The sequence below is a fragment of the Mirounga angustirostris genome, unplaced genomic scaffold (assembly GCF_029215605.1).
Source record: "Mirounga angustirostris isolate CCGP_5_RB_7025 unplaced genomic scaffold, mMirAng1.0.hap1 SCAF_4, whole genome shotgun sequence".
Lineage (NCBI taxonomy): Eukaryota > Metazoa > Chordata > Mammalia > Carnivora > Phocidae > Mirounga > Mirounga angustirostris.
This window is the reverse complement of record NW_026991712.1, coordinates 90,976,999-91,049,087: the sequence shown is the minus strand read 5'-3', so window position 1 is coordinate 91,049,087 and position 72,089 is coordinate 90,976,999. Positions and strand designations below refer to the sequence as shown.

The following is a 72,089-nucleotide window of genomic DNA, read 5'->3' as shown; positions in this document are numbered from 1 at the left end:
CAGATTTTCATATCAAGGTAATGCTGGCCTCAAAAAATGAGTTTGGAAGTGTGCCTTCTCTTTAATTTTTGGGAAAAGTTTGGGAAGGATTGGTGTTAATTCTTCAAATATTCTTCAAATATTTGGGAGAATTCTCCAGTCAAGCTATTTTCTTTTTGGAGAAGTTTTCATTACTGCTTCAATCACACCTCATTAGTAATAGGTTCATTTAGGCTTTTTATTTCTTCATGATTCAGTCTTTGTAGGTTATGTTTCTAGAGATTTGCCCATTTCTTATACGTTGTCCAGTCTGTTGAGGAATAATCTTTCATTGTAGTCTCTTATGATCTTTTTTATTCATGTGGCATCAGTTGTAATGTCTCTTCTTTCATTTTTAATTTAATTTTATTTATTTGAGTGTTCTTTCTTAATCTAGCTAAAGGTTTGTCTATTTTATTGATCTTTTCAAAAACTGACTCAATTTCATTGATTTTTAAACTTTTTATTTTCTATTTTATTTATTCTGCTCTAATTTTTTTTTACTTCCTTAAGCAAATTTTTGTTTAGTTTATTCTTTTTCTAACTGAGGTATAAAGTTAGTTGTTTGTTTGAGATCTTTCTTTTATAATTGTAGGTATTTGTCACTATAAACTTCCCTTTTAATAATGCTATTAGTGCATCCCTTAAGTTTTGGTATGTTTTGTTTTCATTATCATTTGTCTCAAGGTATTTTCTAATTTCCTTTGTGGTTTATTTTTTGACTTACTTGGTTGTTTAAAAGTGTGTTGTTTAGTTTCCACATATTCATGAATTTTCTAGTTTTCCTTTTGCAACTAATTTCTAGTTTTATTCCACTGTGGTTACTTGGAAAAGACACTTGGTATGATTTCAATCTTCCTAAATTTGTTAAGACTTGTTTTGTAGCCTAAAATGTGATCTATCCTCAAGAATGTTTCATGGCACTCAAGAAGAATGTGTTTTCTACTATTGTTGGGTGGGGTGTTCTGTATATGATTTGTTAGGTACAACTGGTCTATAGTGTTGTTCAAATCCTCCACTTCCTTATTTATCTTTGTCTGATTGATATATATGTTATTAAAAATGAGCTTTAAAATCTACTATCATTGTGTTACTATCTATTTCTCTCTTCAATTCTGTCAGTGTTTGCTTTATATATTTGGATGCTCTGCTATTAAGTGAATATATATTTGTAACTGTTAGATCTTCCTAATGAACTGATACTTTCAGCATAATATAATGTACTTCTTTGTCACTTGTAGCAATGCTTAACTTAAAGTCTATTTTGTCTGATATAAGTATGGCCACGTCTGATCTCTTTTGATTACCATTTACATGGAATAACTTTTTCTATCCTTTCATTTTCAGCCTATCTACATCCTTATTCTAAAATGAATATCGTGATGAGCAGTGGGTGTTATACACAACTGATGAATCGTTGAACACTACATCAAAAACTAATGATGTACTATATGCTGGCTAATTGAACATAATTTAAAAATAGATAAAAATAAATAAATAAAGTGAATATCATGGAGTGACATCATCATCATGACAGAATAAAAGTTTTCTCCCATATTCCCCACTAAGAACACCAATTTAGACAACTGCCCATAGAGGAGAGAGCTTTTGTAGAAGTTCAGGAGTCCAGTGGAGAAGTTCTAGCACAAACTGGAGCAAAAAAATCTGACCATGGATACACTGAAAAGAGTAAGAGGAACAGTTTCACTTTACCCACATTACTCCTTCCCCAAGGCAGCACACCTCAGTGTCATGAGAGACCTCCTCAGCCATGATTTCTCTCGTGAAGGAAAGGGAGAACATCTGAGTGAGTATCCAGCATCCTCAGCTATGTAGGTCACTGTCAAAGAAATCCACTTCTTTTTCCCCTATTCCTCAGAATACTGAGGTGTGCTGCATGACTAGAGGACACAGAGTGGCTATGAGAAGAGCACACAGAATTCTTAGAAGGGATGCAGATCCAACTAACTTCACTGTAGACTCCATCAGGAAACCTACCCACAAGCCACTAAGGAGGCCTTCACCAGCAGACACCACAAATAGCCCACAGGCACCCCCAATGTCCTGTGTACCTCATCCACACACCTCCCCACACCCTGGCCAGCTGCCTATGCCCACACTTGAGGGCAGCAAGAACAAGACTGCAGATGGCTAGTGATCTTGTGCAGAAAACTAGCCCAACTCTGCAGGACTGAGAGAATCCATACAAATCTGTGCATTCAGCACCACTCCAGGGAAAACAAAGGGAAGCTGTCAGGATCCAACCTGATTTTGCTGGATTGAGAGAAGACATTAAGCTTAAGAAGTCCTCCATAAGAGGGAACAAAAAGTGTGGAGCAGTCCTATCCATAGAGAAGATCTGAGAGAGCCTCAGAGTCCCTAACAGGGCTACAGAATTTCTCTCCCAAAGCCAGTCAGTAAAGACTAAAGGAGGTGACTGCTTCTTCAAATGTAAGATAGCAATACAAGATTTCAAGGATGTGACACTCAAGAAAACATGACACCATCAAAACAAAATAATTTTCCAGTAACCACCCCAAAGACATGGAAATCTGTGAATTGACCAATAAAGAATTCAAAATAGTTGTTTTAAGTAAGCTCGGTGAGCCATGAGAAAAAAGAAAAAGGCAATTCACGAAATCAGGGAAACAACATACAAACAAAATGAGAAGTTAACAAAGACATAGATGTCACTCAAAAGGACCAAACAGAAATTCTAGAGCTGAGGAACACAATGAATGAAATGAAAAATACAATAGGGAATATCAATAGCAGAAGAGTAGATCAAACAGAAGAAAAAAATCTGTGAAATAGAAAACAGGCTTTTGAAATTATATAGTCTGAGATTAAAAAAAAGAATGAAAAATAGTAAAAAAAAAAAAAAAAGCATATGCAAACTATACAATATCATTAAGTTTTGTCAAGTGGGGAGCTAAGCTGAATGGGAGCCCACCTGAGCATTTCAGGTACCTTCAGTTTGGGCCACCCTCCCTCAACTGTCCCCAGCTATCCATTTTCTCCTCTTCCTACAGACTTTAGTATGGTTTCCCCCATACTATTTGCCACTACCTTTATGCACACCCCAGACTGTGCCACTTTCATGCCCCCCAATAGAAAAAAAAAAAAAAAGGAGAAAATACACAATCTATGCATTATTAAAGTCTCCAAAAGGAGAAGAGAGATAAAGAGAGCAGAAAGCATATTTAAAAAATAATGGCTAAGAACTTCCCAAATATGGGTAGAGATTTGGACATCCAAATTCAAGAAGTTAATCAGTCACCCCAAAATTTCAACACAAAACAATCATCGCCAAGGCACATTATAATTAAACTGTCTAAAATAAAATCAAAGAAAATATGATCATCTCAGCAGAGGCAGCAAAAGCATTAGCCAAATTTAACATCCTTTCATGATAAAATGCCTCAACAAACTAGAATAGGTGGAATGTACCTCAACATAATAAAGACCAAATATTACAAAGCCACAGCTAACATCACACCTAGTGGGGAAGGATAGAAAGCTTTACCTCTAAGATCAGGAACAAAACAAGGATGGCCACTCTCACCACTTCTATTTGGCATAGTACTATAAGTCCTAGACAGAGCAATTAGGCAAGAAAAAAAATAAAAAGCATCAGAAAATAAAAGGTCAAATCAGAAAAGAAGAAGCAAAACTGTCTCTATTTGCAGTGGATATAATCTTATATATAGAAAATCCCAAAGGATCCACCAAAAAACTATTGCAACTAATAAATTTAAAAGTTGCAGGATACAATATCAACATACAAAATAAATTGCATTTCTATAAACAATGATCGTTCTGTAAAAGTAATTAAGAAAATAACCCCATTTTATAATAGCATCAAAAACAATAAAATACTTAGGAATAAATTTAATCAGGGAGATGAAATATCTCTACACCAAAAACTGTAAGACACTAATGAAAAAAATCAAAGAAGGCACAAATAAATGGAAAGATACCCCATGCTCTTAGATCAAAAGAATTAATATTTATAAAATGTTTACACCAACTAAAGCCATCTATAGATTCAATGCAATGTCTATCAAAATTCCAATGGCATTTTTCACATATTAAAAAAAAAATCCTAAAATAGGTATGGAACCACAAAAGACCCCAAATAGCCAAAGCAATCCTGAGAACAAAGAACAAAGTTGGAGGCATCATACTTCCTGATTTCAAACTGCATTAAAATGCTCTAGTAATTAAAACAGTATGGTATTGACATTAAAATAGACACATAGATCAATGCAACAGAATAGAGAGCTCAGAAATAAACCTATGCATATATGGTCAACTAATATTTAACAAAGGATCCAAGAATACTCAATGAAGAATAGAGTCTCTTCAATAGATGTACTGAAAAAACTAGAAAAGCACATGACAAAGAATGAAACTGGAGGAGCGCCTGGATGGCTCAGTGGGTTCAGCCTCTGCCTTCAACTCAGGTCATGATCCCAGGGTCCTGGGATTGAGCCCCATGTCAGGCTCCCCACTCAGGGGGGAGTCTGCTTCTCCCTCTCCCTCTGCCACTCCCCCAGGTTGTGCCTCTCTCTCTGGGTGGAGGGATCGGTTAGCCTGGTGATGGGTATTAAAGAGGGCACGTATTGAATGGAGCACTGGGTGTTATACGCAAACAATGAATCATGGAACAAAAAAACTAATGATGTAAGGTATGGTGACTAACATAACATAATAAAATTTTAAAAAATAATAAAATTTTTTAAAAAAGAAAAAAAAGAATGAAACTAGGCCCCTATTTTATTTTTTTTTATTTTTTTTTAAAGATTTTATTTATTATTTGACAGAGAAAGACACAGCGAGAGAGGGAACACAAACGGGGAGCGGGAGAGGGAGAAGCAGACTCCCCGCCAAGCAGGGAGCCCGATGCGGAACTCGATCCCAGGACTCCAGGATCATGACCTGAGCCGAAGGCAGTCGCTTAACCAACTGAGCCACCCAGGCGCCCTAGACCCCTATTTTATACCACTCACAAAAATTAACTTGAAATGGATTAAAGACTTAAATGTAAACCTGAAACTGTAAAATTCCTAGGAGGAAACATAGGAGAAAATCTCCTTGACATCAATCTTTGGTCTTGGCATTGATTTTTAGATTGTAATACTAAAAGTGCAAGCAAAAAAAGCTGAGACCACATCATAATAAAATACTTCTGTACAGCAAAAGAAACAATCAACAAAATGAAAAGGCAGCCTACAGAAGGGGAGAAAATATTTACAAACCACCTAAGAAGGGGTCAATGCCAAATATAGATAAGGAACTAATATAATTCAATAGAAAAAATAATCCATTTTAAAAAGGGGAAAGGACCTGAATAGACATTTTTTCCAAAGAAGACATACAAATGGTCAATGAGAACATAAAAGATATTCAACATCACTAATCATCAGGAAAATACAAATCAAAACCACAGTGAGCGATGACCTCACACATGCTAGAATGACTATCATCAGAAAGACAAGAGATAAATACTGGTAAGGATATGGGAACAAGGGACACTTGTACACTTTTGGTGGGAATGTAAACTGGTACAGCCACTATGGAAACCAGTAAGGAGGTTTCTTAAAAAATTACCTCTTTGACATCACCCACAGCAAGTTCTTTCAAGATACATCTCCAAAAGCTAGTGAAACAAAAGCAAAAATGAACTTTTGGGACTTCATCAAGATAAAAAGCTTCTGCACAGCAAAGGAAACAGTCAACAAAACAAAGAGGCAACCCACAGAATGGGAGAAGATATTTGTAAATGACACTACAGATAAAGGGCTGGTATCCAAGATCTATAAAGAACTTCTCAAACTCAACACCCAAAAAACAAATAATCAAGTCAAAAGTGGGCAGAAGACATGAAAAGACACTTCTCCAAAGAAGACATACAAACGGCTAACAGACACATGAAAAAATGTTCATCATCATTAGCCATCAGGGAAATTCAAATCAAAACAACACTGGGATACCACCTTATACCAGTTAGAATGGCAAAAATGGACAGGGAAAGAAACAACAAATGTTGGAGAGGTTGTGGAGAAAGGGGAACCGTCTTACACTGTTGGTGGGAATGCAAGTTGGTACAGCCACTTTGGAAAACTGTATGGAGGTCCCTCAAAAATTTAAAAATAGAGCTACCCTATGACCCAGCAATTGCACTCCTGGGTATTTACCCCAAAGACACAGATGTAGTGAAAAGAAGGACCATATGCACCCCAATGTTCACAGCAGCAATGCCCGCAATAGCCAAACTGTGGAAAGAGCCAAGATGCCCTTCAACAGATGCATGGATAAAGAAGATGTGGTCCATATATACAACGAATATTACTCAGGCATCAGAAAGGATGAATACCCAACTTTTACATCAACATGGATGGGACTGGAGGAGATTATGCTAAGTGAAATAAGTCAAGCAGAGAAAGTCAATTATCATATGGTTTCACTTATTTGTGGAACATAAGGAATAGCATGGAGGACATTAGGAGAAGGAAGGGGAAAATGAAGGGAGGGAAATTGGAGGGAGAGATGAACCATGCGAGACTATGGACTCTGAGAAACAAACAGGGTTTTAGAGGGGAGGCGGGAGGGGGGATTGGTTAGCCCAGTGATGGGTATTTAGGAGGGCACGTTCTGCATGGAGCACTGGGTGTTATTCCACAATGAATCATGGAATACTACACTACATCTAAAACTAATGATGTAATGTATGGGGATTAACATAACAATAAAAAAAGAAAAAAGCAGCAAGATTCATAATGATATTGTTTATAGGTAAAATGCTTATGTATGAAAATGTATAGACAAAGGTTTGGAAATATATAGCAAAAAAGTAAAAAACTGATGACCAAAACTGGGGAGCTACTGGGGTACTAGGATTGGGGATGGAGGTAAAAGGGGAATTTCACCTTATATCAAAGAATGTATTCAAGATTAGATGTGAAACTAATATGTTTTTTATATCTATTAACTTCTCCTCTGGTTTTGGCAGAACTTTGATTCTGCTGAGTAATTAAAATTGAAATCTCAGATCGGGGCACTGTGTTTGGCTTTTGCTGGGTTTTCTGTAAATGAACCATGGTAGCCCAGGCTGCTCCTGATTGTTGAAATAAATTGTACTTTGGCTAAATAAATAAATAAATAAATAATAAAAAATTAAAAAAAATAAAAATACAACCAAGATGCAAGAAGATACATATAATATGAAAGCATTTCATGTAAAATTTTAAAAATAACATAGTATTAAATACTTTTTGGATATTAGCTAAATATATAATAAAAATATAAAAATACAAACTGGAATGATACACATTAAATTAATGAAAGTATTTGGAGAAAAAGAGGGAATGAGGGAATTTGGGGGAAAAAAGAAGGAATGAGGAAACTTAGGGGTACAGAAGGAATGAGAAAGAAAAGCAGACTTCAACTTTATAAGTAATATTTTATATATTTCATATAAAAAATACAGTTGACCCTTGAACAACATGGCAGTTAGGGACATCAACCCTCACACAGTCAAAAATCTGTGTATAACTTTTGACTCCCCAAAAACTTAACTAATAATACCCTACTGTTTACCTTAGGCTGAGCCTACTGTTGAGCCTTACAGATAATAAAACAATTAACACATTTTTAGATGTTATATGTATTGTATTCTTACAATGAAGTAAGCTAGAGAAAAGAAAATGTTATTAAGGAAATCCTAAGGAAGAGTAAATACATTTATAGTACTATACTGTATTTATCAAAAAAAACTGCATATGAGTGTACCTGCACAGTTCAAACCCATATTGTTCAAGGGTCAGTTGTATATATCTAAGCAACATTGTCAAAATATTAACATTCATTCATTCTGGGTATTGGATACACAGAGTTTGATCGCACTTCCATATTTATTAACTTTTAAAAAAAATTTTAAAAATTAAAATAAAACTTTGCCTAAGGCTTTTATAAGAGAAAGAAAAAGAAAGCAAATAAACTAGTAACTCTCGATTCCTCTTTTCCTACATTCACTAACTTACTGATCTGTCACAAGTGTTTTATAGTAAAGAAAGCCATTCTATTGTTTTTCTATATCCTGTCATTCAGTACCCAAAAGCCTGACTCTGTTGTCATTCTTGAGTGTGAGAGGGCTGCAAACACTAGAACAGCTTTTCACAATAACCCGCTGGCTGGGAAATGTGAGCAAACAAAGAAAGGAAAAAATTAACTCTGGTTTCTGGCCAAAATAATTTGCTTATGATAAACAAAATAGACAATTTCCAGTTCCCACCCCTTGGCAGATTAGGACCACCTGCTGTTAATTCTCTTCAAATTATTTGATAGTTATTCCTTTATGTTTCTCAGTTATGTCATTACTCTTCATTTTTATTTTAACCCATGCAGCACTATTTACTCTTTCTCAGTTTTCGACTTCTAGAGTCGACACTTCTAACTTATTCTACCTCTCTCATCCTAAAATTTAGACAAGATTCTAAAACTGTGATCTTGTTACTCCTTAACAAATGATGTCCAACTTAACATGAAGCCTTTGACTTTTCCTGAAACAGCACGTTGACTTCACTCCCTGTGTCTAACCCAGGGGTGGAAGATGCTCGCTCTCCCATACTGAAGCCACTAAGTAATGCGTTCTCACAATTCCACACTGCCTCTCGTATCACTGAGGGGCCCAGCAGGCAAGAGAATAAACTTGTATTAGCTCAGGGAGCTACAGAAAAGTAGGCAGGTTATGGGGTGAAATAAATATTAAGACACGCAAAGATTAGCAAAATCAGGAAGGTATTGCCACCCCTAGGGCTAAAGAGGCAAGGGCTAAAGAGGCAAGGGAAAGGAACTTTTTTACAGAACCTAGTGAGTGTGATATGTGGGAGAGGGGCTACTCTCTGAAGCTGTAGCCTTGTAAGGATTCAGCTGCTACTAGAAGTTGTGCTAAGAAGAAATAGGGCAACCTGTCTCTCCTCTTGCCCTCAATCTCCTGCTTCATGACTCTCTGGCCAAACCCACCAAAAGCCTGTCAGAAGGGTACCTACGTGACACAGGCCTTAGGTATCAGCCTTCTAAGGCCCCAAACTGGTTCCATGGTTATGAAGACTGGTTTTATGGGGAAAGAGAAAACATAATAACCAGCACATCTCTGAAGACCTGATGTTTTCACCTTCATAAAAACCCTCCTTTCAAGTTCATGTTATCTGATTATGCCACTCTCTACCTTTTCTCAATGCTGTCATCTATCTGTGTCACTTCACTACAACTCCTACCATCATCATAGGCAACTTCCCTGTGTATGTGGATGACCCTTCTGACAACCTAGCTTCCAATTTTGTTCACCTCAACAATAACAGCATGTATTTATGCCCTAGTTCAGCATCGCATGGTAAGCTACTGACCACAGCCCTGTATCTCATCCTGAGTGGTGTTGTCTTACTAACAAAGAGGAAACTGGTTATCAATGAGATATGAACTCCCTCAGTTTCCCATTTCCAAACATATTTGTATCCATTCTCCCTTCCTCCTCCAGTTTCAAAGAATAGGTTCTTTCTTCTCTTCAAAGTAATCTATATACCGTACTCTTTATCTGATCCCTTCCTGTCTCTTTCAGGATTTTGCTCCATCAATTATATTTTCTTCCTTTCTACTATTCCTTCCCCATAGACCATATGTGGGCTCAAGTCCCTCTCATTTAAGAAAAGAGAAAAAAAAAAAAGAATACTTCCATTGATCCAATATTCTTCTCTCATTGCTATCCTGCTTCTTTTCTTAGCAAGTTCCTCCCAATAGCCTACACTTCTTTCTCTACTTTCATATGCTCTCTCCAACTACTTAACCCTCAGCAATCTCTTACTCAAATGAACCTGCTCTATAAAATAATGATTTTCAAAATGTTAAATCCAGTAAATATTTTTCAGTGTCTTTGTGTGGCGTTTGATGTTGTTGGCTATTCCCATTTCCATTCTTTACTTTCATGACTTCTGACATAACAATCCTTTGCTCCTTATCTATTGCTTTTCCTTCTTCGTCTCCTTACTAAATCTATAAGCTGTAGCTATTCCTTAGATGTTAATGTTCTGAAAGGTTCTGTCTTTGGCCCACTTCTGTCACTCGACATGATACTTCTAGTCAGTGTTATGCTTCATTATCTCAGCACTTCAGCTACCACCACATGCTGATGGCTTTCAAATTCTTGCCTCCAGCCCAAAACTTATTTCCAACTTCTAGATGCCACGTATCTATTTAACAAATACTTTAATGGTGCCTTCCATGTTCTAGACACTGAGCTTTACAAATATAAATTTATTTAATCCCATAACAACCCTATAAGGTAGGCACAGAAGAGGAAATCTGAGGCACTGACAGGTTATATAATTTGCCCAAGGTCACATTAATTAGTAATTGGCTAAGGCAGGAATGAACTCAAACAGCCCATGTTGAACTCCAGAGTCAATGTTGTGAACCATTAGGCTGTCCTACTGTTACATAAATTCCTGATATCTTCATTTTGATGTCCCTTAAGTTTCTCTAACTCAGGACATCCAAAATTTGACTCATCACCTCTCTCTAAAAATTGGTTCTTCCCAGATGAACTAATACTAGGCAGGCAAATATTCAGAGACCCCTTAAAATTAAAATTTTTTTTCATTATTTTTTCAATATTTAATTAGATGTAGTGGGAGAAATTGATTTAATAAACATATATACTTCATTATATAGAGACTTACTATATATGTCCTTTGATACAATATAACATTTTGATATTTTTAAATTGTCTTTTACTTTATAGCTCTCTATCACACTAAAATAAATGACCTTTAGTAAGGATGAAATTTCACTTCTGTAGACATGGTCAGAGTCTTTTTAAAATACACTTACAAGTTTTTATTTTTCTGATTTATAGGTCTGCAAAATATTTTATGATCACTTTTTGAGAAGTAACATTTTACATAAATAATGTCAAATAAGTCAGATGTTATTTGACATGGGTATTTCTGGATCTAATAGGTCAGACTCTCTCTTCACACATGTGATAGAGTTTTTTTAAATTTTATTTTATTATGTTATGCTAATCACCATACATTACATCATTAGCCTTTGATGTAGTGTTCCATGATTCATCATTTGCATATAACACCCAGTGCTCCATTCAATACATGCCCTCTTTAATACCTATCACCAGGCTAACCCATCTCCCCACCCTTCTCCCCTGATAGAGTTTTAAAGTAAACCAAAATTACTACAGAAATAAACTTTGTTAACATATCAATGAATGTTTTATCCATCTAGAGTCTGTACAAGATTGTAGGTAAATTCATCTTAATGAGCTATGCTAAATGCTCCTAAAACCACAAGCCAGATTTACAAGTAAAATTCCTTAGCACTTTTCCTATATTATATGAAACATAGAATCAGTTATAATTAGAATCCTGAGGACAAATAAACTCACTGTTCATTTTTGTATGTATTCCCTGCAATATAATTTGGTTTCATATTGCTAAATTAAGTGTAACAGGGCCACCTAGCAAGATTATAGTAATGTCAGCAATTAGTCAAATATTATTTTGGTGTGCGTGCTATAGGGTGAGTTCTACAAAAAGAACACTTCCAATCAGTCAATGCTTGGTAACAAATTCTTGAACGTAATTTCCTGACATAACAGAGACTGGGTGTTCTATTTTATTCTTCACTTTAAGTTCAAGAAATATTCTAACAGAATAGGAGAAATAAAAATATATTCATTAATTCTACTCATCAAAGCTGAGCACATCCTCTGAAATTAAAAAAAAATCTTGGGGTGCCTGGCTGGCTCAGTCAGTGGAGTACACGACTCTTGATCTCAGAGTCATGAGTTCAAGCTCCACACTGGATATAGAGATTACTATGAAAAATACATTTTAAAAAATACTTTAAAAAATCTTGGTAAGTTTTTGCTACCTTTTTTTTAGTTCTTGTCAACCAATCAACCCCTTGATAGACATATTAAGACGTTTACATTTTAGCTAGTAAAATGAATACGTATAATAAATCACATGTCCCAGGGAAACAGCACCTTGCCATGCTTTCATTAGTATCAGAATAGTGGCTGACAGTAGATGCTGGCCTCAGGTGACTCATGTGGATGCTCTCAGGCTTGGGGACAAGAGCTGCAACTACCTCCTGTATCTTGAACGCTTCCCATCATTCCTCAGAGGGAAGAGGATGGCGTCGGTGAAGAAGTGTTTATTTCTCTTCCACAGGCTATTTAGTTTACCAAGACTGGGATCAATTTACCTGGAAAACACCAATTTTTTTGTTTTTAAAGATTTTATTTATTTCTTTGACAGAGACAGAGACAGAGACAGCGAAAGCAGGAACACAAGCAGGGGGAGGGGGAGAGGGAGAAGCAGGCTTCCCGCCGAGCGGGGAGCCCGATGTGGGACTCGATCCCAGGACCCTGGGATCATGACCTGAGCTGAAGGCAGTCGCCCAACCAACTGAGCCACCCAGGCGCCCCTGGAAAACACCAATTTAAGTGATTGTGTGTGGAAACCTGAGTCTTTAACTGGCACCATAGCTATGATTCATGATTATGGTATATTAGGATCTTTATAGATTGATGCCCTGGGCAGCTGCTTACAGGCCTGACTCATCACCTAACTCTTCATCTCCTCATTTTGTGGACTGTAAAAACTAACCAATGTTTTCCAAGACAGAAATCAGAAAATCATCAAAACTTATCTGTCTCTCAATTCCCTTCCTGAATTCAGTATATTACCAAGTTTTCGGGCTATCTTGTCTGCGGTACATCAATAAATATATACATCTTATTAGGAGTGGTTATGCATCATGCCCTCTCCCCCTCTCTTCAACTCTAAGCCCTTGAAGATAGAAATGTTGTTTTTTTCTTTAGCCCCAATCTCCAAGGCAATGCCTTCCCTATAGCTCATGTTTTTTAAATGACCACTGAAAGAAAGCATGAATGAATGAGTACATCTCCAAGCTGACAACTAGGAAAATTGTCCAGAAGATAATGATAGGCATGGAGGAGCATTACACAGTTATTTGAAAATAAATTTAGATATGTAACATTAAAAATAACCATAGCTACCTCTTTCAAAGACCAGGATGTCAACATTAAACAACAAATAACATTTTTGGAATGATTCACCACGAAAAACATGTGAAAACACCTATACCGGTCTTAACTTAGACTTGGATTGTCCATAAGGTCTGACTCCTCCAGTTGAGGAAGCAACCAACTCTCTAGACTGATGTTGCAGCTTTCTTTGTATTTGTAATGGAGTTTTAAAATAAACTGAAATTATGTAATAAACACTGTAACACATAAGTACATGTTTGATCCACTCCAATTCTATAATAAATATATAGGAAATGAGATTTAACAAATTTGAGAACAACAGGCCTATTAGGGCCTCTTCTCTGCTTTTTTAACTCTTCAGTCTTTTAACTAAACTTTTGAAGATTTCCATGCTTTAATGAATTTTATATCACTTCCCTTCAGAGACAAAGCCTCACAGTTTGTATTCTAGGACTGCTTGAATTGCCTCAAAAATCACATATTAATTCATGACAGCTGTTTTGATGCTTAAAGTCTTGCAAGGATCTCAACCAATGGTGTTTCAAGTTCTCTGAAAAAAAAAAAAAAATCCCTGACTTTGTGTACAAAAAGAACTGAAAGCCTCAGTGTATCTACCCTCAACATGAGATCTTTCAGTAGTCCCTTGCAATAGTACTGTATTGGAACTGACCTGCTTTACATGTGAGGATTTGAAACATTCAAGGGAGAAGTATATACCAGCTTCTTTCTAATGAGAACTTCACCCTAGAACTAGGCCCAATTTTGGAAACATCACCTGATGATTTCTATCCTGCTTCTTTTTCCTTTGATTATTCCTTTTCCCTAATTCATTTTACATCAGACTTATATTCTGGTTTCTTATCCTACTTCATGGTGCTTACTCTCCTTTTTATTGTATTTTTTTATAGTTCTAGGTCCAACTTCTCTGCTAGAATTTTTTTAGATAACTTAAAATGCCCTTTCTCAATTAAAAATACACTTTTTAAGACTCAGAAATAATATTACCATATACCTTCTTAGAACCTCGTTGCTCACGATTTCATGAATATTGGAGATAGCCACACTAAGGTATTTTTTTCAGGTGTAAATAAAAAAAATATTTCAAATAGGAGTTTATTTTACAAGAAGTCCAGAAACAGTCAAAGTTCCAGATTGCTATCAAAAGACAAGGATTCTTGGGGATGCATGGGGTTTTATGACTGGGTATAGAAACATGGTACACTTGCATCCATATTGCTTTAACCAGTACCCAATCACATAGCCTTCTTTTACATCTCATTGGTCATATGATCACATTTAAGTGCAAGAGAGTCCAGAAAACATTCTTTCAGTAAGGAAGAGTGAGAACTTGGTAGGTTATTAGCAATATCTACCACAGGGTTACAATGGATAGTCTCAGCCTTTCATGTGCTTATATTATATTATGGGAGATAATAGCATGTCTCATGAGTGATACAGCAGTGATTTCAATAAAGTAACACGGGAATTCATAACAGTGTAGCTAACTCTTTTTAGAGGACTTAGAGAAGACTTCATAGAGAATATAACACTTAAATTACAAGCTAATAAAAAATTCAGAGTGTAGAATATGGTTTGAAGGGTAGGATGAAGCCACATTATAATTGGACTTAAGTTCTTCGCAAAAGAATTATCCAGGAATTAGAGTATCACCAGAAAATTTTCAGCACGGGGTGATATGGCTGACATCATTACTGAATAACTGGTGATATGGATGGACTATGTAACCTTGCAACTTCAAAACTGCCATGACCCAAGAGACTCACATATTCTTCAATTATGGGAAAAGAGTGATACAGAAAGAGGAAGAGAGGGGTGTGGGGAAGGGCTGTTGAAACCCGTCTCACCTCTAAGATCTCTGACAATGACAGTCCATTTGGTTTCCCCTTCAACCCCCAAGTTGTGGTCATTTAGCATCAGATAAAAGTTCCTGGGAGAGAGCTTCTGATGCTCTCAAGATAACCCACTGGGCTTTGACAATTAAAGTTTAAGAATAATTCCTTTCCTACAAGCCAAAGTGAACCTCCTTGAAATTTTCATCCATTGATTTTTGTTTTATTCTCAATGGTTAATCTTTTTGAAGGTCATGGTCATAGTATTCTTTGGAAATAGAAAAAATAGCTATAAACCTTCCCTCAAAACAGTATGCATTTATACATACAAAACTCACATGTAAGTCATTCCAGGGAATATCCAATTAAGAACCCATGACCTATAGCAATTCAAATAAAGGTGTGCTTACACTTCTATATTATAGCCCCTCAAATATCTGAAAACAGCTTTTATATCCTTTCATTTATTTGTCGAACACTGTTTCAAATACTGTTACTTACTAGTTTCAAATACTGTAAACACTTTATTATTATTAATTCATTTAATCCTCATAGCAACATTATAAGGTAGGCATTATTATTTTTCCCCTTTCACAAATGACAAAACTAAAGCAACTTAAATAACCTGCTGAAGTTTGCACAGCCACTAACCAGAAGAACCAAGATTTGAAAGTAGACTACCTGGCTTCTAGGATTATGCACTTAGCACTATGATGCCTTGTTGATGTTTAGCTGGGAAAAGAGAAATCTAACTTCTTTGACTGTATTTATATTTCATAACTTCTAGGCCCCTCAGTCTTCTCTAGATAATGTAATCTGACAATCAATGTCCCTTTAAAATGAGCTGCCCAGTTCCAGACACTATAAATGTACTAGTAGAGCATCACACAGGATCAGCTTTTTTTGACAGCCACAAAGGGGTCATTCAGGCTGGGAAAGGACAGGATGAAAGAGGAGGCCTATGGGTCTTCTTCAGCCTCACACTGTTCTGGGTCCTCCTGAACAAGGGTTAGGAATAGCTTTGGGATGGATAGTTCTGCAAGACTTTATTATACAATATCCCAGGCAAAGTCATGCATGGATTTTCTTTTCAGAATAAAATCTATCCCAGGCTCCAAGTAATCATCCCCAAGGGAATTAAGTAGACCCTAATTAAGAACAATACTACTAAATCCTAGCCTGAACCATAAAATAACCACACTTGAGGAATCCATACCCCTAAATAAAGAAGGACTGTTAATCTATGCTGACACCTTTAGCTTGATTTTACTTTATTAGAAGGATTTTATAATGGTTATTATCTGCTGGTTTACATAATCCTACACTTCCCTTAAGGCAATTGACCTGAGATTCATAGCTTGAATTTACAATCCTATGCAGCTGCCAGGGCTGGGACTCAAATTCAAGACCACAGAATGTCACTAGTCGATACATATTTGGAAAGTTGGGGGTTGGTGGGGAGCTGCTGGGATGTGATCCATCATATTGTCTGTGGTGAGGTGTTTGGGAATTTGTACTACAAGCAAATCTAAACTTCAACTAATTTGACTTAAGGGTTCCATGACCTCTCTTAAGTGGGAGACTCCCTTGCTCCAGCGTACTTACCCTCCATCTTTGTTGTTAATAATTTAGCCCACGACAAGGTATGCTTAAAGATCAACTTTTTTCTGCTACAAACATGACTTCAGTCCAAGTATTTAAGCACCTGAACTCAAGTGAGGATAATAAATGTCAGAGGAATATTTATAGCTTGGTATATGGAGACTTTCCAGGTCCCTGTTCTGCAATAACACAGATCCATCTGCTAAGGGCATTAGAGTTGTGTGTTGTTGCTTTTTTTTTTTTTCCCTCAAGATGATAGGTCCTGAAAATAGAAAAAATGCAGTGTGCAAAGACCAACATTGATTTTAACCCTTTCCTACTCAAATAATTATTGAATAGGACTTAATTACCAAGGGCAAAGTTTCCCTACAATCCCTGGCTATTGGATGCAAGCCCAGAAGAAATATTAGCTCAGTCTTATATAAGCCCCTGTCATCATTGTGCTGATAGATCTACCCGAGGATTTACTATATAGTTGTCAGACTTTAGGGACCTGGGGTTAGTCCACTCCCTAATCTATCGTTGGGATTATGATTGTTTTTACTGCTATATCATAAACATAGTTACCACTGGTACTATCATAAGCTAATGTATTTCTGTCGGAAGGTCTGAGAAAGAGTTCCTTTAAACACCGACAAAGAACAATATATATTTGTACCAGGAGATTATTTAACTTCCCTTCTATGATTGCCAAGGGCAAAAAGAACTTCTTTGGTTCTTTTCTATCTGTGTGTCCCAACCTAGACAATTTCCATAGACCTGACTGAGAGTCAATTAGCTGCTAAATGAGAAATTCTATGCATTTGTTGAGATCAACACAAGTGTACACAAGCAACACAATAAAGTGAAAGAAGAATGATATGATATCCCTTTTGTGACTAAAGAAAGAATATTCTCTATTGCACAAAAGATATGTGAGGCAGTTTGCCTCATGTTACATCTTGGCTTGTTCTGAAATGGTACGCAAATTAAATTTTGCACAATATATTTTCCTTTACAGCACAGTTTCAAGTACATTTAATTTCTAGGTCATCAATTGACACTCCTCTCTTTAAAATTTAATTTTATTTTTTAAAAGACCCCAGTTGCAGAGAGTTGAGTTAACCAAATTCCTCAGGCTGTGGCATATTTTTATTATTGGTCTGCACAAGGCAGTTTACATTAAATGTCATTTACACAACTATTCCCATTTTCGAGGCTGTGTATAAAAAAAGGTTTAAAAAAACAAGCTTATGAGGGGAGTTGACCATAGAGTTAGAGCAAGATATGGGACTACAGAATAGGAATGAAAAGGGAACAAGTTAATAACTAACTTGTCAATAAATGTAAACTGCTAGTGCTGTGCTATAGTTCCTAGCTTTCTTACTCTTTTTCACTCAACAACATATTTTTAAGATACAGTCTTCTTGCTATATATACACACATATATATTCAGTTTGCACTTTCTGGTTTCTGCAAATATTCCATCATATGTATCCATCTTGTGTTAATACTTCCCCAGGGTTGGAAACCAGATTGCTAACATCTTCCTACTACCACAAATAACACTATAATAAACAGTGTTTGAGCTTCTATTTGTTCTCTATCAATAACGAAAGCCTTTAAACAAATATTCAAGCACAATGATAGATTTCTTAAGAAAACATGCAGACTCTTATTGCAAATTAGGTTACATGGCTATTTCCCTTATTATGCAAATAATTATCCTTAATATGTTTGTGGTATAAGTTTTCTCTACAGAAAGTATACATTTGACTTCCATGAAGATAAAGCATATATATAAAACAATTGGACACTTCTCCAGCTCAGTGGGCTTAATGCTTTGTTCCCTAATGTTTAAACTATTTCAAGTAATTGGTTTTCTTCCTTGAGATATTGTATCCCAAGCCAATAGATACGATTGCTCAGAATTCCTAACATTTACCTTACATTTTCTATTTTTAACATATTTAATTACTTTTTATATTTTTTATTGAAGTAAAACTGGTATATGACATTAGATGAGTTTCAGGTGTACAACATTATAATTTGACATCTGTTTGCACTACAAAGTGATCACCAATAAAAGTCTAGTTACCATCTATCACCATACAGTTGATCCCCTTCACCCAATTCACAAACCCTCTAGCCCCTTTCCCCTCTCATAATCACCTATTTGTTCTCTATATCTACAAGTTTGTTTTTGTTTTGTTTTTTAATTACACATAATTGAAACTATATGGTATTTGTCTCTTCTCCACCTTATTTCTGACTTATTTCACGAAGCATAATACCTTCAAGGTTCATCTAAGTTGTCACAAATGGCAAGCTTTCATTCTTTTTCATGGCTAAGTAGTATTTCATTTTAACCACATCTCCTTTAACCCTTCATCCAACAGACATGTAGGTTTTTTCTATTTCTTGGCTATTGTAAATAATGCTGCAATAAAAATCAGGATTCAGAAATCTTTTTGAATCAACGTTTTTGTATTCTTTGGAGAAATACTCAGAAATGGAACAGCTGGATCATATGGCTGTTCTTAATTTTTAAGGAATTTCCATACTATTTTCTACAGTAACTACACCAACTTATATTCCCACCAACAGTGTACAAGGGTTCTCTTTTCCCCACATCCTCTCCAACACTTGTTATTCTTATCTTTTTTATAATAGCCATTCTAACCAGTGCAAGGTAATATCTCATTGTGGTTTTGATTTGCATTTCCTTAATAATTAGTGATGTCTAACATCTTTTCATATGCCTGTTGATCACCTGTATGTCTTATTTGGAAAAGTGTCTATTCAGATCCTCTGTCCATTTTTCAACCAGGTTAGTTTTGTTGTTGTTGTTGTTGTTGAGTTGTATGAGTTCTTTATATATTTTGGATGATAACTGCTTGTCAGATATATGATTTTCAAAAAATTTCTCCCATGCAGTAGGTTGCCTTTTCACTTTGATGATGGTTGCTTTTGCTGTGCAGAAGCTTTTTAGTTTAACAACAATCCCATTTTTTTGTTTTTGCTTTTGTGTCCCTTTCCTTTGGAGTCAGAGCCACAAAAAAGATTGCTAAGGTGGATTTTGAAGAGCTTACTGACTTTTTTTTCTTCTAGGAATTTTATGGTATCAGGTCTTACATTCAAGTCTTTAATCTATTTTGAGTTAGTTTTTATGTATGGTATAAGATAGTGGTCTAGTTTCATTATTTTGCATGTGGCTGCCCAGTTTTCAAAACATCATTTATTGAAGAAACTGTCTTTCTCCGTTGTATTTTCTTGCCTCCTTTGTTGTAAATTATCTATATATGTGTATGTGCTTAATGTTGGGGTCTAAATTCTGTTCCATTGATTTCTGTGTCTTTTATACAAATACCTTGTGTTTTTATACCAATATCATACTATTTGGAATACTATAGCTTTGTAGTTTATAGCTTAAACTATAAACTACAGTATATAAACTGTAGTGTAATTTATAGCTTTATAGTTTAAAATGAGAGAGTATGATACCTCCAGGTTTATTCTTCTTTCTCAAGATTGTTGTGGCTATTCAGGCTATTTTGCGGTTTCATACAAATTTTGCAACTATTTGTTCTAGTTCTGTGAAAAATGCTACTGCAATTTTGATAGAGATTACACTGAATGTGTAGATTGCTTTGGGCAGTATGGACACTTTAACAATATGAATTCTTGGAAATTGGCGGAGCAAGATGGCGGAGGAGTAGGAGACCTGGATTTCGTCTCCTCTCAGGAATTCAGCTGGATAGGGATCAAACCAATCTGAACACCTACAAACCCAACAGGAGATCGAAGAAAGGAATAGCAACAACTATCTGAACAGAAAAGCAACCACTTTCTGGAAGGTAGGACGTGCAGAGAAGTGAATCCGAGGCAATATTCGGGAGGATAGACGGCGGGGGAGGGTCCTCCGTCAGCCGCTTCTGGCAAGTGATAGAGCCGTGAGCACAAAATCGGAATTTTTAAAAGTCTGCTCCACCGAGGGACGTCACTCTGGTGGCTAAGTGGGGGGTGGAACCCTCCAGGACAGTGTGGTCTCAGGACCCTCGGGGTCACAGAAAGACCGGGGGTGCCTGAGTGTGGCAGAGCTCCCAGGTATCAGAGCAGGGAAGTCAGCTGCAGAGATGAAGCCGAGGAGCGGGCTCTCAGCTCGGGGATGCCACAAACCGTGATCCGTGGCAGTCATACCACCACTCCTCCGGCAGGGACCCAACAAGCGGCAGATCCGGGGAGACTCCCCTTCCTCCCCTGGGAGCAGCGGTGTGGAAATGCACCACAGGAACCTGCTGGGTTTGGAGACTCCAGACGGGGTCGTGTGCCAGAGACAGAAATGCTCGGTCAAAGGCCAGGTGAGCACGGAGTGCGGCCAGAGACTGGGGAGACGGGAGTGACTGACTGCTTTTCTCTGGGGGCACACGGAGGAGTGGGGCCCCAAGTTCTTGGCTCCTCCAGGGTGGAGATTTGGAGGCCGCCATTTTCACTCTTCTCTTCCAAAGCTGTAGGGAAAGCTTGCAGGGAACAAAAGCTCCCGAGAGCAAACCCAAGCAGATTACTTAGCCTGGACCTGGAAAGGGTGGGGCAATACCACCTCCGCAAAGACATTTGAGAACCACAGCAACAGGCCCTTCCCCCAGAAGATCAGCAAGAACAGCCAGCCAAGACCAAGTTTACCAATCAATGAGAATGGCAGAACTCCAGCACTAGGGGAATTCTGCACATAGAATTCATGTTTTTTTTTACCATGATTCCTTAGTCTTTCAAAGTTAATTGTTTTTAACTATCTTTTCTTTTTTTTTTTTTTTTTGAATTTTTTTTCCCTTTTTACAACCAACATCTTATCAATTCCTTTTTTAAAAAATATTTTTTTTACTTTTCATTTTTAGAGTCATGTCCTATCCCTTCATAGTAATTACCCTTATTTTTGATTTATATATAAGTTGTTCTCTCTTTAAAATTTTGAGATACAGTTTCTTCAACAGATCAAAATATACCCTAAATCTCTAGTGTATGGCTTTGTTCTAGTCTCCTGCCTGATCACATTCTCTCCCTTTTCATTTTTTCTTTTTTTTCTTTTTTCTTTTTTTTTTAAGATTTTATTTATTTATTTGAGAGAGAGAGAATGAGAGACAGAGAGCATGAGAGGGAAGAGGGTCAGAGGGAGAAGTAGACCCCCTGCTGAGCAGGGAGCCCGATGTTGGACTTGATTCTGGGACACCAGGATCATGACCTGAGCAGAAGGCAGTCACTTAACCAACAGAGACACCGAGGCGCCCCTCCCTTTTCTTTTTTTTAAATCCTCTTCTTTATTTTTTCAACCAACTTCTTATCTTATTAATTCCTTTGATACAACCTTTTATACTTTTCATCTTTACATTCATATCCCATCCCTTCATTGTATTAACCCTTATTTCTATACACATGTAAGTTTTTCTTTCTTTAAAATTTTGGGAGGCACTTTCCTCTATTAGACCAAAATACACCCAAAATCTAGTGGGTGGCACTGATCTATGTACCAGCCTGATCATATTTGATCATATTCTGTTATTTTTGTTTTGTTTTTCTTTTTCTTTCTTTTTCATTTTCTTTTTCTTTTTTTTTTTCTTTCCCTTTCTTTCCCCCCCATTTCAGGTCTTTTCTGATTTGTTTACTGTATATTTTCTGGGGACGTTTTAATCCTGTTAGCATTTTCTTCTCTCATTCATCTATTCTCCTCTAGACCAAGATGACAAGATGGAAAAAATTACATCAACAGAAAGAACAAGAGACAGTACCGACTGCTAGGGACCTAATCACTATGGACATTAGCATGATGGTGGAACTAGAGTTCAGAATGACGATTTTAAAGATACTAGCTGGGCTTCAAAAAGCATGGAAGATATTAGAGAAAGTCTTTCTGGACAATAAAAGAACTAAAATCTAACCAAGTAGAAATCAAAAGGCTATTAATGAGGTGCAATCAAAAATGGGGGCTGTAACTGCTAGGATAAATGAGGCAGAAGAGAGAATTAGTGATATAGAAGACCAAATGATGGAGAATAAAGAAGCTGAGAAAAAGAGAGATAAACAACTACTGGATCACGAGGGCAGAATTCGAGAGATAAGTGATACCATAAGACAAAACAACATAAGAATAATTGGGATCCCAGAAGAAGAAGAGAGAGAGGGGCAGAAGGTATATTGGAGCAAATCATAGCAGAGAACTTCCCTAATTTGGGGAAGGAAACAGGCATCAAAATCCAGGAGGCACAGAGAACCCCCTCAAAATCAATAAAAAAAGGTCAACAGCTCGACATCTAATAGTAAAACTTACGAGTCTCAGAGACGAAGAGAAAATCCTGAAAGCAGCTCGGGAGAAAAGATCTGTAACCTACAATGGTAGAAACATTAGATTGGCAACAGACCTATCCACAGAGACCTGATAGGCCAGAAAGGACTGGCAGGATATATTCAGAGCATTAAATGAGAAAAATACGCAGCCAAGAATACTATATCCATCTAGGCTGTCATCGAAAATAGAAGGAGAGATAAAACGCTTCTAGGACAAACAAAAACTAAAGGAATTTACAAACACAAAACCAGCCCTACAAGAAATATTGAAAGGGGTCCTCTAAGCAAAGAGAGAGCCTAAAAGCAACATAGACCAGAAAGGAACACAGACAATATACAGTAACAGTCACCTTACAGGCAATACAGTGGCACTAAATTCATATCTTTCAATAGTTACTCTGAATGTAAATGGGCTAAATGCCCCAATCAAAAGACACAGGCTATCAGACTGGATTAAAAAACAAGACCCATCAATATGCCGTCTGCAAGAGACTCATTTTAGACCCAAAGACAGCCCCAGATTGAAAGTGAGGGGGTGGAAAACCATTTACCATGCTAATGGACACCAGAAGAAAGCTAGGGTGGCAATCCTTATATCAGACAAATTAGATTTTAAACCAAAGACTGTAATAAGACATGAGGAAGGACACTATATCCTACTTAAAGGGTCTATCCAACAGGAAGATCTAACAAGTGTAAATATCTATGCCCCTAACATGGGTGCAGCCAATTATATAAGCCAATTAATAACAAAAGCAAAGAAACACTTCGACAACAATACAATAATAGTGGGGGACTTTAACACTCCCTCACTGAAATGGACAGATCATCTAAGCAAAAGATCAACAAGGAAATAAAGACTTTAAATGACACACTGGACCAAATGGACTTCACAGACATATTCAGAACATTCCATCCCAAAGCAACAGAACACATTCTTCTCTAGTGCCCATGGAACATTCTCCAGAATAGATCACATCCTAGGTCACAAATCAGGTCTCAACCAGTACCCAAAGATTGGGATCATTCCCTGCCTATTTTCAGACCACAATGCTATGAAACTAGAACTCAATCACAAGAGGAAAGTCAGAAAGAACTCAAATCCATGGAGGCTAAAGAGCATCCTACTGAAGAATGAATGGGTCAACCAAGAAATTAAAGAAGAATTTAAAAAATTCATGGAAACCAATGAAAATGAAAACACAACTGTTCCAAATCTTTGGGATACAGCAAAGGCAGTCCTGAGAGGAAAGTATATAGCAATACAAGCCTTTCTCAAGAAACAAGAAAGGTCTCAAGTACACAACCTAACCCTACACCTAAAGGATCTGGAGAAAGAAAAGCAAGTAAAGCCTAAACCCAGCAGGAGAAGAGAAATAATAAAGATCACAGCAGAAATCAATGAAATAGAAACCAAAAGAACAGTAGAACAGATCAACGAAACTAGGAGCTGGTTCTTTGAAAGAATTAACAAGATTGATAAACCCCTGGCCAGACTTATCAAAAAGAAAAGAGAAATGACCCAAATCAACAAAATCATGAGTGAAAGAGGAGAGATCACAACCAATACCAAAGAAATACAAACAATTATAAAAACATATTATGAGCAACTCTATGCCAGCAAATTAGGTAATCTGGAAAAAACGGATGCATTCCTGGAGATGTATCAACTACCAAAACTGAACCAGGAAGAAGTAGAAAACCTGAACAGACCTATAACCACTAAGGAAATTGAAGCAGTCATCAAAAATCTCCCAAAAAACAAAAGCCCAGGGCCAGATGGCTTCCCCGGGGAATTCTACCAAACATTTCAAGAAGAAATAATTCCCATTCTTCTGAAACTGTTCCTAAAAATAGAAATGGAAGGAAAATTTCCAAACTCGTTTTATGAGGCCACCATTACCTTGATCCCAAAACCAGACAAAGACCCCATCAAAAAGGAGAATTGCAGACCAATATCCCTGATGAACATGGATGCAAAAATTCTCACCAAAATACTAACCAATAGGATACAACAGTACATTAAAAGGATTATTTACCACAACCAAGTGGGATTTATCCCTGGGCTGAAAGGTTGGTTCAACATCCGCAAATCAATCAATGTGATACAATACATGAATAAAAGAAAGAACAAGAACCATATGATCCTCTCAGTAGATGCAGAAAAAGCATTCGACAAAGCACAGCATCCTTTCTTGATCAAAACTCTTCAGAGTATAGGGATAGAGAGTACATATCTCAATATCATAAAAGCCATCTATGAAAAACCTACAGCGAATATCATTCTCAATGGGGAAAAACTGAGAGCTTTCCCCCTAAGGTCAGGAACGTGGCAGGGATGTCCACTATCACCACAGCTATTCAACATAGTATTGGAAGTCCTAGCCACAGCAATCAGACAACAAAAATAAACAAAAGCCATCCAAATCAGCAAAGAAGAAGTATAACTCTCACTCTTTGAAGATGATCTGATACTTATGTGGAAAACCCAAAAGACTCCACCCCAAAATTGCTAGAACTCATACAGGAATTCAGTAAAGTGGCAGGATATAAAATCAATGCACAGAAATCAGTGGCATTCCTATACACCAACAAGAAGACAGAAGAAAGAGAAATTAAAGAGTCAATCCCATTTATAATTGCACCCAAACCATAAGATACCTAGGAATAAATCTAACCAAAGAGGCAAAGGATCTGTACTCAGAAAACTATAAAATACTCATGAAAGAAATTGAGGAAGACACAAAGAAATGGAAAAACGTTCCATGCTCATGGATTGGAAGAACAAATATTGTGATGATGTCAATGCTACCTAGAGCAATCTACACATTCAATGCAATCCCCATCAAAATACCATCCACTTTTTTCGAAGAAATGGAACAAATAATCCTAAAATTTGTATGAAACCAGAAAAGACCCCAAATAGCCAGAGGAATGTTGAAAAAAAAAGCAAAGCTGGCAGCATCACAATTCTGGACTTCAAGCTCTATTACAAAGCTGTCATCAACAAGACTGTATGGTACTGGCACAAAAACAGACACATAGATCAATGGAACAGAATAGAGAGCCCAGAAATGGACCCTCAACTCTATGGTCAACTCATCTTTGACAAAGTAGGAAAGAATGTCCAATGGAAAAAAGACAGTCTTCAACAAATGGTGTTGGGAAAATTGGACAGCCACATGCAGAAGAATGAAACTGGACCATTTCCTTACACCACACACAAAGATAGACTCAAAATGATTGAAAGACCTCAATGTGAGACAGGAGTCTGTCAACATCCTAAAGGAGAACACAGGCAGCAACCTCTTCAACCTCAGCCACAGCAACTTCTTCCTAGAAACATCTGCAAAAGCAGGGGATGCAAGGGCAAAAATGAACTATTGGGACCTCATCAATATAAAAAGCTTTTGCACAGCAAAAGAAACAGTCAACAAAACCAAAAGACAACCAACAGAATAGGAGAAGATATTTGCAAATAACATATCAGATAAAGGGCTAGTATCCAAAATCTATAAAGAACTTCTTAAGCTCAACACCCAAAGAACAAATGACCCAATCAAGAAATGGGCAGAAGACATGAACAGACATTTTTCCAAAGAAGACATCCAAATGGCCAACAGACACATGAAAAAGTGTTCAAAATCGCTTGGCATCAGGGAAATCCAAATCAAAACCTCAATAAGATATCACCTCACACAAGTCAGAATGGCTAAAATTAACAAGTCAGGAAACGACAGATGTTGGCGGGGATGCGGAGAAAGGGGAACCCTCCTACACTGTTGGTGGGAATGCAAGCTGGTGCAGTCACTCTGGAAAACAGTATGGAGGTTCTTCAAAAAATTGAAAATATAGCTACCATACAATCCAGCAATTGCACTACTGAGTATTTACCCCAAAGATACAAATGTAGGGATCCGAAGGGGTACGTGCACACCGATGTTTATAGCAGCAATGTCCAAATAGCCAAACTGTGGAAAGAGCTAAAATGCCCATCAACAGATGAATGGTAAAGAAGGTGTGGTATATATATATACAATGGAATATTATGGAGCCATCAAAAGTAATGAAATCTTGCCATTTGCAACAATGTGGGTGGAACTGGAGAGTGTTATGCTGAGCGAAATAAGTTAATCAGAGAAAGACATGTATCATATGACCTCACTGATATGAGGAATTCTTAATTTCAGGAAACAAACTGAGGGTTGCTGGAGTGGTGGGGGGTGGGAAGGATGAGGTGGCTGGGTGATAGACACTGGGGCGGGTATGTGCTATGGTGAGCGCTGTGAACTGTGCAAGACTGTTGAATCACAGATCTGTACCTCTGAAGTAAATAATACATTATATGTTAGAAGAAGAAGAAGAAGAAGATAGCAGGAGGGGAAGAATGAAGGGGGGGAAATCGGAGGGGAGATGAACCATGAGAAACGATGGACTCTGAAAAACAAACTGAGGGTTCTAGAGGGGAGGGGTGTGGGAAGATGGGTTAGCCTGGTGATGGGTATTAAAGAGGGCACGTTCTGCATGGAGCACTGGGTGTTATACGCAAACAATGAATCATGGAACAGTACATCAAAAATTAATGATGAAATGTATGGTGATTAACATAACAAACATTTTTTTAAAAATTAAAGAAAAAGATCATCTGTTTGATTTAGTGCTCTGCTGCATCACTATGATATGTCCAGAAATGGACATATTTTGATTTATCCTATTTCAGATATACTTTTTGAAACTAAAGAGCCATTATAGTCATCAATTCTGGAAAATTAGATTCCAATCCACAAATATGGTATATCCGTTCATTAATTTAAGTCTCCTTTAATTCCTCTCAATGATGTTTGTAATTTCCTGTGGTCTTTCATATCTTCCATTATACATACTCTGTGTCTTAAGTTTTTGATGTTACTGTCATTTTCTAACTTCTTTTTGTTAGTATCTGAAAGTAATAAATGATTTGTATATATTGACCTGAACCCTGCAGCACTGTTCAATAATTTAATTCTAATAACTTACATATAGATCCTTTTGAATTTTCTTAAGTACAAAAGTATATCATCTAAAATAATATAGTGTGATTTCTTCCTTGTCATCTCAGATGAATACAAGAAGCCCATGTGTCATCAGCAAATTGCTAGAATCCCTTTTTCCTCTGCATGAAGGGGTAGGAATAATTTCTCTATAGGTTCAGATGGCCTGATCTGTAGCTCATGAGTCATAAGATCAGTCCGAATAAGCACTATTTATTTTTCAGATTGCTTATTTTTCTTCACAAATATTTAGTTTAATAGCTCACTGAACTTTCCTCAGAATTTCCAGAATCCCTACAGGATTCAAACTGTGTGATATTTCAAATCAGGTTAGATTTGCCTGGAAATCCATCATCAGAGATTTTTTACATAAAACATTCTCCTCACATGTATCTATAAAGTTCCTACTGGTAATATTTACATATAAATACACATGGGTCCCTGTAAACCATACAGTATATAGTACTTGGGGTTTTTTTTCTCTGCATGCTCACATACCAATTTAATTATTGAGAAAGCAAAGAAAGGAATGAGATAGAGATAATTTGAAAATAAATATTTATCCTGTTAAATTTGGACCTATATAAGAGTTTATAAACTCCTAATTTAACTCAGGTCCTAGTGGGGAAATTTTTAGGCTAAGGAAAAGCAGAGAGGAGGAGTTAAACCCAGATTACAGAGTGCATGTCTTTACATGCTCATATTTCCTTTAGGACAAGATACTAGGCATGTATGTGGACTAGGAAAACATCAATACTATCACCTTAGGACTTTTGCATAAGTTTTCCCCCTGCTGAACAAAGGTTTTCCCCAATTCTTCATCTGAATAATTCCACTTATCTCTCAAGTCTAAGTTAAATGTCCCTTCCTTAGGCCCCTTTTAACCCATGTGTTTCAATTGAAATTTACCTTCCCTATGCTGTCCTTTCATCTTTTAGGTACTTTATCAAAAATTTTAATTCCATATTTGTGTATTTACTAGTAGTTCTCAAGATGCAATGTGCTTAAGAACCACTTGGGGAACTAATTAAAAATGTAGATTCTTACATTTAACTTCAGAAATTTTCACTCAGTAAATCTTAGTTGGGACCCAGAAAACTAGATTTTTAATAAGCTTCTGCAAGTAAACCTGATGTAGGTGGATCTAGGAGCACACTTATTGAAGTTCTCCATGAGGGCAGCAACCATGTTTCTTTATTTCTACATCTCTAGGATCTAGCAGAGTGATCAATAAATATAAGTGGTATTACAAATAGGACAAAAAATGTCCAACACGCTTTGGCAAATAAGCCAACACGCTTTGGCAAATAAGGACTAATACTGCTATGGTCAAGACTACCTACAGATCCAAGAAAACCTTCAATATCTAAATAATGGGAAGAAGTTAGAAAAGAAGAAATGGAAGAGTTCAGAGGGGGGTAAAAAAAAGAAGCCAAGTGTTGGAGTTTGGGCCAGAAGTCAAAGTTGATGAGCTGTCAGCAGCCAGTCTTTATTGTGATGAGTCAAAGACTGTATACAAGACTCCCACAGGGTATCCAGTTCAAAATTTCAGCTGGATAAGGGCACTATCTTCCTTTCATCGCAGTGCTGCTTTCAACACATCAGGAAACACCATATCACTCCTTGACAGAGGCTGGCAATTTGAACTAGGGAGATAATCTGATGCCTTTAAAGCTGGCTGATATTTTCATTTGTGATTCTACATGGCAGCACCCTCCCCTTTTTCTACTTTGTCCCCCATTGTGCGGTTTGGCAGCTAGCTCTTACTTCAAGGCAGAGCTGGTGGTGGGGTGTTACAAGGGAACTGTAATGCCAGCAATTCTGGTATCTGATAAAAGACACTCTAAGGGACAATGATGCATAGGAAAATGGCTCTTAGGGAACTAAAAAAAACCTGAAATGAATCAGAGGGACTTGAGAGTTAAGACCTGAGGTTAACTTCTGGAACTACAGATAAGCAAGAGTGGACCTTGTTTGCTGTTTTAGAGTGTAGAAAGATTATTTAGGGTCTGCCTTTTCAACTTCGTCTTTCAAGCATAAGTTCAGGTTGGGTACAGTGACTTTAAGGAAAGTCTAAACAAAATCAAGCATTCAAGAAATCAGTTACCGAAAAAATCAACTCTAAGGAATGGTAAGCTGGAAAGAAAGTCAATCATTATATGGCAGTCAATATAACTGTGTGAATTCTACCTGTATCTTTAAGGGAAAACAAATTTTTGCCTTCTTACCTGCCATTCTGTCTTTATAAATGTCTGACTTTAGATGTTCCTTTTTATGGAGCTGGCATACAGACAGTCTCTGACAAGGCAAAATATCTTTAATGGGTTCTCTCTGAGTTAAGATCTTTGGCCTCTTCCAATCTTTCATCTCCTTTGAGCAGAAAATCCTTTTGCTCTTTTAGACAGCTCTTGAGACCAGGTTGACATAAACAGTAATATCTTCCAGGAAGCATGGCAGCTCTGCTTAGAAGAACCTGGAGTGCCTGGGGAATACTTGGCTGCAAAGTTTTGCAGTAAGAAATGTGGCAGCAGAGATCAGGGGATACAGGTCCCTCTGGCTTTTAGTTTGCACTCAATGGCTATGCTGTCAGTGACCAGAGGTGAAAACTAGAACAAAGGTTCCTTAATCTGTGCATTTACCGACATCTTTTGCATCTGGCAGAAAGATTCTCCTCTTCTGTTTTCAGTTACTACCAGTTAATATTTCAAACAGAATTTTTATTTCTGTGGTCCCAGATTCTAATCAGACTCCCTCCAATCTCTAACAGGCTTGTGTATCTCCTTTTGCTGTCCTGTTCTCTTGACTTTATCTGAAATACTCAAGATACCACCATGCTGACATTTGGCCTCCAATCTGACTTTAATCACAATAAGTATAAATTTCAGATGGCATTTTTCCCTTATCTTAATTCTATCTCAGTATGATACTCTCATTACCTACATCAAAATTACCATGAAAGGGGAGGACTACTAAAAGAAAGCTCTTAGAGTCCTTGCACAAACATATTTAGGGTCTTTGTAGGTAAGACCTGATAATTTGCATCAGCTTTTGTGGAAACAAGGACTTCCTCTTCCAGCTATGGCAGAAGAACTGCTTATCAGACTAAACTTCCACCATAAATAGCTATAAAAGTGCACAAAATACATAAAACAATTTTTGTATATTGGAAAACAGTACTGAATTGTGATCTCTGAAATAAAGGAAACAAATGAGTTGAGTTTCAAATTAGATCAGCTTTCTGCCCACAATCACTTTCCAGATGATACCCCGGAAAAATATATCCCAAAGAGAGCACAGAGATCTTACTGGAGTTAGGAGATGAAGACAAGAGTTCAGTGTTACTAGCACAGATGAAATTTGTAGGGCATATTACGAGAAGAGGGAGCCATGCAGAAAAGGAACTCCAGAAATCTGCATAGAGGTTCCACTGAGGTTTGCCTCAATATTAAACTACAAATTTTGCAAGTCCTGGCAGAAACTATCAGAGGTCTCTGAATTAAATGGATATTCCAGAGCTTACACAGGACTGGGAATTGAGGCTGTGACCATCCATAGTGGAGAAATATTGCTAAACACTTCAGGCATTGAATTGATATCCCCAGAAAGTGTACACCTTAAAAGCAAGATTACTCTAAAGCTAAAGTGAGGACAAATCTATACCCACAAAAATCAAATTCAAAGCTAAATAAAAAAACATTGGCTTTGAATGACACACTGGACCAGATGGACTTAACAGATATATTTAGAGCATTTCATCCTAAAGCAGCAGAATACACATTCTTTTCAAGTTCACATGGAACATTCTCCAAAATAGATCAGATACTGTGTCACAAATCAGGCCTCAACTGGTACAAAAAGACTGAGGTCATATCATGCACATTTTTAGACCACAACGCTTGAAACTTGAAGTCAACCACAACAAAAAAATTGGGAAAGACCATAAATACATAGAGGTTAAAAAACATCCTACTTGTGAATAAAGGGTTAACCAGGAAATTAAAGAAGAAATTTAAAAAATACATGGAAGCAAATGATAATGAAAACTCAAGAGTTCAAAACCTTTGGGTTGTAGCAAAGGCAGTCATAAGAGGGAAGTATATAGCAAGAAAAGTCTCAAATACAAAACGTAAACTTACACCTGAAGGAGCTAGAAAAAGAATAGCAAATAAAGCCTAAAACCAGCAGAAAAGAGGAAATAATAAAGATTCGAGCAGAAATAAATGATATAGAAATAAAATTAAAAAAACACAGTAGAATAGATCAATGAAAGTAGGAGATGGTTCTCTGAAAGAATTAACAAAATTGATAAACCCCTACCCAAACTTAACAAAGAGAAAAGAGAAAGGACCCAAATAAACAAAATCACGAATGAAAGAGGACAGATCACAACCAAAACTGCAGAAATACAAACAATAATAAGAGTATATTATGAGCAATTTTATACCAACAAATAAGGCAATCTGGAAGAAATGGACAAAATCCTAGAAAAATTAAACAGGAAGAAATAGAAAACTTGAACAGACCCATAACCAGCAAAGATACTGAATCAGTAATCAAAAATCTCCCAACAAACAAGAGTCTAGGACCAGATGACTTCCCAGGGGAATTCTACCAAACATTTAAAGAATTAATACCCATTCTTCTGAAACTGTTCCAAAACACAGAACTGGAAGGAACACTTCCAAAATCATTCTACAAGGCCAGCATTACCTTGATTCCAAAACCAGACAAAGACCCCACTAAAGAGTAGAACTACACACCAATATCCCTGATGAATACGGATGCAAATATTCTCAATAAGATACTAGCTGATGAAATCTAACAGTAAATTAAAAGGATTATTCACGGGCGCCTGGGTGGCTCAGTTGGTTAAGCGACTGCCTTCGGCTCAGGTCATGATCCTGGAGTCCCGGGATCGAGTCCTGCATCGGGCTCCCTGCTTGGCAGGGAGTCTGCTTCTCCCTCTGACCCTCCTCCCTCTCATGCTCTCTGTCTCTCATTCTCTCTGTCTCAAATAAATAAAATCTTTAAAAAAAAAAAAAGGATTATTCACCACAATCAAGTGGGATTTATTCCTGGATTGCAGGGATGGTTAAATATCTGCAAATCAATATGATACACCACATTAATGAAAGGAAGGCTAATAATCATATGATCCTCTCAATAGATGCTTTAAAAGCATATGACAAAATACAGCATACTTCATTGATAAAAACCTCAGGAAAGTAGCTAGGGAAGGAACATACCTCTACATCATAAACGATGTATGATGTTTGAAAGACCATATATAAAAGACCCATGGCTAAAATCATCTGCAATTGTGAAAAACTGAGAGCTTTTCTTTTACTATCAGGAACAAGACAGGGATGTCCACTCTCATCAATGTTGTTCAACATAGTACTGAAAGTCCTAGCTTCCACTAATCAGACAACAAAAAGAAATAAAAAGCATCCAAATCAGCAAGGAATAAGTCAAACTTTCACTCTTCACAGACGACATGCTACTGTATGTAGAAAACACAAAAGACTCCACCAAAAAATTGCTAGAATTGATACTCGAATTTAGTAAAATTGCAGGATACAAAATCAATATATGTGATGATGTAGGCTTGTAAGCCCCTTGCAGGCCCAGATCATTTGAGGACTGCACTGAGGTTAAGGACGGCCAGGCAGGCCTAGGCCAGGAGGAGAAAATGTTCTCTTCCCCTTACCTCATGTTGCAAGGCCTAAATGCCTGGATCAGCAGGAAGTGGCTCTTGCCTAGCTTAAAGTGTGTCTTTCTAATCAGAAGTGTTCTTTCTAAAGACAAAGAACATGTTGTCTCCAAAGGAAGGATGGCTAAGAGAATTCTTTATTCTGCAAGCATAAGCAGGATGTATTTTGTTCTTATTGCATTTCGTGTATATTTCACTTCACAGATGTTGGCTTGATACATTGTTATGTTTATCTGATCACTGCGAGTATATAGCTATGTGAGTAATAAACGGCAGTATGCAGTTGCAAGTGCTGCCTTTGCTCTGCATCCCCTGTGTCCTGGTGATTTCGTAGACCCTTACCCAGGGACCCCAACGCACTAGACGTTGACAATTGGCGCCCGAACAGGGACCCTGAAGGACGTACAGGAAGGGTGAGTAACTTAATTAAATACAGGGTGATGGGACAAGAAACTTCTACTCCTTATGTTCGAATGCTGAAGCATTCACTTGCTGTCTATGGTATTACTGTCGCTTCTAATGATATTGAGCTGTGTTTGAAGGGTTTTCAGCAGGTTATGGCTATGGCGGAAGAGTCTAAGAAACCCTCTAGGAAGCCCTCTGCTCCACCTTTGCCGTCTGCACCAGCTCTTTCTTCTAAAAATCCTTTCCTTTCTGCTGCTTTAGCTGAGCTTGATGCGCTAGAGGATAGCGATGATGAGGCTGGCGCAGCTAATTCTGTCTTTGCTTTTCCTGTTATTAGGCCTCCCCCGGTCCAGGGAATGGCACAAGCACCATATTATGAAGGAATAGGTATAGAAGATATTGGTGGCTTGAAAAAGGCAGTGTCTTTATATGGACCACAATCACATTATGTTAAGGAGCTAGTCAATGGTCTGGCTCGACTTTATAACAATTTTTCTCCTGAGGACTGGAGGGTCCTCTGTCGGGCTCTTTTAAAGGAGCCTGAATATCTGCAGTGGCAGATGTGGTTTTCTGAACTTTGTATGTATGTACATGTGGTAATAGATACATATTCTCAATTTATATGGGCCACAGCACAAAGTGGCGAAACTGCACAACATGTTATCACCCATCTCTTAGAAACTTTTGCTGTGATGGGTTTACCATCTATTATTAAAACAGATAATGGACCTGCATATAGCAGTAAAAAATTTCAAACTTTCTGTGAACAATATGGTATCATGCATAAAACAGGCATTGAATACAATCCTCAAGGGCAAGCTATTGTAGAACGTGCACATAATACCTTAAAGTTACAAATTAAAAAATTAAAAAGGAGGAAAAAGGATCATATCTTAGCATTCACTCAATCAATGCACGTTCTATTTTGCAACAAGCTCTGTTCACATTAAATTTCTTGAATCTTCCGCAGGGAGATATCCTGTCCCGAGCAGAAAAACAGTTCATAGAGGGAGAGGTCGCTCCCCCTCCATTAAATGAACATATATGGTTTAAACCAACCGCAGATGCAGAATGGCGACCGGGGCTATTGCTTTATAGAGGGAAGGGTTATGCTTATGTTTCCACAGAGGATGGACGGACCTGTTCCTGGCTCCCTACGCGATGGATCCGGTCAAGGACCAATTCGAATGGCACCGTATCCCACCAGACGACGGATGGGGAATCCAGACCAAGATGAACTTCCGTTACAGGCCATGGCACATCTGAATTTGGGAGGACGACGTCGCCGTCGGCAGATATTTGCTACTGCTTTGCCGACTTGGGGGCAAATTAAAAAGCTTAGTGGGGAAGGGCAAAAAATCCTGCAGCGAACGGGGAAGGCTTGTACGCCTGAAAATTTATTTTTGGCTATGTGTGCCTTGCTTACTGTATCAGATGCCGCTACGTTGGCCAATTTACTTCTTAAGCAACTTGAGGGACTAGATCCAAAAGGTATTATTCAGAGTTTGGGGCATACTGCCAGAGGAATGGGATTTGTATTGTTGATTGTTATCTTATGCTTTATGCTGTTGCATTTTTGCTATCTAAAGCCTTCCCAGAATTCTATGGCCATCCTTTGGAGGGCACTTTTATTAAAACAAAAGAAAAAAGAGGGAATTGTGATGATGTAGGCTTGTAAGCCCCTTGCAGGCCCAGATCATTTGAGGACTGCACTGAGGTTAAGGACGGCCAGGCAGGCCTAGGCCAGGAGGAGAAAATGTTCTCTTCCCCTTACCTCATGTTGCAAGGCCTAAATGCCTGGATCAGCAGGAAGTGGCTCTTGCCTAGCTTAAAGTGTGTCTTTCTAATCAGAAGTGTTCTTTCTAAAGACAAAGAACATGTTGTCTCCAAAGGAAGGATGGCTAAGAGAATTCTTTATTCTGCAAGCATAAGCAGGATGTATTTTGTTCTTATTGCATTTCGTGTATATTTCACTTCACAGATGTTGGCTTGATACATTGTTATGTTTATCTGATCACTGCGAGTATATAGCTATGTGAGTAATAAACGGCAGTATGCAGTTGCAAGTGCTGCCTTTGCTCTGCATCCCCTGTGTCCTGGTGATTTCGTAGACCCTTACCCAGGGACCCCAACGCACTAGACGTTGACAAATATATATGAAATCTTTTGCATTTCTATACACCAATAATGAAGTAGCAGAAAATCAGGGAGCCAATCCCATTTACACTGCACCAAAAACCATAGATGCCTAGGAATAAACCTAACCAAAGAGGTAAAAGATCTCTACTCTGAAAACCATACAACACTTATGAAAGAAATTGAAGAAGACACCAAGAAATGGAAAAATATTCCAAGTTCATGGATTGGAAGAACAAATATTGTTAAAATGTCTATACTACCCAAAGCAATCTATAAATTTAATGCAATCCCTATCAAAATACCACTAGCATTTTTCACAGAGCTAGAACAAACGATCCTAAAATTTGTATGGAACCACAAAAGACCCCAAATAGCCAAAGTAATGTTGAAAAAGAAAAGCAAAGCTGGAGGCATCACAATCCCAGACTTCAGGCTGTATTACAAAGCTGTAGTGATCAAGACAGTATGGTACTGGCATAAAAACAGACACATATATCAATGGAACAGAAGACCCAGAAATAGATCCACAACAACTATATGGTCAGCTAATCATTGACAAAGCAGGAAAGACTATTCATTCTCCCCAACAAATGATGTTGGGGAAAACTGGACAGTGACAATGCAGAAGAAGGAAACTGGATGACTTTCTTACACCATATACAAAAACAAATTCAAAATGGATGAAAGACCTAAATGTGAGACAGGAATCCGTCCTAGAGAAGAACACAGGCAGCAACCTCTTTGGTTTTTTGGGGTTTTTGGGGGGAGGGTTTAATAAAATTCCTTTTTTTAATTTAAATTCAAATAGCCAACATATAGTACATCATTAGTTTCAGATGTAGAGTTCAATAATTCATCAGTTGCATATAACACCCAGTGCTCATCACATCACGTGCTCTCTTTAAAGCCCATCACCCAATTACCCCATCCCCCCACCCACCTCCCCTCCAGCACCCCTCAGAGTCTTTCATGGTTTGTCTCCCTCTGTAATTTCTTCCCATTCCATTTTCCCTCCCTTCCCCTATGATCCCCTGTGCTGTTTCTTATATTCCACATATGAGTGAAACCATATAATTGTCTTTCTCTGATTGACTTACTTCACTCAGCATAATACCCTCCAGTCCCATCCATGTCGATGTAATGGTAAGTATTCATCCCTTCTGATGGATGAGTAATATTCCATTTTCTGTGTGTGTGTGTGTGTGTGTGTGTGTGTATCACATCTTCTTTATCCATTCATCTGTTGATGGACATCTCAGCTCTTTCCATAGTTTGGCTATTGTGGACATTGCTGCTATAAACACTGGGGTGCATGTGCCTCTTCAGATCATTACATTTGTATCTGTGGGGCAAATACCTAGTAGTGCAATTGCTGGGTCATAGGATAACTTTATTTTTAACTTCTTGAGGAACCTCCATACTGTCTTCCAGAGTGGCTGTACCAGCTTGCATTCCCACCAACAGTGTAGGAGTGTTCCCCTTTCTCCACATCCTCGCCAATATTTGTTGTTCCCTATCTTGTTAATTTTAGCCATTCTGACTGGTGTAAGGTGGTATCTCATTGTGGTTTTGATTTGTATTTCCCTGATGGCAAGTGACGTGGAGCATTTTTTCATGTGACTGTTGGCCATTTGTGTGTCTTCTTTGGAAAATGTCTGTTCATATCTTCTGCCCATTTCTTGACTAGATTATTTGTTTTTTAGGTGTTGAGCTTGATAAGTTATTTATAGATATTGGATACTAGCCCTTAATCTGATATCTTTGCAAATATCTTCTCCCATTCTGTAGGTTGCCTTCCAGTTTTGTTGACTTTTTCCTTTGCTGTTCAGAAGCTTTTTATCTTGATGAAGTCCCAATAGTTCATTTTTGCTTTTGTTTCCCTTGCCTTTGGAGACATGTCTAGCAAGAAGTTCCTGCAGCCAAGGTCAAAGAGGTAGGCAACAACCTCTTTGATACTGGCCATAGCAACTTCTTACTAGACACATCTTAGGAGGCAAGGGAAATAAAATCAAAAATGAACTATTGGGACTTCAACAAAAGCTTCTACATTGAGTCTCACTAATATCTTCCATTCTTTTCTCAGGCCCAGTGACTAGCCTTATGATCATTGCTTTAAATCTCCATCAGGCATGTTACTTATACCCACTTTTCCTACATCTTTGGCTGTGGCCTTATCTCATCTTTCATTTGGGATAAATTCCTCTGTCTTATTTTGTCCAGGTCTCTGCCTTCTTCTACGTGTCAGAAAAGTCACTTACATCTCCTGTTCCTGAAAGTAATGGCCTTATAAAGAACAGGTCCTATAGTGCCCAGGGGGAGGGGCCCTGCTATGCTGGGACTGAGGTAAGCATGACTAGTTCCACCAGAGCACAGGGCAGTGGGGCTTGGTATAAGCAAGTTAAGCAGCTGGTGTCTGTGCTGCCCTGCTTCCTGCACATGGCTCCGTTTTTACGCTGAGGGGAAGGGGAAGGAAATGGTGCCACCCTTTATCCCTGGAGAGATGTCTCCATAACTGCTGTCTCTCAGGGACACACTCTGAAAAAAGTAAGTGATCTCCCTACTGTGTGCCCCAGGTGCATTTCAGGTCACTGTTTCCATGCTGTATGTCCCCAGGTTGTTTGCCTGCCTTCTAACGAAGAGTAGCAGAGTGATCTCTGGGCTCTATCCCAGCCAAGCCCACTGACCTTTAAAACTCCTGGCTTTATTTGAAATTATGTGGATAGAACTAGAGGGTATTATGCTAAGCAAAATACGTCAGTCAGAGAAAGACAAATACGTAAAATTTCACACATATGTGGAAATCAAGAAACAAAACAGATGAACATAAGGGAAGGGGAGAAAAATAAGATAAAAACAGAGATAGAGACAAACCGTAAGAGACTTAACTATAAGAAACAAACTGGGAGTGGGGTGAGGTAAGTGGGTGATGGGCATTAAGGAGGGCACTTGAAGTAATGAGCACTAGGTGTTGTCTGCAACTGATGAATCTCTAAATTCTACCTCTGAAACTAAAAACAAACAAACGAACAAACAAAAACAAATCCAGGCTTTAAGCCCTGCTGGTTGCAAGAACTCATGAAATTCAGTCCCTCTCATTTTCCAAGCCAATGACTATGGGGAAACATTCCCCATGTGCGTTCCAGTGTACTCCTCTCTCTCATACCCTTCTCCATGACCGTGGCTCCCTCCTCTCCCAGGAGCCAGGGTCCCTTTCTTCCCTAAACCATATCTCTGCACTTCCAACCTTCTTCAAGGTGGCCTTTTCTTTCCCTTTAGTTGTGGAGTTTGTTCTGTCAGTCTCAGGTCAATTTCTGGGGTATTTAGAATGATTTGATAGTTATCCAGTTATATCCATGGGACAATGAAAAGTTAGGGTCCTCCTACTCTGCCACCATCTTCCTCTATCCTCTCAATAAATAGTTAAATATAAGGATGCATATTAAAATCCTTAGAGAAACCAATAAAAGTTAATATAAATGGTATAACTAAAAAAGGAACAAAGTAAAATGGAATTCTAAAAACTAGTCAAAGTTGAAAGCAGGTAGAAAAGAAGGAAAAGAATAATAAAAAGGAAAAAAACAAAATGCAAATAGTAAAATAGCAGATCTAAATACAACCATATCTAATAATTGAAAAACAGAGACTGTCAAAATACATAAAGAACTAAGACCTGGGGTGACTGGGTGGCTCAGTTGGTTAAGCATCTCTGACTTTGGCTCAGGTTATGATCTCAGGGTCCTGGGATCAAGCTCTGCATCAGGCTGCCGGCTCACCAGGGAGTTTGCTTGTCCCTCTCCCTCAGCCCCTCCCCCTGCTCCTGCATGCGCACACACACACTCTCTTTCTCTCTGTTTCTCTAATGAATAAATCATATCTTTTAAAAAATAACTAAGAGGGGCGCCTGGGTGGCTCAGTCGTTAAGCGTCTGCCTTTGGCTCAGGTCGTGATCCCAGGGTCCTGGGATGGAGCCCCGCATCGGGCTCCCTGCTCGTCGGGAAGCCTGCTTCTCCCTCTCACACTCCCCTTGCTTGTGTTCCCTCTCTCGCTGCGTCTCTCTCTGTCAAATAAATAAATAAAATCTTTAAAAAAAAAAATAACTAAGATTTTTTTTCAGTATAAATGATTTTATTTTCTTAACAATTTAAAGAGTGGTTTCTCTTGCTTACAGTAATTTGAGAAAACTTAAGAAATATAAATTATGTCTCCATAGAGCTATTGAGATGCCCTATGACAAAATGATTATTTATATTTTTATATAATTTTAATTTATAAATTTAATTTTTATAATTTATTATATATTATACTTTATATTATTTATTATTATAATTATTTACTTAAAATAGTTTATTTAGCTATCTTATTAAAGCTTATAGTTTATAATGAGTTGTTTTATGAATTTTTTATTGTTATGTTAATCACCATACACTACATCACCAGTTTTAGATGTAGTGTTCCATGATTCATTGTTTGTGTATAACACCCAGCGCTCCACGCAGAATGTGCCCTCCTCAATACCCATCACCAGGTCAACCCATCCTCCCACCCCCTCCCCTCTAGAACCCTCAGTTTGTTTTTCAGAGTCCATCGTCTCTCATGGTTCATTTCCCCCTCCAATTTCCCCCCTTCATTCTTCCCCTCCTGTTATCTTCTTTTTTTTTTTTCCCAACATATATTGCATTATTTGTTCCAGAGGTACAGATCTGAGATTCAACAGTCTTGCACAATTCACAGTGCTTACCAGCGCACATACCCTCCCCAGTGTCTATCACCCAGGCACCCCATCCCTCCCACCCCACCCCCATTCCAGCAACCCTGTTTGTTTCCTGAGATTAAGAACTCCTCATATCAGTGAGGTCATATGATACATGTCTTTCTCTGATTGACTTATTTCGCTCAGCATAATACCCTCTAGTTCCATCCACGTCATTGCAAATGGCAAGATCTCATTCCTTTTGATGGCTGCATAATATTCCATTGTATATATATACCACAGCTTCTTTATTCATTCATCTGTCGATGGACATCTTGGCTCTTACCACAGTTTGGCTATTGTGGACATTGCTGCTATAAACATTGGGGTGCACGTACCCCTTCGGATCCCTACATTTGTATGTTTGGGGTAAATACCCAGTAGTGCAATTGCTGGATCGTATGGTAGCTCTATTTTCAACTTTTTGAGGAACCTCCATACTGTTTTCCAGAGTGGCTGCACCAGCTTGCATTCCCACCAACAGTGGAGGAGGGTTCCCCTTTCTCCGCATCCCCGCCAACACCTGTTGTTTCCTGACTTGTTAATTTTAGCCATTCTGACTGGTATGATGTGGTATCTCATTAAGGTTTCAATTTGGATCTCCCTGATGCCAAGCGATGTTGAGCACTTTTTCATGTGTCTGTTGGCCATTTGGATGTCTTCTTTGGAAAAATGTCTGTTCATGTCTTCTGCCCATTTCTTGACTGGATCATTTGTTCTTTAACTGTCTTTTTTTTTTTTTAATTTTTCTTTTTCCCTTTTTCAACCAACATCTTATCAATCCCTTTTTAAAAAAAACATTTTTATTTTTCATTTTTAGAGTCACCCAAATAACTAAGATTTTGATGGATTCCTGTCTCACATTGAGATCTTTCATCCATTTTGAGTTTATCTTTGTGTATGGTGCTAGAGAATGGTCAAGTTTCATTCTTCTGTATGTGGCTGTTCAATTTTCCCAGCACCATTTATTGAAGAGACTTTTTCCATTGCATGTTTTTTCCTGCTTTGTCAAAGATTATTTGACCACAGAGTTGAGGGTCCATATCTGGGTTCTCTATTCTGTTCCATTGGTCTACATGTCTGTTTTTGTGCCAGTAGCGTGCTGTCTTGGTGATCACAGCTTTGTAATATAGCTTGAAATCGGGCAACGTGATGCCCCCAGCTTTGCTTTTCTTTTTCAACATTTCCTTGGCGATTCAGGGTCTTTTCTGATTCCATAAAAATTTTAGGATTATTTGTTCCAGCACTTTGAGAAATGTCATTGGAATTTTGATCGGGATGGCACTGAAGGTATAGATTGCTCTGGGTAGCATAGACATTTTAACAATGTTTATTTTTCCAATCCATGAGCATGGAATATTTTTCCATCGTTTTGTGTCTTCTTCAATTTCTTTCATGAGTGTTCTGTAGTTCTTAGAGTATAGATCCTTTACCTCTTTGGTTAGGTTTATTCCGAGGTATCTTATGGTTTTGGTGCTATTGTAAATGGAACTGTTTCTCTAATTTCTCTTTCTACAGTTGCATTGTTAGTGTGTAAGAAAGCAACTGATTTCTGTGCATTGGTTTTGTATCCTGCCACATTACTGAATTGCTGTATAAGTTCTAGTAATTTGGGGGTGGAGTCTTTTGGGTTTTCCACATAAAGTATCATGTCATCTGCAAAAAGAGAGAGTTTGACTTCTTCTTTGCCAATTTGAATACCTTTTGTTTCTTTTTGTTGTCTGATCGCTGTTGCTAGGACTTCTACTACTATGTTGAATAATAGTGGTGAGAGTGGGCATCCTTGACGTGTTCCTGATCTTAAGGGAAAGGCTCTCAGCTTTTCCCCATTGAGGATGATATTTGCTGTGGGTTTTACATAGATGGATTTTATGAATTTGAAGAATGTTCCCTCTATCCCTATATTCTGAAGAGTTTTAATCAGGAAAGGATGCTGTATTTTGTCAAATGCTTTTGCTGCGTCAATTGAGAGGACCATATGGTTCTTCTCTCTCCTCTTATTAATGTGTTCTATCACATTGATTGATTCGCGAATGTTGAACATAGGCAGTAACCTCTTTGACATCGCCCACAGCAACTTCTTTCAAGATACCTCTTTGACATCGCCCACAGCAACTTCTTTCAAGATACATCTTCAAAAGCTAGTGAAACAAAAGCAAAAATGAACTTTTGGGACTTCATCAAGATAAAAAGCTTCTGCACAGCAAAGGAAACAGTCAACAAAATAAAAAGGCAACCCACAGAATGGGAGAAGATATTTGCAAATGACACTACAGACAAAGGGCTGTTATCCAAGATCTATAAAGAACTCAAGCTCAACACCCAAAAACAAATAATCAAGTCAAAAAATGGGCAGAAGACATGAACAGACACGTCTCTGAAGAAGACATACAAATGGCTAACGGACACATGAAAATTCATCATCATTAGCCATCAGGGAAATTCAAATCAAAACCACATTGAGATACCACCTTACACCAGTTAGAATGGCAAAAATTGACAAGGCAAAAAACAACAAATGCTGGAGAGGTTGTGGAGAAAGGGGAACCCTCTTACACTGTTGGTGGGATGTAAGTTGGTACAGCCACTTTGGAAAATAGTGTGGAGGTTCCTCAAAAAATTAAAAATAGAGTTACCCTATGACCCAGTAATTGCACTACTGGGTATTTACCCCAAAGACATGGATGGAGTGAAAAGAAGGGCCATATGCACCCCAATGTTCATAGCAGCAATGTCCGCAATAGCCAAACTGTGGAAAGAGCCAAGATGCCCTTTAACAGATGCATGGATAAAGAAGATGTGGTCCATATATACAATGGAATATTACTCAGCCATCACAAAGGATGAATACCCAACTTTTACATCAACATGGATGGAACTGGAGGAGATTATGCTAAGTGAAATAAGTCAAGCAGAGAAAGTCAATTATCATATGGTTTCACTTATTTGTGGAACATAAGGAATAGCATGGAGGACATTAGGAGAAGGAAGGTAAAAATGAAGGGAGGGATATCAGAAGGATAGATGAACCATGAGAGACTATGGACTCTGAGAAACAAACAGGGTTTTAGAGGGGAGGGGGTGGGGGGATGGGCTAGCCCGGTGATGGGTATTAAGGAGGGCATGTACTGCATGGGTCACAGGGTGTTATATGAAAACAATGGATCGTGGATCACCACATCAAAAACTAATGATGTATTGTATGGTGACTGACATAACATAATAAAAAGAAAGTTAAATAAAACTTTTTCTTTTTTTACAATTCCAAAAAAATAAAATAAAAAAATAAAAAATAACTAAGACTCAACTATATACTATATATAAGAGATGCATTGCAAAAATAAAAATACTGATAGGATAAAAGTAAATAGATGAATCTAAGACTTCTACTTAGCTCTGATTGATAAAGAGCTTGGAAATCATCACTCTGATCCTTACAATAAAAAAAGCCTGAAAAATTTAATGTTAACAACTTTTCTTGAGCTGATTAAAGAAATGACATTGCAGAGCAAATCACCACCCCAAAACCTGGAGAGACAGACAAATTCAGAGAAACACACAACCAAAATCTGATTACCTGGGGCAGAAGCTGCTGAAGCCATAATCTGGTAGAAAACTAGTAATTTTGACAGTTTGCTGGAGACCAAATGTGGACTAGCCTACAAGTGATAAACTCATGGAAATGGCACATTTTCATGGGCTTTACCTCCAGGAGCTCCACCATGTTCTCATAAAGAAGATCCAAGAAAGATCACCTCTTAGTTCTGGCAGGGGTAGGGAGAAAATAATCAGTGTGAAGTGTACCCATGGCATATTTCATAACAAAAGACTACTCTTCAGGAGAAATAACTTTGCCAGGGCCATATCTCAGTTTGGAAAAGAGCATTTCTCCCACTCCACCTACCTCTAGATTTCCTATCTCATCTAACAACAACAACAAAAAGAATAATCAACAGAGGTCAAGGCCACAAGGAAATAGACTGGGAACACCATAGCCAGGGAAGGGAATGAAAATGGGGTATGGGGCATTACATCACTGGATAAAACACTTGTGAAGATCATAGCCCCAAGACACAGGCTCACTAAAACACTAAGATATAATCAGATGATTAGAGAACACTCCCCCTTCCCCACACTTTACCACAGTAATAGGGTTCTAGTAAAATAACAGTAGGTTACAGGTGAAAAAGCTGCAAGATACGGACTCTTTTTGAAGAGGAGCGCTTAGGGAAGCTCAAAATCAAGGAGGGAGACAAATACAAGGACACTAGAGGAATCTGAAGCCTCTGACACCTACAGCTACAGAAAACATTAAACATCCTAAGAGATTACTGTAAATCCTCATACTGAAGGCCTATTTACCATAGTTCTTATTATCTAGAACAACAGATCTAGCTTTCAATAAAAAAAATTGTAAGCCATGCTAGAATGCAATAATAAACACAGTCTAAAAAGACAAAGCAATTACTGGAACCAGACAGATATGACACAGATGTTGGAATTATCAAAAAGGGAATTTAAAGTAACTATGATTAATATGTTAAGCACTCTAATAAAAAAAAGTAGGCAACATGCAGTAAAAGATAGGTAATGTTAGCAGAGAGATGGAAACTCTAAGCAAGTAAATGGATGGAGAAAGACCATGCAAATGGTAAGCATAAGAAGACTGGAGTCACTATATTAACATCAGCAAAAAACAGACACCAAGATAAAGAGAAATTATCAGAGAAAGAAAGAAACATTTCATAATGATAAAAGGGTGAAATCAAGCACTTAACACTCATAAACATGTACACAGCTAATAACAAAGTTTCAAAATACATGAAAAAATCCACAGAGTTGAAGGGAAAAATAGACAATTTCATAATCATAATTAACCATATTAGCATCCCTCTTAACAATTTAGAGATTAATAGACAAATAATTAATAAAGATATAGATAAATTCAACAACACTATTATTCATCTTAACCTAATTGATATTTTTAAAAGATGACTCCCAACAACCATATTATTTTCAATTACATATAGTATGGTCACCAAGATAGAGCATGTGCTGTGATCTAAAATAAGTGTCAGCAAGTTTCAAAGGACTGAAATAATACAGAATATATTCTCTGACCACAAAAGAACTTAATTAGAAAGCAAATAACTGCTGTAAACATCAAGGTGCACGTGCCCCTTCAAATCAGTTGTTGTTTTGTTTTTTTTTTTTATCCTTTGGGTAAATATCTAGTAATGCAATTGTTGGATCATAGGGTAGTTTTATTTTTAACTTTTTGAGGAAACTCCATACTGTTCTCCAGAGTGGCTGTACCAGCTTGCATTCCCACCGACAGTGTAAGAGGGTTCCCCTTTCTCCTCATCTTCACCAACACCTGTTTTTCCTGTATTGTTAACTTTAGCCATTCTGACAGATGTGAGGTGATATCTCATTGTAGTTTTGATTTGTATTCCCCCGATGATGAATGATATTGAGCATCTTTTCATGTGTCTATTACCCATCTATGTCTTCTTTGGAGAAATGTCTGTTCATGTCTTCTGCCCATTTCTTAACTGGATTATTTATTCTTTGGGTGTTGAGTCTGGTAAGTTCTTTATAAATTTTGGATACTAACCCTTTATCAGATATGTCATTTGCAAATAATTTCTCCCATTCTGTAGACTGCCTTTTAGTTTTGTTGATTGTTTCCTTCGCTTTGCGGAAGCTTTTTATCTCAATGAAGTCCCAATGTTTATAGCAGCATTATCAACAATAGTCAAACTGTGGAGAGAGCCCAAATGTCCATCAACTGATGAATGGATAAAGATGTGGTATATATATAATGGAACATTACTCAGCCATCAAAAAGAATGAAATCTCGCCATTTGCAATGGCATGGATGGAGCTAAAATGTATCATGCTAAGTGAAATAAATCAGAGAAAGAGAAATACCATATGATTTCACTCATGTGGAATTTAAGAAACAAAACAGATAAACATAGGGGAAAGAAAATAAAAAAAGAGAGGGACGCCTGGGCAGCTCAGTTGGTTGGGCATCTGCCTATGGCTCAGGTCATGATCCCAGTGTCCTGGGATCGAGTCCCACATTGGGCTCCTTGTTCAGCAGGGAGCCTGCTTCTCCCTCTGCCTGCCACTCCCCCTGCTTGTGCCCTCTCTCTTTCTCTCTCTCTCTCTCTCTCTGACAAATAAATAAATAAAATCCTTAAGAAAAAAAAAAGAAAAATAGAGAGAGGAAGTCAAACCATAAAACAGACTCTTAACCATAGAGAACAAACTGAGGGTTGCTGGAGAGGAGGTGGGCAGGAGGATGGACTAAATGGGTGATGGGTATTAAGGAGGGCACATGTGATGAGCACTGGGTGTTACATATAAGCGATAAATCACTAAATTCTACTCCTGAAACCAATATTACACTATATCTCAACTAACCAGAATTTAAATAAAAACTTGAAACCAAAAAAAAAGAAAGCAATTAACTAAACTATCTCGTAAAAAACACATCAAACATTTGAAAATAAACAACATATTTCTAAAAAGTCTGTGGGTCCAAAAAGAAACCAGAGGGAAAACAGAAAATAGTTCAAACTGAATAATGAAAAATATGTCAAAATATATATCAGTGCTTAATGGGAATTTTATCTTTAAATATTATATTTAAAAAGAGAGGTATGAAATCAATGATCTAAGCTTCCAAGCTTCCACTCAAGAATCTAAAAAGAAAAAAATTTTAAAAAAGAATCTAGAAAGAACAAAATGAAATTAAACAAAATTAAGAAAATGCAAGAGAACAGTAAAGGGCAGAAATCAACAAGATAGAAAACCACATGAAAATTGACAAAGACAAATATTGGTTCTTTAAAACAATAAGATTAAAAACCCTTTGCTAGAGTGATCAAGAAAATAAATTTGAGAGAAGACACAAATTACCAACATGAAGAATAAAAGAAGGATTGTCAATACAAATCCTACACACATTAAGAATATATGAGATTATGGCTTTCCGGCGGTGACGACCTCCCCACGAGAACATGCCCCTCGCGAAGGACCTCCTGCACCCATCCCCGGAAGAGGAGAAGAGGAAGCACAAGAAGAAGCGCCTGGTGCAGAGCCCCAGCTCCTACTTCATGGACGTGAAGTGCCCGGGATGCTACAAAATCACCACCGTCTTTAGCCACGCACAAACGGTAGTTCTGTGCATCGGCTGCTCCACTGTCCTCTGCCAGCCCACAGGAGGAAAAGCAAGGCTTACAGAAGGATGCTCCTTCAGGCGGAAGCAGCACTAAAAGCACCCTGAATCAAGATGAGTGGGACACTATCCCAATAAACAGATTTTGGATACCAAAAAAAAAAAAAAAGAATATATGAGATTATGAACAATTTATGCCAACAAATATGAAAATTTAGATAAAATGAACAAATTCCTTCAAACAGTCAATATACCAAGACTGACACACACACAAAAAAATAGAATAGCCTTATGTGTATTAAAGAAAGTTAATTTATTATCAAAAACTTTCTCACAAAGAAAGCTCCATGCCCAATTATTTCATCGGTAAATTCTATGTTTAAGGAAGAAATAACACCAATTGTACAAAAACTCAGAGAATAGAAAAAACACTCCAATTTGTTTTATAAAGTCAGCATTATCCTAATAACAAAAGTTGACAATGTTTTTACAAAAATTATAAACAGTTCTAGTGAATACAGATGTACACATACTGAGGTAATAGCAAATTGAATCTAGCAATACAAAAAATTATATTTACCATGAAATATAAAGTAGAATTATAACATAAATGCAAGATTTGAAAGTCAGTGTCATTCATATATTAACAGAATAAAAAAGAAAAATGATATCACTTCAAAGGATGCAGAAAAAGCACTTGAAATAATTCAATATCCATTCACCACTCTTCAAAATAGGGATAAAGGGAACATACCTCAATATCATAAAAGCCATCTATGAAAAGCCCACAGTGAATACCATTCTCAATGGGGAAAAACAGAGTTTTTCCCTTAAGATCAGCAGCATGACAGAGATGTCCACTCTCACCACTACCATTCAACACAGTACTAGAAGTCCTAGCCTCAGCAATCAGACAACAAAAAGAAATAAAAGGCATTCAAATTGGCAAAGAAGTCAAACTGTTGCTCATTGCAGATGACATGATACTTTATGTGGAAAACCCAAAAGACCCCACGCCAAAATTGCTAGAACTCATACAGCGATTTAACAACGAGGCAGGATACAAGATCAATGCACAAAAATCAGCGGCATTTCTCCACACTAACAATGTGACTGAAGAAAGAGAAATTAAGGAATCTATCCCATTTACAATTATACCAAAAACCATAAGATACCTAGGAATAAACCTTACCAAAGAGGTAAAGGATCTATACTCTAGAAACTACAGAACGCTTATGAAAGAAATTGAGGAAGACACAAAGAGATGGAAAAACATTCCATGCTCATGGATTGGAAGAACAAATATTGTTGAAATGTCTATGCTATCCAGAGCAATCTACACATTCAATGCAATCCCTATCAAAATACCATCGACATTTTTCATAGAGCTGGAACAAACAATACTAAAATTTGTATAGAACCACAAAAGACCCCAAATCACCAGGGGAATGTTGAAAACCAAAGCTGGGGGTATCACAATGCCTGACTTCAAGCTATATTACAAAGCTGTGATCATTCATGATTTTAAAAGCAAAACAAACAAAACATCTCAGGAAACTAAGAATAAAAGTCAGATTCCTCAATGTGATGAAGAATATCTTCTAAAATGTACAACTAAAGTCACACTTAATGGTGAACTATGAACACTTTCATGTAAGCTTGAGAAAAAGTCCAGGATACTCAATCTCACCACTTCTATTCAACATGATACTAGCGATTCCAGCTATTTCAATAAGGCAAAAAAGAAAATAGAGGCATAGTATTAGAAATGAAAAAGTAAAACTATCTCACTTCACAGATGACATGTTTGTTTACATAGAAAATCCTAAAGAATTTACAAAACAACTACCAGAATGAATAAGTAAACTATGCAAGGTCACAGAATACAAGATTAATTTACAAAAAAAAAAAAAATTGTACTTTTATATACTAACAATAAACAAATGAAAATAATTTAATAAAAATTTAATTTATAATAGCATCAAAAACCAAAATACTAGGAAATGAATTTAACAAAAGATATACAAGACTTTTACACAGAAAACTAAAACACTTCTGAGAGAAACAAGAACTAATGCAGTTCTTGGAGTGATTAAATACATGAATAAATTGTCCACTATCCTCTAATTGATACATGGATTCCAGGCAATTGCAATCAAAATCCCACCACCCTTCTTGCAAAATTTGATAAGCTGATATTAAAATTCATGTGAGAAAGTAAAGAAGCTATCCAAAGCACTCTTACAAAAGAATAAAGGTTAAAGAACATTGGTTCTTTAACATTACAAGGTTAAAGAACATTGCTACCTAACTTCTCGATACAGTGTAGGAGTGACGTCAGCAAGATGACTGCAGGAATTTCGAGCACTTGTGCTCCTCCAGAAACGTCAATATAAACCACTATCCGCACAGAAGAATACCTTCACAAGAGCTAAGGATTTCAGGTAAAGCTTTGATTACACCAATTACACCACTTGGGCGAAACAAAGAAATACGGTGCCTTGAGGCGGGTAAGAAAGATCGATTCCCACTACATCCATCAGCCGTCCTCCTTCTCCCCCTCCCCCAGCCCAGGAGCCTAGGGCCAGAGACACCCTTCCAGTATGAGAAGCAGAATGAGGTGAGCTCCCAATTCACTGTGGACTCTAGAGCCAGCAGGCCCCACCAGACCCAACTCCCCCTGCCTTAAGTGGCTCCCCTGTGAGCTACTACGAACCCAGGCTCCATCCACCCGCTGGGAGCACCAACCAGCAGCCACCGGCCAGGCAGTTCCTGAGCCCCCAGGTTCCCACAAACCCCGACTCCCAGCCCACCCACTGCCAGCCAACTCCAGTGGGAACAGGCACTGGCGGCTCCTGGGACCCAAACTCCCCAGCTCACCTCAGTGCCAGGCAGCTCCCGCTGCAGGGGTGGCTCCAAGAAGCGCGAGGTTCCCAGCGGAATCCGGCTCACCCAAGTGCCTGTCGGCCTAGCGCCCGCTGCCTCCTGACCCAGGCCGGCTTCCGTAGTCCCGGGCTCCCATCAGCCCCCGCGAACCGTGGCTGCAGGGAGGCACCTGGGCTCAGGTGCCGGGCTTCCCGGCAGGCTCAGAGCTAGGCACACTGCCAGGGACCCGCGCTTTTCGCTTATCCCAGCTCAGGCAAGCTTCCAGGACCCCAGGCCTGCAGCCCACCGAGGGGCAGGGCACCCCACAGACCCAACCTCCAGACTGGCACAGTCACTCCCACTTTGTGTCAGGTAACGCTAGCCTCTGCTTTTTTTCTTTGTTCCAGCCGGCTCAGGACTCAGCTTTCCCGGTCTAGGTGAAGTGAAACCAAAGCGGCTCCTCTGGACAGTGCTTTGGAAGCTGGAGAAACCGGTGCTGCATCCATTCTTTGCTTATGTGTGTGATAGGTACATACAATGGAATATTATTCAGCCTGAAAAAAAGAAGGAAATCATGCCATTTTTGACAACACATGGATGAACCTGAAGGACATTGTGCCAAGTGAATAAGCCAATTACAGAAGGACAAATACTGCATGATTCCACTTATATCAGGTATCTAAAATGGTCAAACTCCTAGAACCAGAAAATAGAATGTGGTTGCTAGGGGCTGTGGGGTTGGTTAAACGAGAGGTTGCTTTGTTGTTCATTCGGTATAAAATTACAGGTCTAGAGCTTTGGTATACAACATACTGCGTTTACTTAAAACTGTATTGTACACTTCAAAATTTGATGAGTGTTGATCTAATGTTAGGTATTAGGTGTTCTCAACAGAAACGAAACAAAAACCAACGAACCTTTGGAGATGATGGATATGACTGTTACTTTGTGGTGATGTTTTCTCGCTGTGTGCATATTTTCAAATTCACCAAATTGCATACATTAAATAAGTTGTGGGCTGGTTTTGGTTTTTTGTTTGGTATTTTTGGTATATCAATTATAGCTCAGTGAAGATGTTTAAAATGAAGAAATAAAAAAAATTTTTATGGTAAAAAGTACTTCAGAAAATAGAGAAGAGGCATAGGAAATTTTGGGTAGTGGGGAGAGAGATACTATTTTAAATAGGTAGTTAGGGATGATTTCATTGAGAAATTCATACCAAGTAAAGTTTTCTAGCTCACTCTTCTGGCTTTTATAACATCTTGGTTTTCCTCCTTTATCATGGTTTCCCTCATGTTTTCCATATTGTTCATTCTTAGTTTCCTTTGCAAGATCCTATTCTTCTGTTTACCCTTAAAATTTAGTATTCCTCAGGTTTTGCCTTTAGGTCTTTTCTCATTCTGAATGCTTCCCCTAGATGATCTCCTATGTTCCTATGGTTTCAAATACAGACATGTATTTCCTAAACAAGACCACTTCCATGATCTCCTGGCCCATTATCCACTGAACTACTATACATTTCTATTTTTGTGGTTTACAGACTCCTCAAACTGAAAGAAAAAAAAAAATATATATATATATATATATACACACACACACACACACACACACACATAATAAAAATAATTGCAACAATTTTCCTTCTAAACCTTCTCCCTATTCTGTATTACTTTTCTTATAACTGCTAAAGGCCTGGAAGCCATTCTAAATTCTCCCCTGCTTCATTTCCAAAAATGAGACCGGAGACAGGGAGAATGGCTAACTGATTCTATAAAGATCATAAGAACCTACCATGGACCAGCAGTAGTAGGAATGAAGAGGAAGAAACAGATTTGAAGAATTTATCAAGGTAGAATTGACAGATTTGTTACAGAGTGGCTTTGAGAGAGTTTGGGTTTGGGTAACTTGGTAGGTAGAGAATTGAGAATAGAAGAGGAAGAGCAGATTGCAAGTACAAGATAAAATTGTTTTGAATGAATTATTCTTGAGATACCTGTCAGTGAAAGAGCCAGGTTAAAAAGTCCTGTAGTTTGCTAAATGCCTTACTTTGGGTTAGCACAGAAATAGACTCTTGAGATAAGAATTCAAATGCAAATAGTGTATTTTGGAAGCGGTCCTGGAAAACACCAGAAGGTTAGTGGGAAAGTGAGGAAGGGAAAGTAAGGAAACCTATAAAATGTGCTTTGTTGAGCCAGTCAAAACCACCAAAACGGGGACATTCAAGTTTAGGACCACTGGTAAAACTCTAGAAAATGGTATAGCACATACCATAGAGTTACCACAACCAACGGGTTAGGCACTGGGGTTGTTATCCACCAAATCTCCACCAGCACTATTTGAGAGCCATTTCAGGAGTCATTAACTATCCCAGCAGCTCCGTGGCATTGCTAGCTTGTGTTATGCATAGGATGCTCATTCTCTTGCAACCCATCCCCCCACCAAAAAAAGGCCCACATGTGGAGAGTAGTAGGTGTTTCCTGCTACTAAGTAGCCTTCACCATATAAAGGATAAATGCCAAGGTGATATGAGTGAGACAGTGATGGCATTTGCTGTATTAAATATATGAATCTGAAGTTCAGGGAAAGGTTTAACTAGACAGATAGATTTGGAGATCTTTGGTGTAGAGTTGGCCAAATTTATATCTCCAAAACCACGAATTTACTAAACTGGTCAAATAACATCTCCAAATGTCAACTGAGGAGAGAGAGAAGATATGAGCTAGTTACATTAGTAATCCAGAGGTCAAGGCAATGTCCCTTAGAGGATGGAAAACTGTGTTTAAGGGACAGGATCTAAAGAGGATATGAGGTCCACTTTGGAGGCAACATTAAAAAAGGAAAGAGAAAGGGAATTGCTAACAACTAGAGGAAAAAGGGAAATTTCCATGGTGAGGTTGAGAGTGTCCAGGGAGAGTTATTTGCCCTCATAATAGGGAGCATATGCTGCTTGGGATAAAGCACTGGATTCACCCCTCAACGGAGCTCTGAGGAGGATAAATATGCAGTAGAGTTGGCATCACCAGAAATGGAGTAGGAGCCCTCATAGCAGAAGAATTCTATCAAAAGTGAGGAAGTATGAGAGCAAGGCTAAACCAGTGATCTAACTGATCCCAAAATATGAGATTTATTCTCTAGTGACTGTAGTTGAGGGGAGAGATAATACTTCCTATGCATCATCCGCAGTTGAGTATGCTAGAAGACGTTGTAGCTTCCGTTTATTGCATATCTCATGGTATGTGTTGATCTGCAAAGGCTATCTGCAAAGTAATCCATATATGGATAATAGAGGGCCTTCCAGAAACCCAATTTCTTTAAAATTGATCCCTTGCAGTGTTCCTTAGTAGGGTACCCCAGTAGGGTACATTTTTTTAGTTTCTGGGTAGGAGCTTGAGCCAAAATATTAAGACCTCAAAACTATATTTGAGCCAGCCCCAATATAACCAAGATCCCAGATTCTGTAGCCATCTGTGATGAAAATATCCCATTAGCAAGTGTTTTGATCTGCTTAGAACTAGACATGGAAAGCCAAAGGAAAAAGTATTTAATCTGGATTTTCACTGTGGAAGTCTCCAAGAAATCCCTGATACCATTTCACATATCAAAGTAGTTCACCAGGTTCAGACATCATCCCAAACCCAAAACAAGCTCCTGGTAATTTTAAATACTATGAATCCCAGACATGTGCAAATAGGGTGTATCAAAGAGCCAGCCACTACCATGGTAGTGAGAGTTATACAGTTGGAAGGAAATTGATCTTTATCCCATTTAAGTTTTAAATGTCTTAAGCTTCAGTCTTTGCAATTTTTACTCCTTCCATCCAGTTCTTTAAAAAAAAAAAAAAGTCTTTCTAAGATTAGTGTCAATTGGAAAGTATTTGTATATCCTGGCTGTTAAGATGGAAAGTGTGAATTTACAGAAACTCTAATATGTAGAGAGATGGTGGTAGGTTTAGTAGAGTGATGGAGGGGCAGTAGATGAGAGTGGGGTGCCTATGGGACAGAGCCAAGAAAATGAGACTCACAGACTGAGAGTCAATTATGCTCAGATTTCACAGTCTCTCCACCTATGTGCCAAAGCTAACGTGTTAGATGCTGGGTGAAGTCTCAGCCAGGAAAAGAGAGCCTAGTAGTGTGTTGCTGTGTTTAGTAATGAGGCTGGTAAGCATTTGGCCTTTATTTAGTTTTGCTGGCACATGCAGATAACACTATACCAAGCCTAAACATAGTTCTAAGGTTAAATAATCTCTTGTGAATTTTGCATAATCACTTTGAAGGGAGGATATAGATCGAAATAAGCAACTGAAAATATAGACTTCTTTTTTCCAGATCCCATCCTCACTCTCCAAAAATATGGTCCACTAACCTAGGAGAAGTGGAGATGAGGAAATTAAGTCACCTTCTTGATCTTATCCTTAGGTTGAAGTCTGGGGACAAAATTCATAAACAAGTATTTAGTGAACAGTATTTTAAAGTTTTCTTTTCTCCCTTGTCCTGCCTTTTTAAGAAAATCTATTAGATCTCTCTAAAGACTTGGGAAAGAGAAGCAGTTAATTAGAGCTACAGGGAACTGCTTGAGGTCTAAGCCAACTGGCTCAAATTGACCTGAGTGTGACTGGAAAGTTAGTTTGGCTCCTTCATGTTTTTGGTACTTTTATGGGCTTTATTTTGTTTTTCATTCAGAGTGACTTCATAAGCTCCAGAAAGTCAGTGCTGCTGGAAAAGACATGTGCTTATTTACTGCTTCCATTTTTCTAGAAGTGAGCTATTCCTCCTCACCACCCTACCTCAGCCACAGGCTTTAGTCTGCATCTCCATTGTTATCCCACATAGCTCCAGAGCCACCTGCTAGCCAATTCTGTGAGCTCACCTCTTGTTTCTCACACTGAGGTCCTGCTAAAGCTTTGCCAAGTCTCGAATAATCAGAGCTGCTTTGGGGAGCTACTTCACTGGGGTCACTGCTTTTCTAAAAATCAAAGTCCACAATGAAATATGGTGAGGTTAAGAAATAATATCGTATAGTCCCAAAACACATACCAGTGCCATTACACAACACTTATATATGAAGCCCCTTTTGAACAATTATGGGATGGAGCCAAGGCAGGAGCTGTTGGAGAGAGCAAGCTGAGAACAAATGTTGGCAGTTTTCTTTTAAAGTCACAAAACTGTCTAGAGCAGCAATAGCTAGTTTGATCATTGAATATATCCCTCAAAGCAAATTGTTCTTTTTCCCTGTTTTTATATTAAATAATGGTATGCTCGTTCTCATTACTATCTAGCTGTAATATACAACAACAAGAATGATATTGATTCTCAGAAGTATTTTAGTATGCCTGAGTGGTGGGAACCTAAGAAGACAACAAGAACCCCTAAACCCATCAGGTTATTCCTTTGGTATAAAATTACCAAAAAAGAATTTTCTAAAGGCTATCTGCAAAGTAATCCATATATGGATAATAGAGGGCCTTCCAGAAACCCATATTATGTATTACAATTAAAGTAACCAGTGTATGACATCAGGAGAAGATCCATATTATTGTGTCTAAATTGTAGCCTCATCAGCTGTGTTATATCTTGTGTCATGAAAAATAAAGGTGCTAACATCCAGGAGCTGGTCAGCAGGGAGATTAGTGTAAAGGGTTAGTATAAAGTAAGAGTCTGTTCTGTGTATTTCCAGCTGTGTCCAGAAAAGAGAAAGCTTGGACAAAGGGCCCATATCCATTCTTTTTGGTAGGTTTTCCTATAAGTGCATAGGGTAATGGCAACAGCCATTAAAATCTTCCAAAGTACTCACTTTTTTAAGTTCCATGCTTAAACTGATTCCATGCCTTTTGCAGGGAGGCAGGGGGAGATATGAAATAAGCACTGAGGGGTGGTGGTTCACTGTGGAGAGAATTGTTGAAAATGCTGAAAACAAAAGAAAGCAACAAGTCCAAATTTCAAGATCAAGCAGAGGAGCAAAGCTCATAAGCCAAAGAAGGGAGTCTAAACTAGTCTCTCAAAAATAATAGGACAGCAATAAATAGAGACACATGCCCAATTATAGAGCCAAAGACATGGAGCCCTGGGTAAGAATGACCTGTGAAAAATGGAGCCAGAAAAAAAAAAAAACTGAGCAAGTGAGTAGAAGAAAGGACATGCAAAAATACTACTTTTGAGGCATATGATGCTGTCTGAACTGGTTTTTAAATACTCTCTGTAGCTGGATGTGAGGAAAATATTCAGGATCTGATCATGAAGGGCTGAGAGTGCCTAACTAAGGAGTTTTAATTTTATTTTAAAAGACGGCTAATTGAACATAACAATAAAAAAAAGTCTTAAAATAAAAAAAAAGATATGAGGAGCTACTGAGGGATTTTAATTTTTGAAGTGACATTAGCCAATGAGTAGAATGTCAATAAGCAGAAATGAAATAAACAAAAATAAAAGTTATATATCTGAATAAATGAATGCATTTAAAGTTATGATTCATTTAGTAACAAACCAAGTGCAAAGAAAAAAACCAATAGAAAAATACTATTCTCTAGTTACTCAGCTAGATTTTTAATTTACTCAGGATGTAATGTAATGAGAAATGAACTGACCAGACCACCTCCGACTCTGGATATGAGAACAGTTCCATCTTAGAGCAAAAAGTTCACTGGTAAAAGTTATATCAGAACTTTATTATTCATCACATGTCTACTTCTTGCTCTTCTCTTTCAGTCAGAGTCATCATTGATTAGTGAGGCCAAATCCTTTCACTAATTACCCTCATGTTCCAACAGAATATTGTGGTTCATGGCCTGTCTCTTATAATCAAGGAAGAAAAACAATGAAGAAAAATGATTCATCCAAATTGTTTCTTAAAAGGTATAATTTGGAAGAGGCTCTGACTTTTGGGGGGGATTTGATGCCTACACCCTGCCATTCCTGTCTACCTCCAAGCTGCTGGCTAAGAGACATGCACAAGAACCAAACCACCTAGCAGTTGCCAGCTCCTGTTTTACTGCTCCATAAAGCAGGCATTGAAAAGACAGGGTGGAACCTGCTTCTAGATTTTGAGGGACAGTAACCCAACATACTTATAAAATGCCATTATCCAAACAATCAAATCGGTTATTCCTCTCCTAGTGGGAGGAGACAGTGGGGAGAGGTGGAGAAGAAGCAGATGTCCTTATTCCTCTATTTTTCCCTAAAGGCATGGGAAATAGAGGACCCATTTCTGTGGAAATGTGAAGAGGTAGAAAGACATAGCCCGGGGCGCCTGGGTGGCTCAGTAGTAAAGCGTCTGCCTTCAGCTCAGGTCATGATCCCAGGTTCCTGGGATCGAGCCCCGCATCGGGCTCCCTGCTCAGCGGGAAGCCTGCTTCTCCCTCTCCCACTCCCCCTGCTTGTGTTCCTTCTCTTGCTGTGTCTCCCTCTGTCAAATAAATAAATAAAATCTTTAAAAAAAAAAAAAAAGAAAGAAAGATATAGCCCTCCTTTCTCAACAGTGATCAGCTTCAGTAAGACACAGTTTTACTTCAGAGGAGAAATAATGACTGGCAAAATAATACTTGTCTAAGAATATTGAATTATGTCTGAGCAGGCAGTTGTAAAATATCTGAGTCCTGCACTGTTTACAATGAACTTAAAAAAATAATAATAATAACAGGAAAGATGAGATACACTCAACTAGATTTGTAAGTGCCATGAAAAATTTTTAAGAGTCTCTGTTCCACTCACGTTTTCACAACTCGTCAGAAAATGTACTTTCTGATGAAATATTTATTTTGGAAAATGAGAAACTTGGGGAAAATAATTTACGACCATTTTATCTTTTTACAATGTAGACATACTACTTTAGATTTTACTGTGTAAAAAGTAGATGATCCGTGGGTATAAAAGGCTAAAGGGCATATGCATGTGTATGTAATCATCTAAGTAAGTCATGCTTCAAACTACTTTTTACCTTAAACAGTTTAGATAATTCAGGAATAATGATTATAATTATTTCAGTTTTTCAGTTGACTTTATAAAAATGGTTCTACTGATAAATGACTTTCTCCTTAGGCAAGATTATTCATGAGTTGCCACTGAAACAGCTCTATCCCACCTCCTTGTAACTAATAGCACATATTTATAAAACTGATTAGAAAGAGGAATACAGTCTATGGCATTAGAACAACATTTTCCTCTGCATGAGGAAAATTGTCCCACTAAAGGAATCAAACTGGACTGAATGAGGATCAGACCTAGACTCATTAACACCATATTTTAACCTAGGAGAGTAAACGGCTTAATGCAAACTTAAGAATTGTGCCTGTTTGAGAGGATTCATATCAGAACTTTGTCAGTGATGGGATATTTTTTTTCCTAAGTTCTATTCAATATCTACCTGGTTATAGTACATGAAATAGCTCAAATGTTTTAGTCTCATCCTGTTCAATTTACTCAAATTGTTTTTGCCGTAACTTAAACATGATTATATGATTATATCTCTTGGTGATCCAATCCAGTCTCATTCTTTTAAATATTATCTGTATGCTGTCAACTCCCAAACACACATCTCCAGCCTAGAACTTTCCCCTGAACTCCAAACTCATATAGGCAAGCACCTACTTAACATCTATTCTTGAATGACTAATAGACACTCTTCTCCAAACTCAGTACATCTTCTGCTCAAACTTGTTCTATCTTTAGCCATACCCAAGTAGATAGAAAATTATCCTCCTAGTGACTGAGGCCAAAAAACAAAGAGTCATCTTTGACTCTTCCTTTTCTTTTACGTCCTACTTTCAGCCAATCAAATCCCTGTTGGTTACACCTCCGAAATATATCCAGGATCTTACCACTTCTCATCGCTGTAATTGTGGTCACCTGGTTGAAGCTTCCATAAGCTCTTGCCTAAATTATTGCAGGAGCCTTTACTTCGTGTTCCTTCAGGTCACATTTTGCTCAAATTCTGCATGAGCTCCCTGTTTAACTCAGAATAAAAGCCGAATTTATCATTGATTTTAATTGGGGGAGGGGAATTGTTTCACTTTCTTCCACTGACTAAAATAACTAAAATACTATCACCTTCATGTTTGGTACCTGACAGTTTTCAGTTCCCCTCAGCACTATGTGCATTTTCACAAAGTCATGGTCAAAATAAAAGAAAGATGGTAGACAATAAGAAAACCTTTTCCCCTCATTCTAGGAGACTTCATGAAGCATTCTCTGTATGTAAATATCATTGTACTTTACAGACCAAGAAGTGTAATTTTTGTGTATCATTCTCACTAACATGACAGTTCCTACAGGGCAGAGCCTGTTTTCTTTATCTTAGTTCTGTCTCCAGTATCTGACACATAATGACACGCAGTAAAATCTTGCTAAATAATGGACAAATTAATAAATGGTTAATTGGAGGCAGAGTAACAGGGAGAAAAGATCATAACATTTGGAAGTTAGAGTTAGTTTGAGTTTTTGTTCTATGTAATGCCAGCTCCTTGCTCAAGAGGAATTACTTTGATTTGGATTTGACACCAAAAGCAAAAGCAACAAAAGCAAAAATAAACATGGGACTATGTCAAACTAAAACATTTCTGAATAGCAAAGGAAACCATCAGCAAAATGAAAAAGCAACGTACAGAATGGGAGAAAATATTTGGAAACCACATATCCAATTAGAGGTTAATATCCAAAATATATAAGGAATTCATATAACTCAATAGCAAAAAAATAAACAACCCAATTAAAAATGGGCAAAGTACCCAAAAGGGCATTTTTCCAAAGAAGACAATAAACAGTCAAGAGGTACATGGAAAGGTGCTCAACATCACTAATCATCAAGGAAATGCAAATCAAAACCACCGTGAGAGATCACCTCACACCTGTTAGGATGTCTGTTATCAAAAAGACAAGAAATCAAGAGATAACAAATTCTGGCAAGAATGTAGAGAAAAGGAAATGAACCCTTATGCACTGTTGGTGGGAATGTAAATTGGTACAGCCACTATGGAAAATGGTGTGAAGATTCCTCAAGAAATTAAAACTAGAACTACCATATGATCCAGCAATCCCAGTTCTGGGTATATGTCCAAAGGACAAGAAATCATTATCTTGAAGAGACTTTTGTATTTCCATGTTCACTGCAGCATCATTCATAATAACCAAGGTATGGAAACAACCTAAGTGTCCATCGATGGATGAATGGATATATATGTATATAATAGAATATAGTTTGGCCTTTAAAAAAGAAGGAAATCCTGTCATTTCTAACAACATAGATGAACCTGGAGAGCAATGTGCTAAGTGAAATAAACCAGAGAGCGAACACAAATACTGCATGGTGTTACTTACATGCAGAACCTAAGAAAAGTTGAACTCATGGAACAGAAAGTAGAAAATGGTTACCTAGGGCTGGGGGTCAGGAGAAATGAGAGGATAGTTAAAGGGTACAAACTTTCAGTTACAGGTATCCTCTGCTTTGCAGAAGTTCACATTTTACCACTTCACTTTTAGGAAAGACCTACATTATTATCTGTTTTCTGCTAACTGAAAGAAATCTAAGGGAGATTTTTGCTTTTACCAAAAAAGGCAAAAAATGAAAATAGCATTCAGCATTTGTTTAGCAGCCTGCCATTTTAGAGGCAGCAAGCACCTTGAGCAGTCAGAGTGGCCCCACCATTGCTTCTTCCCCAAGAAACTATACTCATCATCTCAGCATAAAGCCTCCATAGTTATGAACTGTGTCTGTAAGCATTTGTGCTTTACCTCAATTTATTTTGTGCATCCATTAGCAAGATGTGTCCTACAGTATCATAAAAAAAGAAGAAAAAAAGAAAAAGTCTAAAGGAGGTTATTTTGGGGAGTCTGGGAATGCTCAAAAATGCTTGATATAAATTAATGGCAGTTGCTTCTTCGCTACTCCATTTCAGCTTACAAACAATTTCATAGGAATGCTCTACTTTTGGATAGCAGGGAGAAGCTCTATAATGTGGATAAGGTCTACAGGTCAAATGTATAATATGGCGACTATAGTTAATAATCCTGTATTGTATAATTGAAATCTGCGGAGAGTGTAGAATTTAAACATTCTCAACAAGAAAAAAGGGTAAATACATGAAGTGATGATGCTTAATTAACTGAACTATGGGAATCCTTTCATGATGTATACATATATCAAATCACATTGTACACTAAATATCTTAGAGTTTTGTCAGTTATACCTCAGGAAAGCTGAAAAAAATTTTCTGTTTAAGCAAAAAAAAAATATTATAACACTGATCTTTGCTTATTGATATTAAATGGTATATATGGTATGCATCAAATAATCAAGTTGAAGAACAAAACTACATATATATAATTTCACATTTTTTTAAATTGTATATAATTTTCCTTCAATACTTTTGTTTGAATTTTTTATAAATATGCTACCTTTGTAATTTAAAAATTACTATTTTTTTAGTGAAAGGACTAAATATAAATTCTATAATTGTGAGAATATGTACAAATATGATAAGCTAGATTTTCACAGTTTTTTTATATTTTACCAACTAGTTTATAATCTCTTTGAAATCAGAAAGTATTTCTACTGTTTCTGTGTCATACACTTGTATTGTATATAGCAAACATGGTCAAAAAAATTCTTGATGGAGGAAAAATAATCCAGTGTTCTAGTGGCAAATTGGAGAATGGATGTAGTTAATCCTGGTATGTTTTCTTACCCTTTCACATTGATGGAAAAAAATATATACATATACACACACACAAACACACACACACACACACAGTGGATAATCTGGAGGATTCTGGATATGTATACAACACAATTTAGTCAAATTATCAGATGCAGTAGAGAGAATCCTTGGGTTGGGAAAATCAGAGATTACTCAATTTGATCAAAATCAGTTTTCAAACCAGAATCTTACGGGAAATGAGGATAGATGAAATGAAAATAGGTTAATGGAGAACTTTAAAGATGACAGAGCAGTAGGGGTCCCTAAAAGTTGTATTAGTTGTGTTACTGTCAAAATTTCTAGTATGAAAAACGTAACTAGTATGGTCACCAGAAGTTATGAGTAAATACCCATTTGGGAATTGACAGAATATCCTTATGGCTGTGGTTTACATGAGACCTTTGTGGCTCACTTGAACCTCTAAAGAAAAGCTGAGTTGATGAATGGAGTACCAACATGGTTCTAGAAAACTAAACCTGGCAATAGCACACACAGCCTGTGACCCTAAACCCTTGACCAAGATATTACTATCTGTGGACTAACAAATAACTTACAAAATAAACAATTTTTAAGATGTAACCCACAAGAGGGGTGCCTGGGGTGGCTCAGTCAGTTAAGTGGCTGACTCTTGGTTTCAGCTCAGCTCATGAGCTCATGGATCATTAGATTGAGCGCCGCATCAGGCTCCACGCTCAGCAGGGAGTCTGCTTGAAGATTCTCTCCCTCTGCCCTCCCCCCACTCACTCTCTCTCTCTATCTCTAAAACTAAATCTTTTTTTAAACAACAACAACAACAAAAAGATATAACCCACAAGAGCCATTCATGTCCGTAAGCTATTGAGCTTATTTTCTAAAGTCCTGATGAGCAAAGCTCTAGAGGAAAAATGTCTTCCAGAAACTTCTGGCTGGAGATCTTACAGCCTACAAAATCAACATGCAGTGAGAGTAGAAGTAGGGGAGGAAGTGCAGGATTATTTTTTAATCACAAGAATGATGAACTTGAAATTGCAGGCATACACTCCCCAGCAAATCAGCAGTTGAGTGATCTGTATCAAAGGCTTGTTAGTGCAAAACATTGAGTCATTTCCCAGGAGGAGCATGAAGCTAAACTCAGAGCCCAGGATTTTGCCAGGGAGACTACATTAAAACTGAAATTACAAATAGAAAAAAATAGAAAGAAAATGGACAAAAAGACCAAGAGCACAAACTTGAGACGAGATGGTGCATAAATGACAAAGTAAAAAAAAAAGAGTATTAAGAATTCAGAAGTAGAAAAGGTGGGAAAAAACATGAAGCTAAGAAGAAATCATAAAACTAAGCAAAGAAATAATATTTTTGTATAAATACATCAGCAGCTTTGAACTTCTAAGTTATTTTACTACAGAATGGATAAAGTGGAGACAGCTAGTTCTTACACTGATATGAGTATCATTTATTTGATATAAATATATCATACTGGCTATTTGGCTACTTGTAGGTAACTCATATATACAAATAAGTGTAGCATAGATCAGATGTGATCATGAATGTCTGAGAACACAATTGGTTTCATAATTCTTACATAATTAGCTACCAATTAGTATAAATAGGGAAGTATTGAGGTATAGTGTATATATATATATATATATATATATATATATATATATATATATATATATATATAAAGAGATGAAATGATATATGTAAAAAAATACTTAGCCATGTAAAGCACTTCACCTTGAGAAGAGTAATGACCTACATTAAGGAAAAGAGCCAGGATGACCTCATATGGAAGAAAACAGGAGAATAAATACTCTGACTTGATTCTCTTTCCAATCTCAGATCTAGGGTTCCCCACCAGCTGATGGCAATGAAACCAGTGAGCAAGGGAGCTCTTCGGTGTAAATTCCAGGCTCCTGGGGCACAGAGCTAAGTAGAGAAGGGTGAAGAGGGGATCTAGAGGTGCAAACAGAAGTAGCACACTGACTTTAATGGAAATGTTTCAGATTTTCTTTTTTAAGTAAAATATTTGATGTAGTTTGGTGTAGATACTTTTATCAGGTTAGGAATGTTCCCTTCCAATCCTAGTTATCATCATAAAGTTGAATTTTTAATCCTTTTTCTACATAAATTGAGATAATTCTGTGGTTTCCTTCTTTAATCTGTTATTGTTTTGATCTAAACTGGTATGTTTTCTGATGTGAACCGACTTTACATTTCATAGATTAAATACTACTTGGTATCAATGTATTTTGTGTATATAAAGAATGATTTATTTTGCTGATTATTTCCTTTAGAACTTTTTTTAAGATTTTATTTATTTATTTGAGAGAGAAAGAGAGAGAGAGAGCACAAGAGGGGGGAGTGGGAGAGGGAGAAGCAGACTCCCTGCTGAGCAGGTAGCCCGATGCGTGACTCGATCCCGGGACTCCAGGATCATGACCTGAGCCGAAGGCAGTCGCCTAACCAACTGAGCCACCCCAGCGCCCCCTTTAGAACTTTTGAATATCCATGTTTGTAAGTCAGAATGAGCTATAATTTTATTTTCTTGAGGTTTCCTTGACTGTATTTTCTGTCGACTTGTTTATCTACTGAAATAAGTTATATAGATAAAAACTGTGATTTTTCTAAAGGGCTGGTGAAATGTGTTTATAAAGCCTCTGCATATAATGCTTTATTTAAGGAGGGTTTTTTTTAATTAAATTGATTAATTTGTCTTTAATGATTGCTCCATCATTAAGGTTTTGTCATTCTTCATAAATCAATTTTGTTAAATTATATTTTCTGTAAATTGGTTTCATCCACGTTTTATAAATTATGAATATATAGTGTTTGTAGCATTATGTATTTTTTAAATTATTGACATTATTTACTTCATGTGTGATCATATTACCCTACTCATTCTTTTTTTTTTTTTACCATGATAATCATCTATGAGTTTTTTTTGGTAAACAATTCCACTGGAAAGTTTATCAGAATAGTAAAAGAAGTTCCCTATATCCTTCTCCCAGAGACCCCACTCAAGTTTTCCCAATTGTTTCAGTAGTTCCTTTATAGCAAAGGAGTCAACCCAGGATCACATGTTACTCCATTTGTCATGTTTTTCTAGGATCATCAATCTGGAGCATTCATCATTTTTTCTTTGAAGGTCTACTATGACTTTCATAACCTTGGCATTTTTTTATTGACTTCCTTATTTTTATTTTTTTCTTCAATTTTTTACTTAAATTCTGGTTAGTTAACATATAGTGTAATATTAGTTTCAGGAGTAGAATTTAGTGATTCATCACTTACATAGAACACCCAGTGCTCATCACAAATACCCTCCTTAATACCCATTACCCATTTAGCCCATCCTCCCACCCACCTCCCCCCCGCACCAACCCTCAGTTTGTTCTCTATAGTTATGAGTCTCTTATGGTTTGCCTCCCTCCCTCTCTCTTTTTTCCCCTCCCCCATGTTCATCTTAAATTCCACATATGAGTGAAATAATATGGTATCTGTCTCTCTGACTGACTTATTTTGCTTGCCATAATACTATTTAGCCCTACTCATTCTTAATATTATTTTTATCTTTTGAGGCTTGTCTCTTTTGTTTGTTTAAAGTATCAGCTTTTATTTTTCTGGATCACCTCTACTGTTTATTTGTTGTCTGTTGCATTACAGTTTTTCTTTTACCCTTATCATTTTCTCCTTTCCACTGTTTTGTTTTCATTCTATCATTCTTTTACTTACCTTCATGAGTTAAGCAGTTTATTAATTTTCAGTGTTTGTTTTATTGTGTTTTGTTTTCTAATATATGCTTTTAGGGCTATACATTCCCCCTCCAAATACTATTTTAAGTATGTCCCACAAGTTCCAGTAAGTAATGCTCTCAGTGTCATTTAACTTCTAAATATTTTTTACTTCATTATGATTTTTTATTCTTTATGAATTATTTAGAAGTGTGGTTCTTTTAAGTTTCCCTCTTGATTTTTTCAACACACCATTTTTGGGGTCTCTATTCATTGATTTCTAATTTTATTGCACACTCATCAAAAAATGTGTGGAATTTCAAGGTACTTCCTTTGTGGATTATTATGTGGTAAAATTTTATAAATAATGTAATTTTGAAAGAAATGTGTAATCTCTATTCCTTGGGTTAAGAATTTATATCCAGCTTGTAAATCATGTTATGGAAATTTGATCAGAGAGAGGCATATGATAATTTCCCTCTATTAATTTTATGATTTCCATATTTTAATCAATTCTCATCTATATGTGTCAGTGCTTTTTTAGATGTGCATATGCTCATAATTAATTTTAGTTGGTGGATGTTCCATTTTATCATTATGTAATGTCCCCCTTTATCCCTATTAGTACTTTTTGTCTCAAGTTCCTTTACTTCTGATTTTAATATAACCAGAATTGAACAGCCTTATCTTGGTGGAGAGTGAATATGGAATGATTTTATCTTTCCCAATCCCCCCCATCTGTCTTTTAGTAACCTATTGGGCAGAACCCACAGCTTTTCAGTCATTTACAGCCATTAAAAATTTAGTCCAGTCTAGTTCAAAACTCCAATCTCCTGTATAACTTAAGTCTCATCTCATCCCTATCTCCTAGTTTCATACTACCTTTCCAATCCAGATCGCTCAACCAGAGCCTAAAAGTTCCTCCACATGAACAATTTCTCATCCAAATCAGTGTTGAAATTTATTTTAAAGTAAAAATTGAAATAAACAAAAATCATCATATCTTTGCACAGAAATGAATAACAAAATGGGAGAGAAAATAAGAAAACCTTATTAAAATTACTATTAATTCTGATTCTCAAACAACTTTACCTTAAATATCTAGAGCTAGGAATCCTGGAGGGAGAAGAATGAGAATGGGGGAAAAATAAATGTTTGAAGAAATAATGGCTAAGATCAGAAACGCTCAACAAAACATTAGCAAACTGGATTAAGCAATAAATTAAAAGGATCATTCAACATGATCAAGTGAGATTTCTTCCAGGGATGCAAGGATGGCTCAGTATTTGCAAATCAATCAATGTGGTACACTACGTCAAAAAAATGAAGGATAAAAATCATATATAATCACAGTGGAGCAAGAAAAAAGCATTTGACAAAATTCAACATCTCTTCATGATAAAAAATCTCAACAAAGTAGGTTTAGAGGGAACAAACCTCAATATAATGAAGACCATATACAGGGTGGGGAGGAGCAAGATGGCAGAGGAGTAGGAGACCTGGATTTAGTCTTGTTCCAGGAATTCAGCTGGATAGGGATCAAACCATTCTGAACACCTATGAACTCAACAGGAGACCTAAGAAAAGAATAGCAGCAATTCTCTGAACAGAAAAATGACCACTTTCTGGAAGGTAGGACATGCGGAGAAGTGAATCCGAGGCGATATTCGGGAGGATAGACGGCGGGGGAGGGGACCTCCGTCAGCCGCTTCTGGCAAGTGATAGAGCCGAGGAGCACAAAATCGGAACTTTTAGAAGTTTGCTCCACTGAGGGATGTCACTCCAGTGGCTAAGTGGGAGGTGGAACACTCTCTGAGACAGTGTGGTCTCAGGACCCTTGGGGTCACAGAAAGACCAGGGGTGCCTGAGTGCAACAGAGCTCCCAGGTATCAGAGCAGGGAAGCCAGCTGCAGAGACGGAGCTGAGGAGTGGGCTCTCAGCTCGGGGTTGCCATAAACCATGATCCGTGGCACAGTCAGGCCACTGCTCCTCCAGCAGGGACCCAACAGGCGGCAGATCCAGGCAGACTCCCCTTCCTCCCCCAGGAGGAGCGGCACAGGAGCGCACCACAGGGATCTGCTGGGTTTGGAGATTCCACACAGGGTTGTATGCCAGAGACAGAAATGCTCGGTCACAGGCTGGGTGAGCATGGAGTGCGGCCAGAGACCGGGGAGATAGGAGTGATTGACTGCTTTTCTCTGGGGGTGCACTGAGGAGTGGGGCCCCAAGTTCTCGGCTCCTCCAGGGAGAGATTGGGAGGCCACCATTTTCACACTCGTCCTCCAAACCTGTACAGAAAGCTTGAAGGGAACAAAAGCTCCTCAGAGCAAACCGGAGCAGATTACTTACCCTGGACCTGGCAAGGGCAGGGCAATTCTGCTTCCAGCAAAGACATTTGGAAACCACGGCAACAGGCCCCTCCCCAGAAGATCAGCAAGAACTGCCAGCCAAGACCAAGTTTACCGATCAATGAGGATGGCAGAACTCCAGCGCTAGGGGAATACTGCACATAGAATTCATGCTTTTTTCCCGTGATTCTTTAGTCTTTCAAAGTTACTTTTTTTAACTGTCATTTTTATTTTTTGAATTTTTCTTTTTGCCTTTTTCAACCAACATCTTATCAATACCTTTTTTTAAAAAAATCATTTTTATATTTCATTTTTAGAGTCATATTCTATCCCTTCATAGTAGTTACCCTTATTTTTGATATATATATAAGTTGTTCTCTCTTGAAATTTTTGAGATACAGTTTCTTCTAACAGATGAAAATATACCCTAAATCTCTAGTATATGGCTTTGTTCTAGTCTCCTGCCTGATCACATTCTCTCCCTTTTTAAAAAAAATCTTCTCTCTTTTTTCAACCAACTTCTTACCTTATCATTCCTTTTATAAAATCTTTTATAATTTTCATCTTTAATTCATATTCCATCCCTTCATCATATTAACCCTTATTTTTGTACAATATAAGTTTTTCTTTCTTTATTTTGGGAGGCACTTTCTTCTAACAGACCTGAATACACCCAAAATCTAGTGTGTGGCACTGATATATGCACCAGCCTGATCATATTTGATCATATTCTGTTTTCTTTGTTTTGTTTTTGTTTATCTTTTTCTTTTTCTTTCTTTTTTCTTTTTTCTTTCTTTCCCTTTCTCTTCCCATGGTTTCAGGTCTTTTCTGATTTGTTTAGTGTATATTTTCTGGGGACGTTTTTACCCTGTTAACATTTTCTTCTCTCATTCATCTATACGCTGGAGAAAATGACAAGACAGAAAAAAAAAAACCTCAACAAAAAGAACAAGAAGCAGTACTGACTGCTAGGGACCTAATCACTATGGACGTTAGTACGATGTCGGAACTAGAGTTCAGAATGATGATTTTAAAGATACTAGCTGGGCTTCAAAAAAGCATGGAAGTTATTAGAGAAACCTTTCTGGAGAAATAAAAGAACTAAAATCTAACCAAGTCAAAATCAAAAAGGCTATTAATGAGGTGCAATCAAAAATGGAGGCTCTAACTGCGAGGATAAATGAGGCAGAAGAGAGATTCATGATATAGAATACCAAATGATGGAAAATAAAGAAGCTGAGAAAAAGAGAGATAAGTAACTACTGGATCATGAGGGCAGAATTCGAGAGATAAGCGATACCATAAGACGAAACAACATTAGAATAACTGGGATCTCAGAAGAAGAAGAGAGAGAGAGGGGCAGAAGGTATATTGGAACAAATCATAGCAGAGAACTTCCCTAATTTGGGGAAGGAAACAGGCATCAAAATCCAGGAGGCACAGAGAACCCCCACTCAAAATCAATAAAAATAAGTCAACACCCCGACATCTAATAGTAAAACTTGAGTCTTGGAGACAAAGAGAAAATCCTGAAAGCAGCTCAGGAGGAGAGGTGTGTAACCTACAATGGTAGAAACATTAGATTGGCAACAGACCTATCCACAGAGACCTGGCAGGCCAGAAAGGACTGGCAGGATATATTCAGAACACTAAATGAGAAAAATAGGCAGCCAAGAATACTATATCCAGCTAGGCTGTCATCGAAAATAGAAGGAGAGATAAAACGCTTCCAAATAAAAACTAAAGGAATTTGCAAACACAAAACCAGCCCTACAAGAAATCTTGAAAGGGGTCCTCTAAGCGAAGAGAGAGCCTAAAAGCAACATAGACCAGAAAGGAACACAGACAATATACAATAACAGTCACCTTACAGGCAATACAGTGGCACTAAATTCATATCTTCCAATAGTTACCCTGAATGTAAATGGGCTAAATGCCCCAATCAAAAGACACAGGCTATCAGACTGGATTAAAAAACAAGACCCATCGATATGCTGTCTGCAAGAGACTCATTTTAGAACCAAAGACAGCCCCAGATTGAAAGTGAGGGGGTGGAAAACCATTTACCATGCTAATGGGCACCAAAAGAAAGCTGGGGTGGCAATCCTTATATCAGACAAATTAGATTTTAAACCAAAGACTGTAATAAGACATGAAGAAGGACAGTATATCCTACTTAAAGTGTCTATACAACAAGAAGATCTAACAATTGTAAATATCTAGGCCCCTCACATGGGTGCAGCCAATTATATAAGCCAATTAATCACAAAAGCAAAGAAAGACTTCGACAATGATACAATAATAGTGGGAACGTTAACATCCCCTCACTGAAATGGACAGATCATCTAAGCAAAAGATCAACAAGGAAATAAAGACTTTAAATGACACACTGGACCAAATGGACTTCACAGACATATTCAGAACATTCCATCCCAAAGCAACAGAATACACATTCTTCTCCAGTGCCCATGGAACATTCTCCAGAATAGATCACATCCTAGGTCACAAGTCAGTCCTCAACCAGTACCAAAAGATTGGGATCATTCCCTGCATATTTTCAGACCACAATGCTTTGAAACTAGAACTCAGTCAAAAGAGGAAAGTAGGAAAAAACTCAAATCCATGGCGGCTAAAGAGCATCCTACTAAAGAACGAATGAGTCAACCAGGAAATTAAAGAAGAATTAAAAATATTTATGGAAACAAATGAAAATGAAAACACAATTGTTCAAAATCTTTGGGATGCAGCAAAGGCAGTCCTAAGAGGAAATATATATATATTTGTATATAGCAATACAACCCTTTCTCAAGAAACAAGAAAGGTCTCAAGTACACAACCTAACCCTACACCTAAAGGAGCTGGAGAAAGAACAGCAAATAAAGCCTAAACCCAGCAGGAGAAGAGAAATAATAAAGATCACAGCAGAAATCAATGAAATAGAAACCAAAAGAACAGTAGAACAGATCAACGAAACTAGGAGCTGGTTCTTTGAAAGAATTAACAAGATTGATAAACCCCTGGCCAGACTTACCAAAAAGAAAAGAGAAATGACCCAAACCAACAAAATTATGAGTGAAAGAGGAGAGATCACAACCAATACCAAAGAAATACAAACAATTATAAGAACATATTATGAGCAACTCTATGCCAGCAAATTAGGTATAATCTGGAAGAAACGGATGCATTCCTACAGATGTATCAACTACCAAAACTGAACCAGGAAGAAGTAGAAAACCTGAACAGACCTATAACCACTAAGGAAATTGAAGCAGTCATCAAAAATCTCCCAAAAAACAAAAGCCCAGGGCCAGATGGCTTCCCAGGGGAGTTCTGCCAAACATTTAAGGAAGAATTAATGCTTATTCTTCTGAAA

At 37.6% G+C, this 72,089-nt stretch overlaps 1 protein-coding gene across 1 annotated transcript; it reads left to right on the top strand.

The window, feature by feature from the left end:
* The first annotated feature begins 47,920 nt into the window (after positions 1-47,920).
* LOC123858257 (small ribosomal subunit protein eS27-like) lies at positions 47,921-48,279 on the top strand. The gene has a single exon (XM_045895357.2). It carries the CDS (start codon positions 47,950-47,952, stop codon positions 48,202-48,204), a length of 255 nt encoding a protein of 84 aa, XP_045751313.1. The 5' UTR covers positions 47,921-47,949; the 3' UTR covers positions 48,205-48,279.
* Positions 48,280-72,089: the final 23,810 nt, after the last annotated feature.

Coding starts and splice junctions, on each gene's coding strand:
- LOC123858257 (XM_045895357.2), top strand. CDS start 47,950: ATGCCCCTCGCGAAGGACCTCCTGCACCCATCCCCGGAAGAGGAGAAG.